Consider the following 72,089-nt stretch of genomic DNA (forward strand, 5'->3'; position numbering starts at 1 on the left):
GGTTTAACACCTTACAGTGTCCGCATAGTATTAGGACTCACATTGGAGTGCTGCAGGGGGGTAACACATGTTTTCACACCCTACGTTGCTCTCTAGTTACCTGTGCCGTCCGCAACACGCTGGGCCCGAGGAGAGCCCCGTCCCCTACACTCCGGGGGGCAGCGGGGCCGCTGCCGGCTCGGGACCCGCCAGGTGTCCCGAGGGTGCCGCCAGCCCTGCCCGGGACCTGCCCTGGCCAGGAGCCGCCACCTGCGATCCGCCTCCCGGCCGTGCCCGGCCCCACGGGGCGCCGGGGCGGAGCAGGACCCGGCCCGCCCCGCTGAGCCGCAGGTAGGACAGCCGCCCACCCGGTGCCGTCGCGTTCGGTCCGCGGTCGGAGTCTCCGCGCCCCCGGCGCTGGCCGATGGATCCCGAGGCGGCGAGGGACGAGCTGTCCCGCTTGCGCGCCCTCTTCCTGGCGTGCGACGCCAGCGGCTCGGGCCGCATCGAGCGGGAGGACTTCGCTGCTCTCTGCGCCGAGCTGCGGGTGCAGCCGGCCGAGGCCGAGGCCATCTTCCAGCGCCTCGACAGCGACCGGGACGGGGCCATCACCTTCCCGGAGTTCGCCCGAGGCTTCCGCGGCGCCACGCGGCCGCAGCCCGCTGGCAGCGAGCCGGGGGGCGAGGACATGGAGGAGGCAGAGGCGGCAGCGGTTTGGGTCGCCGCGGGGCTGGAACAGCCCTGGAAGGACTTCGAGGTGCGGCTCGGGGACGAGGCGAGGTACATCCCCAGGTAAGGTCCGGACCCTCCCGCTCCGTCCCACCCCAACCCCGTGGTGTGAGCGGGTCCGCGGCCCCGCGGCTGGCGGCTGAGCTGTGGGCACCCCGGCCCCGCCGCTGCCGAGCCGGCCCTGCCGTCCTGCGGGGCGGGAGCGGCCCTCCTGGCGGAGCCGCCGCCGGCGCTGATGCAATCCCGGCTGGGGAGCGGCCGAGTAGCTGACCCCCGTGCCTGCAGGTGAAGAGAGCCCTCCGTACGCCTGCTTCCCGGCTGGGGTGGTTTCCAGCGCTGTTTTTTTTTAGCGTGCAGCCGCTCCTGGCTTCCTCTGCTCTGTTATGCCAGCGACCCACGTGGGAAAGTGTGGCTGGCAGAACGCGGGTATGTAAAGTTCTGCCGGCTCCGCAAGAACTTTCTCCTCGTGTTGTTCCCCGACCAGTCCCCAGCATTTTTCTTCCAGCCTAATCAGTCTTTTCCTGGTAAGGGCTGAGCAGCAACATCGTTGCCTCCACGTTAACGGTGTTGGTAATTACGGCCCTCACTGTGATGAGCTCGCTGAAGTTTGTGACAGTCTTTGTCCCCGGTCTCAGTGAAGTGAAGACAACTGATGGTAGCTTTGTTGGAGACTAAACCCGTTTAGCACCGGCCTGGTTCCAGTGTACAGAGATGCATTTTGGTGGCTCTCAGGAATCTGCCTGAAAGCTGAGGTGCTTCATTTTAAAATTGTAATTTATGATAGAAGACAAGTAATCTGAATTTCAGGACTTGGCAGCTAGTCAAGAGAGTTTTTAAAAGTTTTGCACGTGAATATATCTCCATGTTGTTTCTGTATAGGGCTCTTTAAATTCCTACCTATACCATTTTGGTTCCAGACACATTAAAAATATTTTGGATTATGAGGTGAAAAGTTTCTTCAGAAAATTTTTCAGTTACTTAACGTACTACTCCTGTGTAAATCCGGAGTAAATTTTCTTTTCTTTCTGGACTAATACTCTTTAGTTTTATCGGACTGCCCCATTTCAGACAGATCAGTATTTTTGTACAGGTTTTAATTTGTTCATGGTGCTTTCCTTGTTAGACACTTGGTTTCTGAAGAACAAAAGACTGTTTGAAAGCTTGCAGACACATTGAATAACCTGAAGTCAGAAACTCAATAGGAGCTGAAAAAAAATCTCACTCATGAACAGTGATAACTTGTGAAAGCATCTCTCTCCTCTTGGTAATAGCTCCATTTCAGTATCTTGGTTACTGTTTGCAGCAGCTATTTCAGTGTAGTCTGACTGTGTAAAAGGATAATGGGAAGGGGAACAGCTTTAATTGGCTCCACTGTGCGGACACATCTGGTGGTTTTGCTAATAAATTCATCATGACATAATGTAATTGTGTTTTGGTTCTTTTACATAAAAACTGAAAATAACTAAGTTTTGATGGTTAAATACTATCATGTAGGCAGTAATTTGGTGAAAATGTTTCTTATTCAGGTTCAGATTTGATCATCCTTCACAGTTGGCTGTATTTATTAATGTGTGTCAGTGTCAACTGAAAAACAGTGTGCCCTTTGTTTTTTGTCTCTCTCATCCTGAAGTGCTAGAACCAGGTCTGTTCTACAGCTCAGCTTTTTTTCCATTTGTAGCCCATGTGTTTTTTGTTGAAACGTATGTATAAGGTTTTTTTCCCATGTTAGTAGTCCTAGTAAAATCATTAGGACCACTTACATGAGTAATGAATAAGTTGAAATTCTTTGAGGAGTCTTAAGCAGAAGAATATAACAAAATCAAGTGAAGTACAAGCTGGATTTCAAAAAATATGTTTATATTTTTTGTTTAAATTATTTAATTTGTTTTAGTTGTTTGTCACTTCACGTTTTTATTCAGGAAAAGGCAGTACTTTGAAAACTAGAATGGTTTGGAACACACCTGCATCTTCAGTGCTGTAAAAGAGTTGGCGTCCTTATGCTGGGATTTATTGCTCTTCATATATTTGTTGTGACATCAACATTTGTGAGAAAAGTAATTACAAAGGAGAAATTCTTCAAAGCCAGATGAATGCAGTTGGGAGTCCATGTTTTTTAATCTCTCTTTTTTAATTCTCTGGTTTTTTTTAATCTTGATCATTTTGGGGTTCAGTTCCTCAAAATGCTCTGCCTTGTCGCCACAGACTAACAAAGACACTGGGACACGTGCTTTGAATGCTGTTGGGGTTTATACAGGGAGAAACAAGGCACAGCAAATGGAAGTAGTGAGGTAAGGGTTGAAGTCAGGAGAAAATGCCACAGTGAACACCTGTGGCCTCTGCCACTCCTCAGCTTGAGTGAATACCCATGGAAATCAAAGGGAAGATTTCCACGATACACATGGTTCTGTCTCCGTTTCAGAAACTGAAAGTTCAGTTTCTGTGACTGAACTTTTAAAAAGCATAAATACCCTCCATAACGAAGTGTGAAACCCAGTAACAGCTCTATGCCTTGCCCCAGTCCTCAAGGAAGTAGCAGGCATTTAATGCAAAATTATTTACTGCCAAATACTAAAATAAGCATATATTACAATAAGCATATTTTGAGTATAATTACTTTTTTGCAAGAGGTAATTTTATTATGGGATGGATCATACCTCTGCTGTTTGGTGTCTAAGTTGCACAGTCTAAGATTATACTTCAAAAGATTCAAGTCTGTGCTGAAGCTGTGGTTTTACTGTTTGCAGTTAAACAGGCAGCGTCACATTAAAGAGTCTCTTTACAGCCTTGCTCCTTTCCTCCTCACTTGAACAGATTTTTTTGACTAAATTAAGTTAGATTTCTTGGTTAGGTGGTTACTGTGAGTCAAAGTATTGTTTGCCTTAGCCTTTACTTGTGCTTGGTGGGCAGTTTGCCTCTGGGAAAAAAAATGATGGAAAGTCTTTGCAGGCTGATAACCTAATATGTGAAGTCAGACTTTAGTGGATTTGTACAGGGGGTTGTTTGTTGTGGTATTTTTTTTTTTCTTGTTGCTGTTTTGATTTGTTTGGTTTTAATGTCATTTAAAATGGAGCTACCCTTCTACATTGCTACATTTAATCAGGAATAGTGAGTAATTAAACATAGCAGTGCCTTTAGTTTATGTGTATTTATAGTGAATTGCCAGCTGGAGATCTGTTTTGTTGAGAAGTCAGCCATGTTCGTTAGTTTATTCTTCTAGGAAGTATTTGAAATGGTACAGGAGTGGACAAAAAAGAAACTTGGACCTTTTTGGTGCTCCAGACAGTGAGTGCTTCAGTGCCCTGCCAAACTGAAAGTGTTTACCCCTTAATGGTGTTAGTGGATGTTGCATTCTTTCTTGTGGCCAATCTCAGTTTGAATTTCAGTGGCAAGACTGAAAGGTTCCTCCATGCTCCTAAATAGACAGATGTTTTCTTTTAAGTGTGTGGGAATGTCTCCCTAATGGCAATCCTTTTCCATTCCTCAGCTTGCGCAAGGAATAATCTAACATCCTCTGACACTACATGAAAAATCCTGTACTTACGAATGCTATGGCATTTCCCTCTCCATAAATTACAGGCAAAAAATTTCCTGGAAAACAGATTTTTAAATTTCCACGTCAAAGACTTCAGTCAGAAAGAGCAAGGGCTTGGGACTGTCAAAAAGACTAAGCCCTACTGGGCAACTTTTGTGCAATGTCTGGCAAATTTGATAATCTTATTGGAAAATGAACTAAATTAATTAGAGCATGAATGGGTGGATTAATCTGTAGCAGAAAGTTTGTATCCCTGTTTAGAGTTAAATCTGCTCTCACTGAGAGGCCTCATAGTCCGTTGCTTTGCTGTTTAGTCTTTGTTTTATTTGTGTGCCTTGTACTTTCAGCCAAGCTGACTATTCATCAGACTCAGATTTCAGTGCTGCCTGATTATGAGATTTTATGCCTCATACAATTCCAAAGTCTCTTAATGTGATTATGATAACAGTGTGCCCCCAGTCATTTCATCTGGAGCTGTATAGAAAATGTGGATCTGGGGGATGTGATAAAATGAGAAAAGCATGCTGGTCTTAACATGAGCTACTTAAACTGTGAAAACAGGCAATACTCATGGGATATACCGCTGTACTACAGCAAAGTGGAGAAGCTCTGCTGGATAAAAAAAACCCATCCAAAACCTATCTTGCTCTTGCTGTCAAAAATTAGGATGGATTTTTGCCAAAGTCAATATAGAGCACAGTATTAACTTTTGTCAGCAATTTGTGTTTCCGTCCATGAGATGATGAACCCTGATGTCAGTACTGGAGAAGTTGGAAGTTCCTTGGAAGCTGAAGCACGTTACCTGGAGAGGGGATAAAGGCAAATCCTGGGGAAAACCAAAGGCTGTGTCTTTTTTTCGCCACAGTGCTGGAGATGGGATCTCTTCTGTGGGAATGTTGTCTTGTATTTTAATACATATCATGACAGGGCTTTGAGAGATGTGCTCTGCTGGAAATGTGGTGAATACCTTTCTGTGAGCTAGAAGACTTTCTGAGCTACATTAAGTTTTACTGCTCTTCTGATTTTTGCTTTAATCAAAACAGCATGTGTGCTAACTTAAGCACTGGAGCATTCATTTTCTTGGAGTCTTCATGTGATCATTTGCCGTAAAGTCTTTGAGGTGTTCTCCTTTTCCACAGACTTAGTCTTTCCCTGGCTGTCTCACAGACTTTTTCATTGCTGTTCCACTGGCTCTAAATCACACCTCTAAGGGAGCAGCATTCATGCTTTGGAAACATTAAAAATCTTTCCTCTGGGAATTAGACCTTGGCTGGGGTGTCTCATCTGGCGGTTACTGATTTGATTGTCTTTTAATGCAGCCTGTTTCTGAAGGGGCAGATACAGAAAAGGAAAAGTTAGTATTAAAAAACCCATAGTACTTCATATTCACAAATATTTTAAATTTTACACCATGTTAAAGTTCTGTGTAATCTATTTTTCCTTCAGGAACTCAATCTAAAGAAAGTGTTAGGCACTCAGCTGTGACAAAGTTAGATCCTTTCCAATCTGTACTGGATTCGGTTGTTCTTTTCTGCTGACTGGTACAGTGGTATATCCAGTGTGTCTGCTTTTCAGAAAAAAAGTACTTGTCAATGTCTTGGAGGCACACTTAGGCTGTTGGTCTCCAGTGTAAGGACAGTTATCAGATACCTAATGCTTGAGCTTTGTTTTGTTCTGACCACCCAGCTCAGACCACCTTATACTTCATCTCTTCATGTCCATACCAGAACAGAACTTGTAGAAGTGATCAGAGCAATTTTACCACCTGACCTACAGTAGACAGGGATCATTGAAATAGTGTTCTAAAACCAAATACTGCCCTTAGGGTCAGACTGGGTGGCCTGTGTAATACAGCATATTCTTTCTGGTGACTACACAGGGAGCATATGTAAGATACTGAGCAACTCTGGAGTTGTTATTAGTTGAAAAATTCCATCATCTTTCTCTGAACTGCATTCAGAATGTGGATTATTAGGCAGATGTCACTGTACAATCAGCAAACCAGAAACAATACTGTGAATTGATAAGAATTAATATAGCTGTGTGGATTAAAGGAAAGGATAACACAATATAAATATCTGGTGTGCTCAAAATCAGTGTTGTGCGGTTTTTTGGTGGGGGTCCTCCCTCTGCCTCCCTTCTGCTCCTCTTCTATGCAGCCATGGTATTTTAATTCTATGATATTAGAAATTGCATTATAATCAGAGCAGTTTTCTTTTCTTTATGCAGTTCTCACAGGAACTCTGAAACCATGTGAATACTGTAACTTTGCTTAAGTTAACTCATGTGAAGCTGTGCAAATATTGACTAATTACTGTTATTAAGTACTAATTTTACAGATGGTTTATGCTATAAAACCTTTGAAATGAGGTAAGGTAAAGCCAAGGTAGTCCTTGGCCACAATGCTGTACCTTTTGTGGATTATGAGTGTTTGGTGTCTGCACTTTGCAGAAGCAACAGAAGTAAATGCATGCATGATGAGTAGCATAACCATAGTGCCAGATAAACAAAGTGACAAACTTTCATGCCATATATTAAAAAAATGCTCTTTCTACGCATTAGTATTTGTGAACACCTTTAAGTTCCACGCTAACACAACTTTGTTAGTGTGGAACTTACAGGTTTGCAGCTAAATACACTGAAAATTAATTTAGGATTACAAGGAAAACCAGTTTTAAAGAGCATCAGTAAACTTGCTGAGGGTACATTCTTTCCCTTCATCTGGATCATTGATAAACAGGTTGAACAAGACTGGTTCCAGTATTGATCCCAGAAAATGCCACTGACTACAGGCCTCCAGGTGGATTCTGGAAATGTCCTTAACAGTTTTTTAAATGCAAATCATTAATTGAATAAATATACATTTGAGGAGTTCTTTAATGTTGTGTTATTTATACAGAGTTTGTAGCACCTGATGATTAGATAAACCTGTTCGTTATTGTTACTGTTGGTGAACTTCAACATTACTCTCTTTAGAACATATTTTCAAAACGAAATTGTGTGCATTCATTGGAAGATATTTAACTTACTAAATACAGGTAATACAGGATTAGCGTTTGTAAAGGAAATCTTTTGCAAGACAAAACCACAGAAATTTCTCAGGCATCAGTAAATATCTCTTTGTGCTGGTTTTATGTTTCTCTGTCTCAAAATGAATGTCAACATTTCAGCTGGAAACAAGTTTTACATTGTCCTGAAGTTGTTAAATTGTTTAAAAGGGAATTTGAGCTATAGTAAGAGTTGTGGTACTGTTTTAATAAAGTAAATTAGACCTTCAGTGGAGAAATCACATATAAGAAGCAGAGTGCTGCAGCATTGATAATCAAAGCTGTGGAATTGCTTCAAGTGAGAAAAAATTAAGAGAATATACACTTGTTGAATTGCACAATTGTGCAATTTATGTAGTAGACTTTGTAATAGTGGTTTGGCTCTTATGTTGTTTTTTTTTTTTTTTTAATCTTGTAAAGGTTCTTTGCTCTGACAATTAGAACAGTATGCAATCTGTGTAAATTAGTCCAGATTAAATAGAAATCTGAATATACTGTTCCTACATTGAGGCAACATTTCACTATGAATTTCAGGAGAGCTTTTAACAACTAAAATACCTACAGAAGTGTTTTCTTTCTTCTTTATGAGATATATCTGACATTTTTCACTTGAGAGTCATATACAGAATTAACTTCTTGTAATGACAAATTTATTTATATATAGACCAGAATAATTTGTGTGAAACTGAGGAGCTGTATTCTTATTTTGCCTACAGCCCACCTCCCTCTATCTCCTTCCCCTTTTAACTTAGGTAGTTATTATTCATGCCTGTTTTCAGTTCTTATGCAACCTCCTGAAATCTTAGGTTTCTTCATGGATTATGATTAACATTAAAGCAATCAAGAAACTTGATATACATTGTGGGTTACGCCAGTGGCATTCTCTTCACTACACTATGGACAGAAAGTAAAAAAATTACTTCATTAGGCAGTTTGGGTTGTTTTTTTTTCTCAGTAGCTATATTAAAGCAGAGAAGTGGAAATGGTAAACATAATTTAAAGAATTTAGTCATAATGTACTGAGTGTTAAAAGCTTGTATCTAGTTTGCTAAATTTTAAAAATAGGCAAAGAGGGGAATATCTTATTTTGTAGTAAGTTTTTCAAACCTATAGTAGAACATTGTTCCAACTGAGTGCATTAAAATGTGCATATCTCTCTTTTTCAGACAAGAGCAGGTCAGTGTTCTGTATCAGAACATACACATAGCAGAACCAAGATTAGTCCAGCCATATGAGCATGTCATTAAGAGCTTCATCCAAGAGATCAAACTTCAAAGCACAGAGATGGAAACTCTGGCCATAGCGGTAAAAAGGTATAGTGAATTGTGTCTCTAGTTCAGTTCTGCAGTTTTTTTATTTCTCTTCTCCTGCTTTTTTTGATTAAACTGCTGAGAGTTAATGCCAAAATATGCCATGCAAAGTATTTCCATAAACTGAGTTCTGAAGTTAGTTTGTGTGCATACCCTTTGTGCATAAACACATATAGCAGCCTGCAAATGATTGCCTGTTCATACTTCCAATAAATTCTGGGCCAAATTTTTGCAGACTCTATTGTTAGTTAAATGCCTTAAAACATTTTGACTCCTCTTCCTTGGCTGCAGCTTTGACTTTTATCATACATGTCCACTATACTTTCATTTTAGAAATCATATTTTTGCTTCATGAGCTTCAAGGACTGTATTTACCTTTTTTAACTACTTGGCACTGTCAGTCTCACATCATAACTGCCAAAACCAAACAGATTAGCTCAGAACAGAGATCTTGTATGTGTGGGTGATGCAAGTTGCTTTTGAAGTCTCTTCATAGGATAACAAGGGGCACCTTTCATCTTTGTAAATTAATTTTAAAAATGCAGATGTATTTAATGCTAATCATCAGCTTGCAGCTATTATTTAAAATCTAATTTGCCAGTATCTTCAAAATAATTTGGCCTTTAGGTTCTTAGCCACGCCAGTTTCAATGTTAAACTGTTTACCTGTCTTTCTGTCTAATTTGTTTCAGTTGAGGTAGGCAGATGTGTTTCACACAGTGTTTCTTTCAAGCTGGAGGGCAATTCCTAAGAGAGTATTTTCTTCTAAATTTTAGAGCTCAGGACAAAGCAGCAGTTCAACTCAGTGAGTTAGAGGAAGAGATGGAACTACGGATACAGGCTGCAGAGCATAAAGTTAAAAAGGAAGTGAGTATTTTATATTTACAGTATTTCATAATTACTGAACTCTCAGTGATCTTAAGCAGGATTGATGGCCACCTGTGGTTTTGATCGTGATGGACTGACTCAAAGCTGCTGTAGGCAGGGTCTGGATGAAAAAAGTCTATACATGAAATAAAAAAATGAATGCTCTTAATGCTTTCCCAAAGAGGAATATCTGCTTAGGTGTAATGAACCAAGAAAAAGAAGTCTTTCCCTTTTGTGGAAACATACTGGCCAAGAAGAGTTTCTTTCTGAGACCAATATTGGAAACAGACTGCAGAAAATTATATTTCAGCACTAAAGAATGCAATCTAGTTCTCCTAGTACAATAATTTATGTATAATTTAATGCTTTGATTATTTGGTCCTGCTTTGTGTATCTGCCTGGAGTAATGCTCTTTCTTTCCTCCTTTCTCCTGCAACTACATTTTAGAGACTTAAGAGAGGATAACTGTGGTAGCAATGTGTGAGGGCCTGGGCCCCTCAAACTTAATGGGAAACTCTGTTTTGATCTGCTCAATTTTAGCTGTTGTTTCAACCCACTTGCAGTCTACATGAAAAGAAGTAAAAATCCTCTTGTCTTACCCAGGGAGAGATATATTAGAGCTACATGTGGTTGCATAATTCAAAGGAGCAAGACCAGCTCCCTGGTTCATTTTGAATTATTACTACATTCATTTAAGATAAGCCAAACTTTATATGGGCATAACAGTTTGTGAAAGTGTTCTAATGAAGGCATAAGAAATGCATTAATTAAAACACTATGGGCATAATTACTGCTTGGTCAGACATGTGGTATACTGAACATCTATCTATATTTGCTATGGGTTCTTTCACCAGAGTACTTGCAGAACCAGAAGTAACAAAGTACTGTCTGCCAACTTGCTGAATTTAAGTAGTTCACACTAACTGATATGTGAAGTTAAATGGTATTCTGTTAGATTTACTTCAAACAGCTTTTTTTCCTATACAGGAGAAAACAGTCCTACCACACCATAAAAGCCTATTGTGTTCCTAGAAACAAAATATAATGGCATAAAAATCTTAAAGATATCACACTTGCAAAAAAAAAAAAGTGTGGTTTAATATGTTTAACTAGTGGTAATGCAGCTCTTAGTAGAGATAAATTTTCACTTTCAAAGAAGCTAAGTTGTTAATGTTGAGAAAACAAATACATTTTCTCTGGAAAATAACTGTTGTCAAAAAGTGATAAATCACTGAAAAAAGCACTGAATACCCTTTTTCACTGCTTTGAAAAGATGACTGTGTGTGTTTGCTTATTCTGAGAACATCTACAGTTATACACTGGCATTATGCAGAAGTTGATCTTCTATGTATTATCTACATTTAGTCTGTATTCCCAATCACTCTTTGCATCTATCCATAGGTGTGAAAGATGGTCTTTGTTAACTTGGTTAACTTGTTTCTCACAAAGTTTTTTTCATTTTCACTCTCCAGTGTTCCTTGTAGCTCCTAGCTCCACATACTGCACCTACTAGAACACCCTGAGAGTAAATGCTAGGTTATTTACTTTGTGGGAATGTACTAAGCCATTAATCTTAATGTCTGTAATCAAGGCTATTGTTTGTCAGAGTGATCTCACTCATGCCACCGGGACACCTGCTTCTGCATGAGCCTATCCTGTACTTTGTTTCTTCAAGGGAAGCAAATAGTTACCCAACAATACTTGTGAGTTTATGTAGTTGGCAACAGTAGGGGAATCCAACTTAAATTGATTACTTGGATTATTGTTTTAACACATGAATGTCAGCGTCATCTATGGGAAATTCTAATTCTGAATTCTAAGCAAAATCTATGCCTGCCTCTTTCATGTGAAAACCCAACCTGTCTCGTTGGCTCCATTTCTCACTGCTGCATTCTGACTTGTTGTGTTGTGAAACTGGAGTCCCTGGGGAGTGACTGGAGTGAGGAAACACACCAGTCAGTAGCACACCACACACATTGTCATTGATGCACAAATTCGTTTGATACTCAGACTGAGTACTATATACAGGTATTGGTGTTTAGACAGAGCACTTGGTGCTGGTTTCAAACACAGTGAGAAAATTAAACCCAGTCCTGTTGTCACCTTTTATCCCCTCTGCTTCTTCTAGTAATAGAGGAAACTGGGAGAAATCATAAACTAGACTTACAGTATACTGGAAGGCTGCAATAAATGCAACAATATTGATAATGTAGGGTATACAAGGGAAAGAGAGTATTTTACCCACAAAAGGGCATTCACCATGGAACATCCCCGTGGGCAGTACTTGTTGCAGTCTCTAAGCACAGGTGCACACCCTGCCATGTGCCCTGGTAAAAGATGGCACTGCTCCCATTTCCAGCTGCTGAGGCCATCCCGGTGATGTGGGTGGTATTGAATAGACAGCTGTGAAACCATCCCCTTGTCTCTGTTGCTGAGATGGTACCATTTATCTAAAACTAGAGCTGCTGTTGTCTGCTTGCTTTCTGCTGACGTGGGCCTATAATGTTCTAACAATTGCAAGCAAAATAATTCAAAGGAAAAACAGAAGTAAAAAAGTAAGTGACATTGAGAATGTTAAGCACAGGAATCATGAATGAAAAACACTGAATGGACCCAAATATTTGCTTTCATGCCACCATTTTATATTGTGTATACACAATATCTGTGTATTGCATAGACTGCAATTACAGAATCAGAACCTATGGACCTTAAGGAAGGGATAGAATGGAAAAACACATTTGTCTAAGCAAAAAGTATGTGCTTTACAAAGCGATGAACGAATTTTTTGATAAAGATATGAAACCTGTCTCAACTTCTAATGAGATTGAAAATACTGCAGGAGAAGCAGAAAGCTGAAGAAGCACTAAATGAGCTGAAGCGCCAGTATGACGCTGAAGTTGGGGATCTTCAGGTGACAATAAAAAAACTTAAAAAGGTAAGTGAGTTGAAGTGTGTTGAGTTTTTTTAAGTGTTTTTTGACCTTATGAAATGTCTCCCTCAAGATGGGTAATCATAATTGTAGGTTTCTAATTTAATTTGTGTTAGTAAATGACAACTGCAGATAATTTTTAGGTTGTGTTGTCATTCTGTGCTTTTGTATTCATGTTGTGTAATTTGTTTAAATAGTTAGGAAAGAGAGCAGCAACTATTACCTAAATTCTTTAGCTTAACAATTTTCTAGGTCTATCAGGTTATTAACATTGCAGTTACCTAGTCTTATATTTGGTCCATTAGAAATAGTCCAATATATTTCCACTAAGCATTTGTAATTTATAAATAAAGATGGAATTGGCAACCCAGATGTAGTTATTTACATATAGTGCCTTTTAGTACCCAACTTTAAGTATAGTGCCTTTTAGAACTCAACTGCAATCTGATCTTGTAATTTGATACCTAGTAATAAAGTAAAATGAAATCTCAGGAATGATGTTTTGGAATATGTAATACGTGTTTGGAATATGTAATTTGGGTTTAATTTTGACCTTGGTTTTTGCTGTAAGTTTTACCAGAATTGTAGCAAGCACAGTGGATATATTTGTTTGGGTTTTGTATTTAATTGCACATAGAAGAACATTTCTAGAAATGGAAATTTCTTACAAGACACATGAGAGCTTCTAGTCCAAGTACTACATAGCTGAGGTATTAATAATTTTTTATAATTTTTTAAAGTTAGTTTTTCTCTCTGTTTCGATCTTAACAGCTGTCTTCTGTGTCACTAGTTATGAATATTTTATACCTAAAGAGTGCAAAATGCATATCAATTTTCTAGAAAGCCAGTGATTTTTGAAATAATGCTGTCTGCTAGTACATTCAGAACAACTGTTAAGTTTTAAAAACTTTAGTAACTGTAAAACGTCCTAAGGATTATTTATTGTGATTCCCATAAGGTTTGTTTTTTTAATCAGAACAATCAAATACATTAATTGTGCATTTTTTTAATACTTAAGCTGGAGGAGCAATCCAAGTATGTTAATCACCGGGAAGATGTAGTTGAACTGAAGAAAAGAATACATGATATGTTGCTGGTAAGAGAATATTAATATTATTATTATTAACAAATTAATTTAGCCTCAGTTTTAGTGTCTGCAGTACAGATTGGTATACTTGTGGAGATTTGGGTTTTGATTTTTGTTGGTTTCTTTTTTTTTAACATTTATTAATGGTAAGCTTGCAAGTAAAGCTTAGAAGTCATGGGTAAGTGTATGGATCTTTTAAGTTGAAAAAAACCCTGTTTAAATGTATGCACATTCTACATAGGACATTTAGAAATGGCCTGAGTTGATGTGGTTCCATTTTTTTGTAACTGAATAGAAAAAGAATAGTTAAGAAATTCTTGCATGTTAATTTACTGAATTCTCTGTTGATTTATCCTTCTTTCATTTTCTTTCCCTCCCTATGCCAAATTTTATAGTGTTTAATTTTTATTTAACCTTGATGGTTTTTATTCTACTATTGTAGTTTATCAACATTTTGTGGAGGTGACTGTGACAGCTAACATCTAATGTCTTCCTTTTTTGAAGGAAAATCAGAGACTTAAGAAAGATCTCTTAGAAGCACAGACAAATATAGCTTTTCTACAGAGTGAATTAGATACCTTGAAAAGCGAGTATGCAGATCAGTCTTTGAACACTGAGAGGTAAGTTACTTCTACATGATAATATTTTCACAAGGGAAAAAACAACATCTATTTTCTGATGTAATTATTATGCATGCAGTTGGCAACAGTTATTTTCTGAATTTGCCTTAAAGGGTGGGTACATGTTTAATACCGTGTCATCAATGCTGTTCACTTCTCTTGTTAGGTTTCTGAAGGAGCAAATTCTGGCTATGATGAAAATTCTCATAATCTTGCAACATTAGTTGATTTTAGTGGGACTTCATTAGGAATAAAACAGCAGTACACCAGGAATTTTTTTTCTTCATGGCTTGCACTCACATGAGGATCTGTATGAATTTTAGGGAGAATAGTTTTGGAAGCCTTCCATGTCTATCTTAACCATTTGTTTTTCTAAAGTGAATGAACGCTACTTCTAGTACTCTTTTAAAGGAGCATAAAGGGCAGTTTCATTGTGTGGTTATCATCAGATAATACAAATTTTATTTGAAAGGAAAAAGAGATAGTCCGTATGGTTATTTTGTATGATTTTAATTTTTCATTCACTGTCTTTGTTGAGTTGTAACGGCGGAGATTAATGAAGTCACAAAATGATCTTACTTTGCGTAAAACTGCTCTGAGCATATTTCAGCATAAATGTAAACTCTGCCAAGGGCAATATGGTGAAAATGTGAGAATATCCTGTTAAGTATAAGTTCATTTAAGTTTGGTGTTTCTTTTTGGGTTTTTTTTCCAGGGATCTAGAAATTATCCGAGAGTATACTGAAGACAGAGATAATCTGGAAAGACAAATTGAAATACTTCAGTAAGTTTTTAGAAATGCAGTTTTTTATTATCAAATTTAGCTCCACCATATTTGGGATAAGTGTTTTTATATGCAAAAGATAGGGATGAAATTTGGGAAGTAGTTCCAAGTGAAAATACTGAAATGGCCTAAATTATTGTAAAAGGTGTTGTTCTCAACTGTCATAAATGTTACTGTGGTATTAACTCTACTGTGGTACTGATCCACTAACACTTCGGTTGGTTTCTTTCCATTTCTTTTCTTAGCCCCAATGGCTTTCATTTCTTTCTAATAAGCTGAATGTGATTTGAGTCTATCCATGCTATCATAAAAATTACTGCCTTGCTCCTTTTTCTATTGGCTTTGCTTCTCCAGTAACTCCCTGTCTTATTGTTGTCTGGAAAGTACTAAGAGTTGCAGTATTATATAATAGGTGCACAAGAAGGGTCACAATGAATACATTTATTTATATCTTTATTTAATATCCTTATCCTAAACAAATTCTTTATTTCAAGCAGATTGATTATATTTGTCTTCAGAATCACCTCAGCAATATTTAAAGGGTAGTAATTTCGTACAGAAATGGCTGGACTTGTTGTTTTATTGTGTGATTTGTTTTGTTTGGTTTTTTTTTTTTTTGGTCACCATTCCTACAGTACATTTTTTTAAACTCAACTGACCAGAGACCATGCTGTACAAGTGAAAATGGACTTCCTGGGCTGCCACTGAAGCCTAAAATTCACAGTGATTTTTTTCTGATAATTTGTTTGAGTACCTGTCGTTGTGTTTCTAGTTTCATGTTACTATTTAGTGTTTAGCTAAAGAAAAAAAGGGTTTTTTAGAAGTATTTTGAAAATTTTTCTTTTTGAGAAGTTACATAGTTTTTCATGTTTTCTTGAATTCTGCAAGTTAAACTGTGTTTCCTTGTTAGATCAGCTAATAGAAAACTACATGATAGCAACGATGGTTTAAGAAGTGCACTTGAAAACAGTTTCAGCAAGTACAACAGATCATTGGTATGTATTGATGATTTTGTTACATTGTCATAGAAGGTGTAAGAATCAACACAGCGCATTTAAACTGGTACCTCAGTGGGTACTGAAAAAATTGAGATTTTTTTCAGTGAATACTCCTGTGTAGTTTTGTTAGATTTTACTTATGTTTTGTTAAATAATGGAAGTTTTGTTAGAGCATAGCTACTTTCCAGATGCTTTGGAAGATGACTTTTTTTAATAATCTGTGATATTTAATAAGGTGAATAAATCAACAGTTTCTCTTGCGCTAAAGGGAATGTATTTGTGTTGTGTAAGGGAGTGTCCTACCACTGACAACACACGTTCTCAGAAAACTGCCCTTTTTTAATAGCAAGGTCTTAACCTAACTCAAACTTCTGTCCAGGCAAGTCACTGGGAAAATGAATAGCATGCACTACTGATAGAGATCTTAGTCAGACCCTTTTGGGCTCACAGAACTGCATTAGAGTCTCTTGTAGCAAATGTCACCTGACATCCTCCAAACTAGAGAAAGGAAGGCTTGAAAGTAAGGAAAAAACCTGCTCTACACTGTCATTTTGCAATCCTGTGAAACCTGTTAAAACTCTTAAAACTTGACTTAACTCTTAAACTTAACTCTTAAACTTGACTTAACTCTTAAAACTTAAAACATGGCTGGGTATCATGAGGAAAGCAGATAGCTTTTTTAGAAGGATGGGATCAGAATAATGAGCCCATAAAGACAATACTGGACAGGAAGGAAGAAAATAGGGGTCAGGGCAGTGCCTGTTTGCAGTATTCCATACCAGTGAACATGAGTGCTTTTTGTTGATAGGAGCTACCAGAGATCCACTACAGATGCAGCAATGGATACCATTTCCTACTGTCATGCCTGGAAATATAAATGAGCATATTACTTAGACAGAAGAAGCTGTTTCCAGTGAATAAATGTATGGAAACACAGCAGAACGTACAAAATACTTTTGTTTCATGCTATTAGTTGAGACCTTACCTTCCTAGTTCTCTCAAGAACTAGGAGGTAGCTCTCCTGAAACTAGCTCAGTTCCCCTTTTTTTCAGTAGTCAGTATGCCATGGTCTAAATATCACTTTTCAAAACTTTCAGAGTCTTGAGATTAGAGTCTTGAGGTAGTCAATGAAATAATTCTCTTGGAAATTCTGTTCTTTTGTGGTTGAACATGTCTAGTGTGTTCAGTATAAGGGCAGTGGTGAAGCCTAAACGCTATTGGTAATAAGCCTTCTGGCCCTCAGTCGTATATGAAGTATGAGGTTTAACTAAACCTAAGTAGCTAAACATATATATATATGTATAAAAAATATAAATAAACATATATTAAATACATCCAATTTGTAGTTGTGATGATGCACGCTTTTTTCCCCAACAAATCTAGATATAATCCTCTGTGTTCATCAAAGTTATAATGCATTTACTATGTATCTCTTTCAGCGGTTAGCAAATACCTCACCAGGAAGTACCATTTCTAGAAGCAGTCCTAAATTTAATGGTGAACATTCTCCTTTAAACCCACGATATGACAGGTAAGCCAGGCTTGCTTTTATTAATTTGAGAATGGCTTGTCTTAGAAGACCAAATTAGTGTTAAGTAACAGACAATAGTTCTGTCTGATTTAGAAGTAATGTATGACCATAGCATTTGATCCAAAATATACTAAAGTCAATAGGAATCTTCTCAATTACTTCAGAAAGCTCAGGATAGCCCTCTTCAGTAGAAGCCATAAACTTGTGAAGAGGTCAGACAGCCTCTTGTCTGGTCTTTGCCTTTTTTGATTCTAGTTTGAGTCTCAGTCTTTTTGTTTCCAAGAAACTATAAAACTCTTCTGAGGACCTTTGTTAGCCTTTCTCAGTATTTGAGAAATAAAACATTTTTGATTTTATGTTCAGCTTGTGTGCCTTTTTTCCCATATAATAATTAGTACAAATGTGGGCCTGATCTTCATATTACCTCATCTCACACTGACATGCAAGAGTAGTGGATGCACTTGGATATTAATGGGATAAGAGTGTAAAACCAGTAAGTTATCTAAATGCAATTAGATGGTCAGAGGTATTTATTTTTCTACTTAATAGATACAGATAATTGATCAGAACTTCCTCATCATTTCAGAGACTCACTGAAGACTGTGGGTACTGGAGGCAACCCTGAGTGCTGTCAGTCATGTTATGCTTTCACACTTGATTTTTTAAACAGATCCATCAGCAAAAATGTGTGTCCTCACTCAATTGATAGATTATTTTATTTTTTCTTTCAGTGGTATTCCAAACCATAGAGAGATCTCTAATAGAGAATAGTAGTTTGTCAGAAAGAAAAATATTGGATAGGAATTAAATAGACTTTGCTTCAAACTTATAATATCCCCATTTATTCAGTAGTGTCCTTATTCTGTTGTCTCCTTGTGAGATGTGTTTGCTGGCTGTAAAGTTTTGGTTGTTAAAAGCACTTTCCTGTTTCTGAATGCACATAAACCCAATTCCCTAATATTGGACCCTCTGCAAATTTTTAGAGGCATCCACTCTAAGTTGCATATTGCATGCAGTAATTTTCTGAGGGAGTAAATAAAACCTCTCTGGAGCCTTAGTTATGTTGTTCTTTATGAATGTTTATTAGTACGTGCCACATGGTACAATCCTTGTATTTCCATAAAAGTGAGAAATACAAGCCACTTCAGAAGAAAGTTTATGGGGTAGGAATAAAGCTTAGTCTTAACATGTGTGACTTGATATATCAAAAGACAAAAAGAGATGTGAATGTCCCAAAACGTGTTTGTTCTCAGTACCTTGTCTCCTGACATCAGCTCAGCATTAAGAGGTATTGGTTTGTATACTAATATGTTTTAAGCAATCTGTTCTAAAATGTATGATTTTATTTTTTTTGGCTGTAAGATTCATCTTGGTCTAAGTTGCTTTAAGCATATATAAAATTCCCAGCATTGAATTCATAGTTCAATGCAATTGGGAATTGCCTACTTAAGAGCTTTATTTCAGAGAATGCCTGGCGAGCTTAACTTTGTTATAGCATGCACTCTTTGTCAGTAATTCAGTGATTTGATATGGGCTAGTAAGTGTGCGTGAATACAAAGACCGTGTACACTTTGATATCCTAAAGCAAAGATCACATGCATTCATGTGTTATTCATTAGCCCGAAGGGGTGTAAATTGGATGGTTTTGAATGTTACTGCATGGGACAGTGATGCCACTATCACCCCCATTTGGCCGGGTGCAGGGAAGAATTCGACTCAGTAACAGCTTCATAATTTGGTGATTTTCCCCAGTGTGCTCTCCTGTGTTGTGCCATCACAGGGGAGCCCGTCTGGGAGCAAGCTGTTATTACAAGGATTGGTGCTGACCTTGTCTGGTTTAGCAGGTCAGTGCATCACATCCAATCCCAACAGGGCTAAACCAGACCCTCTCTTCTGCGCTATGACTTGGAGACCTTTACTGCCTCACTTTCGTTGATGCCTGTCCCTGTCTTGCTGAAGAGGCATGATAATGACTGTAACCTTTTTTATAAGACTGGTTTTTTTAGGATTCACTCTATTAACCTTCTTTTTTCTGTGGTTTTATTTGCATAAATAAAACCTTTTTTTTTTTTTCCGTAACCCATACTGTCACTGCAGCAATTCCTTAAAATATTTTAATATATTACAGTATCCAGAATGAAAAAAAGACTTTTAAAAGAAGGTTAAGAGAAAAGAGAGGAATTCTGTGTAAAAGTTTAGGTTTTGCATAGTTTATCAAACTGTAAGAAAATTATTCAGTGACTTCTTCCACCATTACTGATCTCCTGAACTTGGCTACTCCATCTTCTATATTTATTGCTGTTTCTTACTGCATGCCCCTGTGAACAAATGCATTCATTTAAATGAGATGCAGTATGTCAAGGTTGTTTTTTGTCGTAGAGTTGGCTAAAATTCACTAAAACATCGTATGTATTTTTCTTTTTCTCATGTCTTCATAGTACATCACTTTCTGAATGTCTTTTTAGATAGGCTTTTTAAAATTAACGTAGTCATAATTACTGACACTTGGAAAGTCATCATCAGTAACACAGATTAAATAATTTGATCTGAGCATCCCAAGACATATGATTGGGAAAGAAATTCTTTATAAAGGCAAGATAGGGATTGACATATGTCTTAAACTTAACATTAGCGTTTCTAAGAATTGACTATTCCAGAAAGGCTCAGATTTTGTTGGGAAGAGCAATTATTTATTATTGGGATTTATTATATGGAATAATTTATTTTTCCCCCTCCAATATTTTCTTATTAGGTCATCTCATTCGTCTTGTGTTGATGAAGATTATGATTCTTTAGCCCTTTGTGATCCAATGCAAAGGATAAACTGTGAAGTTGACAGCTTACCTGAGAGCTGTTTTGACAGTGGTTTGTCTACCCTGAGAGATTCAAATGAGTATGATTCAGAAGTGGAATATAGGCATCAAAGGATTTTTCAAAGGTCACAATGTATGCAAGAAGGCTTTGGTGGTGATGCCTCTGATACAGATGTAAGTGCCAGATTTGCTTCTTCTCTGAGAGAAGTCTTTGATTGGAGACAAAATTAGCTTCCTGTTTTTAAAATAAAATGGATCTTTGCCCGCAGGCCAGTTAAAAGTAAATATTTGGGTCATGCGTATTTAAATTAATTAGTGAACATTTTTTTGAGAATGTATAAGTAGTTCATTTTGAATTTACATTTTTTGGTATGTTTTTGAGGTAATAACGTAATTTTTGAAGTTTGTGTAATTTTTGAAGGTTGTTAAACTGTATGCAGAAAGGAGCTCATTTTCTAATGATAAAAAAGCAGATAGAAATAAAATAGGTTTCTATTCACTTATCTTACTGTGCTGTAGCAGTGGAGAAAAAAGCACATATGAGATAAAATACTATTAGTTCACACATTGACTCATAGGCTAAAATCTTGGAGAATTAAAAAATATCTAAGAAAGTGTTACTGTGTCTGTTTTATTGTTAGTAACATTGAAAGAATTTCTAAGGACTACACAGTAAAAATAATGTCAAGCACACTATACTATAGGGTTTTTTTAAGGTAAACTCTTTGCTGTGTGTTTCGTAGACATTAATCTCTGTGGAGACTTTGCTATGAATAATGTTGATTACAGCTGTGCTCTACTTAATTTTGCTTGAGTAGTAATAGCATGGAGAGTAATGTCTTCGGGAAAATTCTTAATGTTTGCAAAATAAGCTTTGAAATGAAGTATTGTCCCAGTTGTTTATTGTGACTATGTTATAAGCTGAAATTTTCATATAGAAATTAGTCTGCTCTATTAGAATACTGAAAGAATGGATGCCAAGCAATAGAAATGTTAAAAGACAAAATGTAGCTTATACTAAACAGCAGAAATAACAGAGAACAGAATTATCACAGTATTTTGATTAGAATTGCACAGCTGTATCTGGTCATTTATCTCTGTTTAATCCAAAGTGTTAAAATGTTTTAATGAGTCTTAGCTGTGCCTTTCCAGAAAAACATGCTTTTCTCACCGGAGAACTAACTCATATTTTCAGGTTCCTGAGATCAGAGATGAAGAAGCATACAGTCCTGCTAACAGCACTGCAGTTTTAGACTGGAAGCCCTCACGACCAGTTAGTCGAAGCAGCTCAGTTGCTTCAACGAGGAGATACATATCTGCTCTCACCCCTCAGGTAACCAGTTCTTCAGGGGAAAAATGGAAAAGAATGATACAGAGGGGTGGGTTTTTTTATGAGTTGTTATAGAGGGATTCTTTTTATTTTCAGCCAGATGCAACTGAATGCGCTCCAAAATACCCCAGTACAGAGAAGGCTTACAAGATTGTTCTTGCTGGAGATGCAGCAGTGGGAAAATCCAGTTTTCTTATGAGACTTTGCAAGAATGAATTTCAAGGCAATACCAGTGCAACTCTGGGTATAGTTGGTGTTCTTCTTAAAATACTGAAATGAATTTCATTGTTATTTTACAGCAAAGAGGATGAAAAGCTTGCCTTTGTGATTGCTTGCTAGGGATGTACTCACACAGTTTCTCATGCAGGCTGTGAGATCTAATTAATTACGAAAGCTTAGTAATAACAGCTGTTTGTAGTGGAAAATAGGGTACTGGTCTAATTTAGTTTTTCTTTATGAAGCCTCTTTCTGAACAACACAAAGCACCAAAGAAGGAATGTCAGTATAAGGAACTTTCAGTGTGTGTATGAGCTTTTCTGCATTTTTCATTGCTTTCTTATTTTCTCAACAATTCTCTCTTTCCTTAGTATTTCATACTATCCTTTGGTGTCTGTCCTACTATTTTTTGTTGCAATTTCTTCAAAGTGTTATTGAAGCGTTGGTTTAAATAACAGCTAGAAGGATTTCTGACTGACTTCTGTATATTAGTATACTTGTTAGCTAACAAACTTAAGTCTTAAGGATTCCAAAGAGTGAATTTTGTCTTCCAATCAAATCGTACTTATATGTCTGTTTTGTTGCCTCTTGTCAGGATTTTTGTTCTAATTTATCTTTTTCTTCCTTGGTATTTGAAATCAAATTTTTTCTAAAACATTTTCACTTCTTTGATAAAACTGTTAAGTGAAATAAAGCAGCAAGAGATCTTGCTTGTTGTTCAGAATGCAATTTGTATCAATTCTTCTGTGAAAAGGCAAATACATTCGGGGGTTATTGCAGTTCAGAGGTATGTGCATGACTGACTGAAATCTCATAACCTATTAAAAAAGATTACTTTTGGATAAACTGTTGTATATAGCCCCTACCTTTTAATTTTTGTGGTTTCTTTAAGATTATTGATGGGTTATTTTAGATGATACATATGATTCTTTTCAGGTGTGGACTTTCAAATGAAAAGACTAATTGTTGATGGAGAACCTACAGTGTTACAGCTGTGGGACACGGCTGGGCAAGAGAGGTTAGTGATCCTCTGCACTTACCTTATTTGAATTCTTTTGTTTGTAAAAGTAATTTGCCTTTTTTCATCCAGCTGGAAAAAAACATTAATTGTATGGTCCATATGTAAATATCAGTAAACAGATGCAATTTTTCTCTGCTGAGATCTCAAGACAGGTGGAATGTTTGTGTGTTAGCTTCAACAGTGCTTGAGGTATCAAGAGAAATAGTTGAGGGTCACCACAGGATTAATTAACTAAATCTGTGTGTCACTCCTTTGCAATATTAAATGATGGAGTAGATGCATATGGTTTCTTCTATTTTTAGTCTTTAGCTTTCTTTGTTCTTATACACCTGTATTTTTAAGCAGGCTTTTTCTTAGAGAGTCCCTTCCCCTGCTCCCCATCTCGTGTTCTTTCCTTGAAAGTCATGGTCCCGATTTGTGTTGTATTTAGTATATAAAAACTTCTTTCCAAAGACTTTTGAGTTTTACCAAAAATACCTGTGTGTATTGCTGAATTTATAGCCATGATTCTTCAAAATACTGTGTAAAGTTTCCTGAAAATCCTATGACATCTTTACTTGAGAGCCATTACTTCTTTACGGACAGCTTTTAGGGCTTATTAAGAGGTTAATCTAGTGCTGTGGAAGTCAGTTTAATATGTTCATTGACCAAGATTTGTGTTGGCTGTATGTAGGTAGGGATCCAATCAGTCTTCTTCTCATGTAATAAATTTGTGAAGAGTATTTTAATATCCATTGCAAATACCTAGTTACTATACTTGGTTGAGTAGATTGTATAAAGTTCATGACAAAGATGGCTGTAATTGATCATGAAGTCCTCAAATAATCATGATCTGAAATAATTTTACTGGATTTCTGTCTTTTTCAAAGGAAGTAAAGGGAACAATCAATTTAGGAAGTTACATGTCAGTGAATTGTAGAATCATAGAATCATTAATGTTGGAAAAGACGTAATATCTTAGTGATATTAAACCGAACTATTATTTGATAATGTGGCCTTATGCAAATCTTTCCTTCTTTTCTGAAAGATTTCGAAGTATTGCTAAATCATACTTCAGAAGAGCAGATGGTGTCTTACTACTGTATGATGTAACATGTGAAAAAAGCTTTATTAATGTGAGAGAATGGGTGGATATGATTGAGGTAAGTAAGAGAACCCTAAGTTCTTACATATGTTAGAACATAGAAGATATGTTTCACTGCATTATTTAGTTTTTTTATTTATAAAATTATATTGGATGTAAATTGTAATTATCCAGACTGAAGGCTGTCATAGGAATGAAAAGCTACGTGGAAGTCCTAAATGTATGCTGACATGCTCAGTTAGAATTCAATCTGATACATGTTTTTGTGTTAAAGGATTTTGTGCAATGATGCTCTTCCCATTCACTTCCTTTTAGAATGAATGTGGCAGCACATTTCAGATACCTTCTTGTCCTTGGAGTCTTTGCATTATAAACCAATATATTAGATTCTGTAAATTAGCTATAGTTTAAGGGAATTTTTCAGTATTTCTTTCTACTTGTGCTTCTTGTTTTTTTTATTTGAATATGAATTTGCATTTAGTGCAAGGGGTTTTTCTCTTGTGCTGGAGATGCTTAATAGGAGGGAAAGTGTCAAGCAAAATACTTAGTTCGTCTTCTGTGAAAGCATTTTCTTTTAGTCGTAGTATAGGAGTTGGTTACTTTTCCCTTAGTAATTTTGTCATACAGCATTTAGATGCAGTAACCAATTCCATTAGATTAACTTAACACATTAAATTCCTTTTTGGGAAACAAGGCTTATGGGAATGGAAATACATCTTTGCAGGCTGATAGTTAAGCTGACTGCTTACATTTTGAGTGGTTTATAGAAAGTTCTCAGCATAGCTTTCATAATTTGTCAGTTTTTTCCTATTAGTATGCAAGACTTTGTGGAAAGGAGATTGATGTGCTGTGATGATGTTTGCCACTTCTTTGTATTCTGAGTGTTCTAGCAATAAGGAAATAAAATTCTCCTTGCAGGATGCGACTCACGAGAATATTCCAATTATGATGGTGGGAAACAAGGCAGATCTCCGTCAGGATGTCACAGAACAAGGGCAAAAGTGTGTGCCTATAAACTATGGAGAAAAGCTAGCTATGGTAAGGTCCAAGTGTACCTCATTAGTATAAAATGGTCTTAGGAATTTTCATCTGAAAACCATGTGAGAAACTAATAAACAAAGGTAATTTTACGCTCATTTGTCCAAGTCAAGTGATGAGGATTCATGGATACTTTGCACTAAATATCATGTTTTGATAATATTTGCTGGGTTAAATCAGTGTCTGCTGAGCTGAAGTTCATTATTGGCTCTGAAAGACTTCCCAGTCTTTCTCGTGAAAAGGTAGATGGACGGAAGACTGAGTTTTTCTGCTGCCGAATAGAAGTTGCCAGTTCAAATATGAGGCATACTATTGACAGATTTGTGTCTGTCCAGATTTTGTGTGGATATTTTCATCTTCAAGAGACTCTCTTGTATTCCTGCCATGTGTGCAGAAAGAGAAAAGGAATTCTGTGCTATAAATAGAAATGTGAACAAGTTTCTTTTGTATGTTTTTAAATGGATGAAAGTGATGTACAAATCTTGTATTTTGTAGAATAATAGGAGGAGTCTTAAGGGTCTTGAGTGGCTAAGTGCTTGCACAAGTGATTGATTATACTGGGGCAGATACCGTGTCTGTTACTTATGGAATGTTTTTTTTTTTGTTAACCTACAATAACCAGATGCTGTAGTTACAGTAGCTAGCAAGTCAGATTAAGTAATCTGTCCTGGCCAGTTTCTTACTATTTTGCAATCTTGTGGACAAGAAAATTGAGTTTGAGCATTAAGCTTATAATATGGCTTTTATTCAGTTTATTAATTCAGAATATACTGATTATAAACCAGAAATAATTAAAAAACTATTACTGTTTTATTTCACAGTACTAAAGAGAATGTGTTGAACAATGAAGAGCACTAGAAGCACTAGAAGAAATCCTGTTCATTTAAATGTAGCATCATTCTTTGTATTACTCAGGAAACAATTTGTAATTAAATGTACCCATTTACATGGGAACCATCTCGGATCATTTAGCTTAACATTTTATTTTTACTCACAGACTTACAATGCATTGTTCTGTGAAACAAGTGCTAAAGATGGATCTAATATTGTAGAAGCAGTTCTTCATCTTGCTCGGTAAGTAACTATGTTTCTATTTTCACCTAAACACATCTGAGTATATTTTATAAAAAGGATGTGAATGCACATAGAAAGATACACATATAGTTTCAAAATTGTACAAATGCTAAAAAAAAAATTGAGAAGAATACTCTGTTAGATCATTATAGATAAATGCAAGATGGGATATATTCTCAGTTTAATGAAGTAACATTTTTGCTTGAAAATTTTACAAAACTTTCTCAATAATTAATGTTTAAACCAGGACTCAATTACAGAGCCAGCAGTTTTAAGACCTATTTGCTGAGTGAATTATAATTTTAATTGTGCATGGATTAGTTTTCTTGATACTTTCGTAATTTATTTTGAAATTTAATTATTCTATGTGTAATTATTTTTTTATTCTTTTACATATATAAATATGTACTCAGTTTTATTACTGACCATTCTAATTGCATATATTTTCTTTGATGTCCCCTTCTCTAAATTATTTACAGATAGAAATTCTGTTTGTGTACATTTAGCACACTAGTATTTCTGTGATAGTGTGTGAGCCAAATATTACAATTCTACTACCTTTTCAAACCATTTTTGGTTAAAGTATAATTTTGAAAGGCCTGTAAGAAAGAAGTTATGGTTCCAATAAAGTGGTCTGTAATCCATAATCAATCATATGTGCACAGCTTTTAAGTCTTCATTTCTAAAAAACATCCAACAACATGCATTTTTTCTATGAAAGTAAATTTGTACTTGAAACTGAAGTTATTTGGTTTTGTACTTAGAGCTATGAACATACTCTTTTTATGGTAAAATACTGAAGCAAATAAGAAAAACTTCTCAAAAGAAAATTGAAGATAAATCAGAACACGGGGGAGTTACTAGATATTTTAAAAAATTATATTTTTTTCACTGTGAGTTGCATAGAAAATTCCATATGATTATCAAATTGGAAACTGATTACCAAATTGGAAACTTGTGAGACATGTTGATTCTGTGCTAATTTACATTGTATTGTAATACAGTGTAAATTATCACAGAATCAACATGTCATAAAATAGATGGTGATGAACTCTGCAACATATAGTGGGAAAAAATAGAAGAGTGAACATAAATAGAAATGTATTAATGGAGTGCAATTTTTTGTTTTTGTTTTATTACAGCGAGGTGCGAAAACGAAGTGATAATCGAGATGATACAAGATCAGTAACCAGCCTGGCTGGGACACCTGTCAAAAAGTCGGCACTCATGAAAAACTGTTGTAATGTTTAAATGACAGATAATTTTCCTTAACTAAATAACTTGTATATTTAAAAAAACCCAAGCCAACAACTAAACCAAAATATTTCAGTAGTGTTTCCTTTTTTTTTATGGATTTATAAATTTGTATATTTAGAAGCTACACATAATGTTAAAAATCAAGACTCTACTTTCTACTCATTCAAATTTGTGAAATTGCTACACCCATAGACTCTTTTTTCACTTTTTAAAAGTAATATAATTCATTGCAATGAGCTCAGAATCAATGCTACAGTGGTCACTGTGTACAATACTGTAATGTATATTATTGGCTCTACCTGCATGTTTCCTTATGGCATTCATTTTTCTTAAATACAGAACATAGTAATATCCAATATCACTCACAGGTAAAGAAGAAATTACAGCTTCAGTTAATTTAATTTCTTTTTGATCATGTCTGCTTATCTAGTCTTTGACAGCCTTAAGTATATTAAATGTTGCTTAAACATTTCTTAAGAAAACTCCAAACCATTAAGGATTGTCTAGGTCCAAGTAATCCCTAAGTTTAGGGGAACCAGAATGGTCTTTGTCAGGAGAAGACAGTGGCAGGTGATGGTGTTCTATTGTAGTTCCTCAAAAGTTGGCTAGTTAGAATGTATTTCATTTTGAGTTTTGGGGTTTGACTAAGTGAGAAGTAGACTTTATAACTGATCCTACACAGCTAAGAGGTGAAAGAAACATTTTTCTGGACTATTACAATTCAAAATTCCAGAGAGAATGTAAAACCTGTGATATGTTGGATTGCTGAAATGAGTTATGATCCAATATCTTATCTGCCTGTTTAAGCTAGATCATTATTGTTACCAAAGAGTGATACAAGTCGTAATTTTTCCTTTGCTTTTTCAAATACCTTCTATTCAGTCAGTAATTGAAGGATTGTAATAGTACATAGGAGTCTGATTTAATAAAGATTTTAATGCATTTTTTATAAGTTTTAAATCAGCAGATGAAAGAATTGCTGCACATGCACAAGCATTTGTATAAATTTTTCTGTAAAAGAGAACCCTGGAATGAACAGCAGTCACTTTAATGAGAATTCCTTTGACTGATTTTAGAAAATTTCTGAAAAACTTACCAGGGGGTGGTAGCTTTAGGTGTCAGAATCTCTAAACACTGAATTTTGCTTAAAATAGTTCCCAAGAGTTCCATCATGTAGTAAAAAATTATGGGCATTTATACAGTTAGTGGTCCAAATCCAATTTTTCTTTCACTGATTGTGATCAGAATAGGATGGGACCTTTTCAGAGCCAGAAAACTGTTGTCTCCCCTGTTTCCATTAATAAAACATCTCCAGGCTGAAGCCTAGTTCAGTAAATCAAACCTGGATAAAGTTTTATCAACTGATGGAAAACCGTATGACTAGCAGCTGTTTGCTGCATTTTGTCAGCACTGTATGTCAACACTGTATGGCCTATACTGTTATCTCTTGTATAAAATGTGGGGATGTGAGAAACAGGATGGTTCATAATTTACAAATAATAAAAAGGTTTCAACTAGGAATAGAATTATTTTTAGGCATCCTTTCAAATCTGTAATCAGAGCAGCTAATCCTTGGGTAATTATCAGAGAATTTTTTACCAAGAGAGAGAAATCTAATGCCAGAATGAATAAGACATTTTATTTCCCTGTATAATAGTTCAGCCCTAGAAGACAAAACATGTTTGGTGAGGACTTTTTGAAGTACTAGCAGAACCTTCACATGCTACCTAATTCCATGCAGGAGATTTCAGGACTGTAGCATCTTCCCACACAGCAGTACAGGATGCCTCACTGTAGTTCTGAGACTTATCTGAAGCATGTGGCAGAGAATACAGGACACACAAAGTGTATCAGGAACATGCCTAATCACATACATATTGTTTGCTGTTAACCATATATTATTAAAAAAAAATACAGCTTCAGTTAAGTTCTTTGTGTTCTTTGTGTGAACCCTTCCCTTTGTCCATATGAAAGAAATGGACGTGAAATTAATTTGGGAAGTGTTTGCAGTAGGGAGAAGAGAGGAAGATGATACAGTGCTTGGTTTGTGAAGTGTGAGCCTTCAACATGTAGGCATTTGCATTTTCTTGGGATAAGATCAAGACTATAAGTTGTTACTTGTGTTCCAAAAATGTCTCTCATTCAGTGTTGTTAGCTTGAAGAGCCTGGACTGGGGATCAGTGTTTTGTGTGTGTGTCCTGAGCTACTGTGTTTGACCAGATCTGTGGTCTTGGCCTCCAGTAAATGAGTTGCAATGTTTACTTAAACATTATTGCATGAGCAGAGTGTTTTGGCTGGATACAGAGAATCACATAAAGTGATTTGCAGGAAGGATTTCTGGAAGTGGTTTTGTCCAACCTTCCAAGGACCAGAGCAGAGATGGACTTCGGCTAGCCCTAGATTTGTTATCTGTGGGTTTGGGTAGCTGGCCTGTGAAAATGCTCCAGGACAGAGGTACTACCACCATCCTGGGACACATGTTCTCATGCTTTTCCTCCTTTTCTGGATAAACACTTCTCTTCATGTCCAACTTCAGTTCCCCAAATGACTACAAATTTTTAATAGTTTTCCCCCATTATGTAGAAGAATTTGACTATAATCTTGGTGACTTAATTTTCAGTATCTGTTGCTGTGCCTTGGCCTTCTCTTTACCAGTGTCACAACATCAGGAGTATCTCTTGGAAAGTGTCTCTGGGATCCACATCCCAGAATTAGCAACATGTGTGCATGTGTAGTAATTATTTTCATATCTAATATTTTTATCATACTGAGGGTGCCATGAGAATATCCATGTTTGTAGAGAGGCTGGTTGAAGGATGTAAGTTCAGGGACTTGCCTTCACACCAGTTTTTTCCTCTCTGCAGGCCACTGATGTCTTCAGTACTTTTGTTTTTCATTTATTTTAATAACCAAAATTTATTTTATGTTGTTTAGTCGAATTATGTAGCCTGAATCAATGTATTAAGTTCTGTACATTTTTTGTGTCATGTAAAGCAACTTTAATTTGAAACAGTGTTGTTTTCTAAATAAGATTCAGGGTTGAAGGTTGTTAGCTGTTAACAAAGTTTTACCTTGGAGTAAGTTTATGATCAATGTCTAGAGGACTGAAAAAGCACTATTAAATGGGGATATAGCTATTGCTCAGTTGGAACTCATTTTAGAAATCCTGCGATGGTTAGCTCCATCATATTTTAAATGTTAACATAATACTGTGTTGAATTTATGTTAAAGCAAAAGAACTTGGAAAAATATTTAAATCTAGAAATTAAAGCATGTATTTATAGGTGGAAATAATGAATGCATAATTTTTTCTGTTGTTTTACTTTAAAAGGCTACCTTGTCTTCAGCCTAAAAGGTAAAATGGCAAACATCAGCTTTATTAAATGATTGCACTTTTGTCCTTTGAATGTTTTTATGGTTTTGTTTAGTTCATAAGAACTGTTCATTAAATCACACAAATTTATTTTTTTAGTTAGTGAACGTGTTCCCTTAATACATTTATTTATTTGAACAAGAAAGGTCTTTTATGTTTTTCCTCATGATCTGTAAATAAATTATTTTTATTCAGTTGGCATGGAAATATTATTTTATCCTGTATTTTTGACCCTTTTTAATTGTAATTTATTACACATTTCTGAGGAAATAATTTCTATGACATGCTTCAAAAATGTTCTGATCATGTAAGTTCTTGCAACCACTTTGTGCCTGTTTAGCATATATTACTGGCTTAATAAGACAAACTTCAGCTTCTAAGTTCTATTATGGCCTTACACAGCTTAAGTATTTTTCTGTGTAACTACTTTTGTATTGACTAGAAAATCCTCTGTTAGGAAAAAAAAAAATTACAGTTATAAATCTGTATAAGATGCTAAAATGTAGTTTAAGGAAAATATCTGTAGGCTAGTCCTTCAAGGAACATTGTTCAGCTGTGCATACATGCAGATCTCCAAATAAAGTAGTAAGTTCTGTGCAAGTGCACGCAATCCACATATATATCCTTTTAATGAGGTTTTTTATTTTTTCCCCTATCAATAGCTATACAGCAACGGTAGGGTAGCATTTTAGGTAAAAATACTGCAGTCAGTGATCCCTGATTCATAAACCAAAGGGAATAATATATTCATGGTACTTCATTGTATTATAAAGAAACATATTTCCAAGATGTTTCTAGTTGTCTTAGATAATTATAAAAATGGACTAATATCTGATGTACAGTTCCAGTGACCTTTACCACTACCTCTACCAGACTTGATATAGCGTGTAATTCTCTCTTATGCTGTCTGGGCTACTTAGGGATTAGAGAAGCTTTTTAGAATGCCAGTTATTTTATTATTTATCTTCCACTGTATTACTGTCAGTCCTAATCCTTTCTTATTGGTATCCTTAGGACTAGTAATATCAATATTTGTTATTATTAATTTTTTAAAAACTACTTCTTATTTTGAGAAAACTTCCTGTAAGAGAAAATGTGACTCAGTATGTGAAGTGTTACTGAGTTTGTACAAAGAAGTCTTTTCTCTGCATTTCTGTGCCTTGAATTATGGCTTCAGACAGCTGGACTAATGCAAAATTAGTCATGAAGTGGCTAATTTAACAAATAAATTAACAAATAAACCAAGTAACAAGTGAACAAGCTGTGGAGGTTTCCCCACTGAATAAGAAAGGAAGTGTGTAAAATGTGAGTCAATTTTCAAACTAGTATGAGGAAGAAATTGTATCATCTTTCAATAAAAGTCTGTATATTCTATAAATAATTCTAAATTATGGAAAGTTTTTAAAAATTTTATACAACTAAAACTGGATTTAGTGCAGCTTGTCCTTCCTTAAAATGACTGATCACTTCATTTACTGTAAGTTTATATATATATGTTCAAAACTGACACCTTTCCTGTATCACAAATTACTGTATAATTAAATATGCTTCAACAGCAATTTTTCTTTAGTGTATTTTCTTATCAGTACATACGAACAGCAGTCCAGCATAATATCTGTGACCTGTCAGCTTAATGTTGTTATTGTTCACCAACTTCTGCAGCCAGTTGCATGCAAAAGTGATGCAACCAAACGCCAGTATCTGGCTGCCTCCAGATTTTTAGCCTCAATGAACAGTCATCAGCTTTGAGCTGAGAGATGTCTCTCACTGTGATTCTCAAGTAAATCTTGCTGTACCTCTTTACAGAGATGCATTAGCTGTGCTGTCTCTAAACACTAAGATGTGATATTGGTAAAGTAGGAAAGAAAAGAAGATAAGTAGCCCAAAATAACAAGCCTCTTGCAAATATGCTTAATACAAGACTCTCGGTATCGAGCAAAAAATACTTAGGGGTACATATATCAAAGACAAAAAATGCCCCAAAATAGAAATGCTGTATCAGGTAAAATTGGCCCATATAAATGTTACCATGGAATCACAGAATCATGTAAGTTAAAAAAGACTTGGGTAAGACCAAGTCCTGTTCTTCTAAGCTCACATGTGACTTCACCAATGATTGGATTTGGAGCTAAAGCATGAATGTGTGCTGCTTTCTGAAGCAGAACAATAAAGCCCTGGAAGGATGGGATGGGGATGAGGGGTGTGCCACTGTCAGAATGCCCTTTTCAAAACCCGATTTATTTTCTTTTAGAACATAAGATGTTGAATTAATTTTCATGTTTGTTTTTCTTTCTGGTATTTTTCCCTTTTATTTTTGTAACCTGTTCTTCACCATCCACAAAAGCAGTAAGAATTAAAATATGGTTTTGCTTTCTTTATTATTTGCACAAATTAAAAATTATTGTTGAAACTGAAACATTTAGCCACATTGAACACCTGATGTTATCAATGTATAATCAGAAACTATTTCCATAATCTTACGTTGGGGGCTATATCTTCTTACTGACATTATAGTCAGGAGGGAATTCCAAGTTCACAAGCTAGTGGTGTAATCCAAGGAAAATTAGACATGCAGCAACAAAAGCTGGTCTTACTGTAACAAAAAATGCACACCTGGTAGTTTTCTGTTTAAACTTTTCTGTTACTTTCTACCAATAATTACAGATTTTCTAAGAACTTGCTATTGTTTTCATTTTGAAAAAGGTATTTTTAAAAAATCTCACTTAAAAATCGGAAACAATCAAAGACAGAATCAAGGATGTAGTCCTTACAAAAAATGGAAAAAATACGCTATGGGTTGCTTATTTTTCTTGCTCCCCAGAACCAAATGAGAACTTACTGAAGGTCAAAAATTTCTAGTGTTTGTACCAGAATAAAAGATCAATGACAAAATGTAAGATACAGGAATAAAAGACAGGGACTATATTTACTAATATAGTAAATGTAAATATATATATATATATAATGCTGACTGCCTCATGTTTTTCCTGAAAGTTTCCACTTCAGTCTGTATCCATTCCTGTGGAGTGCTTCCTTTTTAAAAAGTAGCTTTTAAGAAATTGTTATTTTCATGTCACAGACATATTTTTAGGGAGATAACTGTCATTGGGTTAGTTGGAGAAAATCTTCAGGAATTTTGCAGTAAATTTATCAAAGTCCTATTTATCAGTTGAGTAAGTCAAAGTGCCTGAGATTTGCAATAGTTCCACAAAACAAACTCACTTAACATTGATATACTTAATAGATGCATGTTTTATGATAAAATAAGGAATCAAATTAACTGTGAAATATGTCAAACTAAAATCAGGTCTGTGAGAGCAGATGGTACTGTATTAAACTATGTGTGTAAGTGATGAAAATAAAAATAGAAGCTATTTATTGAGTGAAATGTTTTAGATTAATCTAAACCCCGAACTGTAAATTACAGTACCAGTTTGTGAAATAGTTCATATTTTCCAAAATATTTCTGCTAGTGTTTATGCTAAAGCGAAGACATTGTTCTGGCACTATCAGAGCTCTAATATTAAATTTTTCCATAGCTGATTTCTGGGCCACAAGAATCCTAACTGAACCATACACAGCCCTTGCCAACTCTTGCAGTTCTTATTCATTATACTTGATCAAACTGGTGGAAATCTGTACCAAAGCTGTATAGATGAAGTAAATTCTACTAAGAGATTTCTGCAAATGCACAAGAATACATACACTTTTTCCACATTTATTTCCAAGTCATCAGAAGTGACCAAACATGAGTGATAGTGTCAGGCTAAGCAGTGACTAGTAAACTTGGTTTGTATAGCAATGTAACAATTCTGGAAAATCCGTTCTAGAGAGCTATATACTTATACATACCTGTATACACATAAACATTAGAATATATACTCTTTCTTCTTTTTGTTTATATACAAACATGCACACATATATGTATATATGCTGCATGTATACATGTGCGTGAAACAATGACTGCTGTCTTTCCCTTAAAAAAAATAAAATCCTGGACCACAGAAGCCTTCCTGTAGTGGTTTTCTTAAAACATAAGGGTGACATCAGTCATCTTGTCATGTTTTTTTTTCTTAGTGTATGTGTGCTCTGTATCCAAGGCTGTGTCTTGCTAAACATGTACTGGCAACTACTTTTGCTTTTGAAACCCAAAGAATTTTTAGTACTTCATTGCAAAGTGTTGTGGTCTACTTTGTATATAGAGTCACAGAATCATTGAGGTTGGAAAAGATCCTAAAGAGCACCAGTCCAACCATTAACCCAGCAATGGCATCACTAAACCATGTGTAAATGCCGCATCTGCTCATCTCTTAAATTCATTCAGGGTTGGTGACTCAACCAGGTCCCTAGGTGTTGGAATCCAGGGCACAGGGAATGTTTCTCTGTCCTGAGAAGTCCTGGTCCCCAGGAGAGCACTGCTGTTAACTTTCGTCCATGGAGAAAGCTTCCAAGACTTTGGAATGAATTAGAATCTACAAGTATGTGAAATAGATAGTAGTATAGTTTATGACAGGGTGAAAAACATAGTTTTGGATTTTCAGTATGGAGGTAGATAGAAGACAAGATGGAGGATTTTGGGCATTGTCTGATCTCGTTCTTCATCTACTCCATTTTCTGCAGTTGGAAGCACAGAGTGATTGGTTAGAGCCACAATGCAGATGTTGTGTGGAGAGAAAAATAATTTGTTATTGATAGAAAAGTAGAAATAAAATACATTGTAAGAGTAATTGGATGAAATAGTTTTAAAAGACCTTGAGTCTTTTGACTTTTGGTCCCTTCTCTTTGCAAGGTAAGACGCTAAGTCTGGCATGTATACAGTGTGCTGAACTTTTGATAAGAGAAAAATAAAAAATAACCTGAGGATCGAAAAACCGAGAGTCTGGTTCATCTCATTGCTGGCATGGAACTTTTTAGGGGTCTCCCCATCAGGGGGTTCCACAAGGGAGGTTTCTATACCTGGGCAAGGTTACTGTAACAATTTTTGTATCCCATTCTGTATGTACCTGAGAACGTGTATCAACTTTTGAGTATAGAAATGTCTCAGAATGAATTTCCCTCAAGTTGTGTGTGGATAATTTACATTGCAAGATGGTCCTGATGAACAGTAGTGTCTTTTCTAAAGAATTAATGGACTGTTTGAGCATTATAGTTCTCACAGAATAGCTTGCTTTTTTGAAAAAGAATGTGAATAATTCTAACCTCAGAGTGCTGTGATGGACATAAAGTCTGTCCTTCTTAAGTGGGGAAGATACACAGATCATTTTGTGTACATAATGGATAGTTTTGGGGTTCTTTTCCTGCTAACGAAAGTCCTGTGTCTTTATCTCTCTTTTTTTCCTCTCTCAGTGTATTTACAAATAATGAAGTAGTAGGGTGGGTAGATGTCATGCCGCCTGTGTGTAATTGCTTTCCCTGAGAGCAGGATGACAAATCAAGGTTTTAAGTGAGTTCAAAATAAATATGACACTTAAAGTGAATGAAACAAATAGGTACTTTAGAGTGTGAAATATCTTTGTGATTGGTGATTAGTTACTGATAGGATTTTGTTGAATAAACATAGTAAAATTTTATTTCCAATTAATATATTTGAAGCTAGATGGGGAACCTTAAAACCCAATCAGTGAAGCATGGACGTGCCTATATAACTTTAAATGAAAGATGTATAAGAAGGTTTAAACTTAATATTTTTCTTTAAAGACAAGTTCTGTAAACATTTTGTTAAGTCATAATATTTTGTTAAATTCCATCTTTTCCTTACTTTTATCTTAAATTTGAGATTCAGGATTTAGGCAAGAGAGTACTTTATATATCAAGAATTTAAAAAATTTTCTTTTTGAAGGCAAGTAATTTATTGAAAAAATATAAGCAAATATTTGAAGATCAAAAGTCTGTTTGCACAGCACATAGAAAAAGATTTTCTATTCTTCTCCCAGGTTCTGAAGTTTTCTCGTTCTTATTTTCATATAAGAATGAGAAGCGATAATCTGCTTTGTCCTTTGTCTCTATTTGTCTGTCCATCCCATACTCACTATCCTCTTTCCATGCTTTGCCACACCCTTCCATTCAAATACATGCATTTATCATATTTTCTGATTTTTTTTTTTTGATCCATAGCAATTTTTTGCAAACATCCTTCCCTTCTGTTTAAGAGTGCAAAGACTTTCCCAGACTGTCACAGAAATTTTTCTCAGATAATCATGATAGTTTCTTTGCCATGTTACTAAAAAGCAGCCTAGGTGGTAGACACTTCCTCTGAGATATTTCAGGCAGGGAAATTCAGGTAGGGATATTTCAGGTAGTGTGTTTTTATCACTACTTCTTTTCAGATCACAGCTTATTGGTGAAGTAGAAAAGAGCAGTTCAGGAACATAGAGGAGTGCACTTACGTGTCCCAGAGAATGATTATATGTTAGATAGCTCTTTAGTATTATAAGTTAGACAGCTCTTCAGTATTTAGCACACTCTGTTCTGCTGGGTTCATTGCAGAACTAAAAGGTTTACTAATGACAGAGGAAATAGTTTGCTGCATTCATCTGAAGCATTGTAGTCCTGGGTTAACCAATAAAAGGAATGTGTTCTGCTTGTCAGAGCACAAGTGCATGAGAATCCAAAAGGTGTTAGAAAACTGAAAGATAAAAAGTGCATGAGCATGTTGTTTTTAACTGTTAATCTGATTTAAAAGAGAATTTTACTGAAGCTAGCTACAGAAGACAAGTTTTCAAAATCAAAAAAAATGTTGCGTCCTCAGGACTGACTGATCTGCAAGGCCTGGGTGTGTGCTCTGATCATGCTTCCCATAAGGAGCACACTTGTTTCCTGGTGAAACACATAGGTTTAAGATTTTGCATCAAGAACCTGCATCAAATGGCATGATTTTCACATTTTTTTGCAATATGGACAAGGTCCCATCAGAATGCAAATCTATAAGCTAAACAAAGAGAAAATAAGTCACAAAATATTGAAAATTTGGAACCGCAATATTAAGGACTATCAAACAATTTATCTACCATATAACATATTTCTTGTAAAAAAAAAAAAAAAAAAGGTTAATTTTTAGCAAACATTAAAGCAGTCATTTATTCTCACTGAAATGTTGGGCAATTTGTGAAATGAAAGCAATGATGCACATTTATGATTTACACCGCTTTTTGTGGAAATGTCTGATAATGTTTATTGTGAACGTCCCCAGTAGTATGAACACTGTCACATTCATAAGAACTTTCATAGCTAAATTGTTTGTTCGTTAACTAATTGTAATGTAATATAGCTTTCTTGCTTTCACCTTTTCTGAAATGCTTATCATGCACAATTTTACTGCAACACAGAAGCATTGCTGATTGTAATTGTATCACATTACACATTACATTTGCAGAAATATGTATTTATTTACATTCAAATACTTTGTTTAATCAAACAATATTTTAAGGCTAAGGTTAATTAAGATTTCAGCCTCATTAAATTCTGTCATAGTTCAGTGATCAGAAGATCACTTACCTGGAGAGCAAAGAAATCTTTTGCAGCAAAGCTCTCTTCCCCAATTGCATGTTCTGTGTCGTCACTGGAGGGCAGCAATGTCCAACATAAAAGTATTTTATCCCTCAGGTTTGGCTCCTGCTGCAAAAGCTAGCACTCAAACCCCCCACTTTAGAAACACATCCAGTCCAGACGTGGGTTTGTATAGCAGAACATTCGCCCTATGTTAGTTAAATTCAGTTCTGTTTTCAGTAAAACAGCCTTTCTGAGCAGTGTATTACTTGCTTGTGAAAACTCCCCTGAGGCTAAAACTTCACGTTCAAGAATCTTACACCATCTTCCCACTCCCACTACCCTGGGCTTTTGCTATAGATTGGTTTGGCTGTTCTCTTGTTGGAGTCTGTGGTGCAGCAGATACTTCTGTGACTATGGGTGCCACCTGCTGCCTTGCAAAAATGGAATTTCATTATTTGATTTCTTTCATTTGTCTTTTAGGTTACTATTATTATGAAAAAAACCCACTGCTTAGGGCAATTTTCTGTAGTGACAAGCATTTCATTATAGCTTTGGGTGGAGGGAAAAAACCCCATTCTACGTCCTCTGACTGACGTTTTACAGAATGAGGGATGTGTGCTGTGTTTTGTGTCCTAGGCTATCTTGTGGGCTTAAGAGATCATTACTTCTAAGAATCTCTTCATCTGTTTCTCTTGCTAGCCTGACTATATTAATTTTGAGTAAGCAAATTATAAAAAAGTGAGAAGTAGAAGACATTCACTTTGTGACTATCCTTATAAGAGTTTTTAGTAGTGTAGAGGCACGCATTAATTGACAATTAATTCAACTAAAACAGCTGTAAATGTTAAGACTGGCTAGTCCCAAGGCATTTATTTATTCATTGCTCCATTTCATTGATGAAGAAAATATTAGTTCTTTACCCTGCTGATCAGCCTAGGATAATGAACAAATGTTTGCAGTTGGAAACAAATAAGCTCCCTGCTAGCCTTGCAGTGTGCTATGGAAAACACTTGCAAACATAGAAAAAAAAGACTCATTAAGTGGTGAATCTCTGACCCTGGAATGAAGACATTGACCTGATGCTACAGGATTTTTTGCCTTTGCTGTGGAGGCTGTGGGCTGAGGTGGGACTAGCCCACCACTGCTCTGACAGCCCCTGCCAAAAAGATCTAGGCTAACTACCTGTGGCTGTGGTAGCTTCATGCCCCTGTGGGATCATGGTATCCTTGAATTAAAACATTTCCATATGCTGTATAAACTAATATATAAGACTACTTATAAGGTCCCAACCCTGCAAGGTGCTGGCTGGTGCTGGCCAGTGCTAGTGGGCTAAGGTGGAGTAAGGATCCAGAGAGTGAGGATAAAGCAGGACCCTGGCTCTGGGAGCTCACCCGAGGTTCCTTCTCAGCAGAGGATCTGCAGAGTGGGAGTGGGAAGGTGGAGCCACAGGTCTATGCTCCCAGCTAGTATAAAACATTGTCCCCTGGCTTGAATGGTGTGGTGAGGTGGTGGGTGCTGGTGTCTACTGCTGGGGATAAGCCTCTTTGAGCCATAGTGTGTGTAGAAGCCCTTTCTGTGGGAGAAGAGAGAGCAAACTGATTTGTTGCAGACCAATGAGGCTGTGGTGAGTGTGGAGAGAAAATCAGTATAATGAATGAAATAATTTAACAATTAATGAAAGGGAATAGGCTCAGAGGCTTGGGGAGAGATGGGAACAGAAATGACAAAGTGGATGAGTGGAGGCTTAGAGAGAGTGCTGTTTATATGGACCGCCTGCAAATGCACCTATTTTTGAGATGTCAGGGCTGTAGACTCCAAACATGCTCTACCGCAGTGCCAGGTGAATTGCATAAAGAAGGAAAATACTTTGTGCTCAGCCAGCCTGTGTGTGGCACAGGTGGTTGCCGCACACTGGGCGTTGGTGCTGCGTTGGGCTCCTGCACATGCTGTGGGGGAGCAGGGCACAGGCCTTCTATGGGACCCTGCTGTACAATTTTATATATACTCCCATTGCTTTACATAAGTTTTGGAGGTTTTTTACAACAGAGAATTTCAAGATTGTTTCATGTCCACTATCTGGAAGAGGCCCAGAACTGACATAATCTGTCTCTCTGAAGGACATGTTGGTGGCTGCAGCTGCTGGGGACAAGGAGCTTGGGCATTCAGGGTTAAGTACCCAGTGGACCACTCCAGTCACCCTGGGCAGCAAAGGCTGAAACGCCATGCAAACTTGTGTATAAGCTTGACTGTGTAAAGGTAGGATCTAATCCAGCATTAGAGGATAACTGAGTAGAAGTTGCATTACAGACCAGTTGGACCCCACGTGGAGTTTGTAAGATGGTGAGTGCTAAAGCTACTGTGAGGGTAGGATAGTGTTTCCAGAGGACAAAGTGGGTTGTGAATTGTTAACTTTTCCTTTTTCTGAACTTAAACCATAAGAAAAAAAAGGATTTTTTTTTTTTTTTAGGTCTCATAGAAAGCTTTTATTTCTGTGGGTTTTTTTTTTTTTGGTTTTTTTTTTTTTTGTTTGTTTGTTTTGTTTTTTCCTGTGGTTTTTGGGAGGAGTTGAGTGAGACAATATTATTTTGAAGCAAGTCCAGCTGTATCTCTTGTGAAGATTTGATGTCAAATCTCCACATAACATATGTGTGTGTGTGTGTGTGTGTGTGTGTGTGTGTGTGGTGTGTGTGTGTGTTTGTGTGTGTGCGTGCCTATTAATATATACACACACACATCCACACCCACATTTTTCCAAAATGAGTTGCTTATGAGGTTTCAAACGCCATGTTTGTATGATTGTTTTTGTGTTGCTTCAGTAACTCTGGAGCATTTATCCATGTAACAGCATGGTCTTCTGCTTCACTGGTTATATAGAACTCATGCCTCAATAACTTTGTATGATAGTATTCAGATGAAATGCTGCTTAGTATATTTTGTGTTTAAAAGCTTACTTTTAGCAAATAAAAGCAGGCATTTAAAAAGGCATAATCAGGTTGACTTAATAGGCTAATTAGGTTTAAACGTATATATTAAAATAGATGGCTGAACCACTTCTTTTTAATTGATGCAAATGTTGCTTTTTATTGTGGTACAATTGAAATGTGGACTATTGCCAAATGTAGTTTTTGTAAATGAAGAGACCTTCATCCCTGTATAAATAAAAAATGTCCTAATTGGCAGTGTATTTGAGGAATTGATTATGGAAGTTGTTTTAGGAAGACGAATATCCATGTGACTTTTACAGAATCTTCACATGTGAACAGTTACTACAGGACATTGTGGTGCTAATTTCAATTAGCCTGCAGGAGTAGGCTTAACCCTTGTGTTACCAGTACTCCAAAATTATGAAACTGACAGAGTAGAATTGGCTGTCCTAGCAGATAAGTGAGACTTCATCAGATATAAGTTGATCAAGGAGCAGCAGATAGAAAGGGGTAGTCCCCATATTTCAACTTACTCACTGGTCATTCTCCGGTCACTTTCTTGCAGGTTCTTAGAGTTCAGCAGTTACTTTCAATGTGTTCCAGCAACAGATAAATGTTGATCTGGAACAAGTAAGAAAGTAGTTTTTTGAATCTGAGAGTTTTACCAATTGTCTTATATGTCACTGAAATTCCATCTCAAACTCTTGTGTTAGTAATTCCTCAGGTATGGCAAAGCAGAAGGGTTGTCTTGCAAGTGAGTTTCATACATAAGAAGTTAATAGCTTAAATTCCATATGTAGAATTCAATCCTGACTTGAAACTACTGATTGCACCAAGGGAAAGAGGGATATGACAGGTAGTAGGTGGAGACCTATTCTTGAGTGCTGAACTCAGTAGGATCTATTAGGTAATGTCTAAAAGATTGTTGAATTCACTTGGTTTATCCCCTCAAAACTTAGTAAATAAGAGACTAAGAATGCCTGGAAGGGTTTTTTCCTAACAAGCAAATGACTATCAGTTAGAGGATTTATTGGGAGAAACATGACAAATCATGGTTATTACACTGTCTTCATAGTACTCTGCAGAATCTATAAGAAGTAGCTGTTTGCCAAAAATGGCTAGAAATCTACACTGGTGATTTGCTTCATCCTTTTTCAACTAGTAGGAAATGTGCTACTCAGTGGATATGGAATTGAATGGATGGCCACAATCAGAGAATTGCAATCAATGGCTCAAGTTGGGACCAGTGACCAGGGATGACTGGTGTCCTCCAGGGTTGTTGTTGGGACCAGTGCTGTTTAACAGCTTTGTCAGCAACATGGACAGTGGGATGGAGTGCACGCAAACAGCACCAAGCTGTGTGGTGTGGATGACACACTGGAGGGAAAGGATGCTATCCAGAGGGACTGAGAGAGGTTTGAGAGATGGGCTTGTGTGAACCTCATGAAGATCAACAAGGTCAAGTGTAAGGTCCTGCACTAGGGTCAGGAAAATCCCAAGCAGAAATACAGGCTGGGCAGAGAAAGAATTTAGAGCAGTCTTGATGAAAATGCTTTGGGGATGCTGGTGAATGAGAGACTGGACATGAGCTGGTATCCCAGAAAATCTGTTGTGTCCCAGGCTGTATCCACAGCAGTGTGAGTATCAGGACAAGGGAAAGGATTCAGTTCCTCTGCTCTCCTTTGGTGAGACCCCACCCACAGTGCTGCATCCAGCTCCAAGCTGGACATCACAGGAAGGACACTGAGAAAGTTCAGAGGAGAGCCATGAAAATGATCAGAGAACTGGACCACCTCCCCTGTGAGGATGGGCTGAAGGAGTTGTGACCGTTCACTCAGGAAAACAAAAGGCTTCAGGCAGATCTTATAGCAGCCTTTCAATATCTAAGGATGGGCTACAAGAGAGCTGGAGATGGACTTTTTTTTACAAGGGCTTGTAATCATAGAACAAGGGGGAATGCCTTCAAACAGAAAGTGAGTTGACTTAGATCAGATAAAGGAGTTTTTTACAATGTAGTGCTGAGACAGTATTTCACGTTGTCCTGAGAATTTGTGGGTGACCTGGAAGTGTTGAAGGCCAGGCTCCACAGAATTTTGGGCCACCTGATCTAGTGGAAGATGTCCCTGTTCATGGGAGAGGGGTTGGAAGTAAACAAACTTTAAAGTCCTTCCAACCCGAACCATTCTATAATTCTATGAAATATTGACATCAGACATTTGGTATTACTTTTTTCTGTGGTATTCTTGGACGTGCCATTTCAAGGACTTTTCAATTCATGATTCAGGAATATTTCCACAAGACATGCATCTATACTTGAGCTATGGAAATCAATCTTTTGGCTATGTACCATGAGCAGATACACTTTAAACATTTGGAAAAGAGAACTTCCTGTTTGGTCACTTAACTCTGTAGACAAATGATCCTTCCTTATTTGGTATCATGTTTTTTTTTTTTTTGGTTTTTTTTTCCCATGCAAAAAGTTAAAGCTCCTCTAGCACTTTGAAAATTGTTGCAAGACAACTTTAACTGGAATGCTGAAAGTCTAAACTTAATTTATAATTTGTTTTTATCTGATTTTTTTTCAGTGTGTGTCCCCATTGCCCCCATCCCACCCTCTACCTCCCCCCCACTACGCACAATTTCAGTATGAAATTACACTGGTTAATAAAGTATAGAACAGGAACCACTGCCTGTATTGTACACCTCTCTTTATTTTGAGAAAGCTCTAGGCTGTGTGCCTCCATCCAAGTTGTTTTTCCTGCTGTCTCAGTAAATCAGGTATTGGTGAGGCTGGGTCCACATCAGCTCACCAAACAGCTGCTTAATCTAAGGGTTTCTTAACAAAAACTTTATTTCCTTCAATGAAAGACAGCTGAATGCCCAGCAGTGAGAAGGCAGAAGTATGTGGGTTGTAGATCTGGTCTCTACTATATATTGAGAAACATGTAAAATGTATAATGGGGAAACATAAGATCTAAAATAAATTGCCTGAAATAAATTTTTCTGAATAGTAAGCCCTCCTCAGTGGTGAGCACCATTTGTCTAAAAGGAAACATGTTTTTTAAACCTTGCTTGAAGTACAAGTATATATTGTGAGCCACTTCAACTGCTGGAGGAGTGGTCTGGGTGTTGTAGTTTGATTTGGTTAATCTTTCTTCTTCTATTGTTTCAGATGATCAAGGGAACCTGGCAGGGCCAACGAGCCTGTAATACTCATTGTTCACTTGTCAGCCTTAGATTCATCTTGCACAAGAAGAAATTCTTACATTTTATTGCTTATGTTGTTGACATAAGTAGCTAGAGATATGGTGTTACTTGAATCACTAGAGTGTTACCTAGAAACCATGGGCATGTTGACACCTGAAATTCTTGTAGCTGACCCATGACTCTGGGGTAAGGGTAAAACATTTTTCGAAAAACTGTTGCAGAAGATAGAACAACCAAGTGCAGGCTTAATCTTTCATCCTAGATATAGCTCTATGTGGCAGAAGACTTAGTTCTCTTTTGGTTTTACAGGAAGTTATTTCAAGATGCATAGTATCATCTCTGATAAATAAGTGTATTTTTTCATAATAATCCCACATCAATAAGTATAGAATGCTATCTGAAGGGATTTGGGAATGTCAAAGAAAGCTAGAACTTTCAAAGAATTAAAATACAAATCTTAGTGTGAGCTTGGACAATAGAAGATTTCTCTGGATTCCAACTATTTTTTCTTCAAATCTCTATACTTGTAGCAAAAAATAAAATGTCACTTTATGATTGTTTTCTTATATTTTGCAGAATGTATTTTGTGAAGTGGCTAGTACTGTTAAACAAACCACCTGATACAAATGGATGATTGCGCTGTTTTTTTTTCAGATGGCTTTTTCACAGAAATAGTTGAGTAATTTCTGATAATACATTTAAATAAATTTAATGTAGCCTTAAGCAAAGAGAAGCATGACAAAAAAATTCTTAACTAGTAAAATTTGCTGTAATTGTAAACAAGGGATAGAATTATAAAAAGCATAAGGCAGTCTTCCTTTTTCTTGCAACACAGGAAAAGTAGAACTGAAGTGAAAGTTGTAGAGGGAGGGGAGTATGTATCAGAGTCATTACTTGTATACATGGTGAAAAATATGGAAAATCATACTTGTGTGTGATCTGTTACTGCATCAATATCCAACATGGAAAATTCAAAATTAATTTTACAAAATTATTTCATAGTTTTCTGTGATTCTTTTTTCGATTCAAATTTTTGTGGATGCAGATCTTATTATGTGGTAAGAAGGACTGATATGTGTACTGGTTTTTGAAAGGTGCCTAAGGTCATATAGTCCTTTTTTCCTTCATCTTCACTTTTCTCTTATTCTTCCCTGTGTAATTTCCCAGACAGAACCTTTCCAATAGAGATGAAGCATGTTTTTTCACTTGTAGAACAGCAGCACCCTAACTCTCTGAGACAGAACCAGCCACCAGGAAACAAAACAAAATCAACTGGATTGTCTGTCATCCCCACAACAGAGAGAAGGCAGTAGGGCAGAAGGTCAAAAAAAGAATGAACAGAGGCAATAGATAAGAGGGTCTGTATGTGGAAGGACAGTCAATGGATGATGAGAACGGATGAAGACCCAACTCCATTGGGGATGTTACCAGTGTCTGAAAGACCTACACCTCCTATCACAACCACTTTCACAACAACAACAAAAAGACAGGATATAGTTGGAATAGAGTCCAATGTACGAACCTGGGGCCAGGGTTTAGGACATCACGAGGAAGCTTCCTGGTAAGGCCCTTGGACTACTGACCATTTCTAGTCTGCCACAGGGGTAGGGATGAATTTGCAATGCATAGGTTTTGGGTGATCAAAACAGCCTTCAGGGCATTCAGATTACTGGTATGGAATGATTACATTCATGGACAAAGGAAGGCCTGTGAATGTCACCTACCTGGATTTATGTAAGGCCTTTGACATGGTTCCCCACAACATCCCTCTCTCTAGACTGGAGAGATGATTTGATGCATGGAGTTTTTGGTGGATGAGGAGTTGGTTGAATTGAGTTTGCTCCCCAGAGGGTAGTGGTCAATGGCTCTGCGTCCTTATTAACATCAGTGACAAGTGGTGTCCCTCAATTGTACTGGAAACACATACCGTTTGATGACTTAAACAATGACATAAGGAAAGGAAGCAAGTGTACCTCTAGCAAGTTTGCAAATGGCATGAAGCTGAGTGATGCCACTGACAGTCCTGAAAGATGGGAAACCATCCAGAAGGGCATGGTCAAGTTGAAGGAGTGGGACCATGGGAATCACATTAGGTTCAACACCACCAAGAACAAGGTGCTACACCTGGGTTGGGGCAACCCCCAGTTCCATCACCGGCTGTGGAATGAACAGATTCTTAGAAGGGTTTGGAGGTGCAGGTGAATGAGAGGCTGGACATGACCCAGCAATGAGCACTTGCAACCTGGAAAGCCAAATGTGTCCTGGGCTGCATCCACAGCAGTGTGGCCAGCACGGAGAGGGAGGGGATTCTGACCCTCTGCTCTGCTCTGGTGAGGCCACACCTGGAACACAGGGACCAGCTCTGAGGTCTACAACACAGGAAGGACATGGACCTGTTGGAGGAAGTACAGAGGAGGGCCATGAATTCTAGTAATAGCACAACATGTCCATAAATGCTTAATGGCATAATCTCAGGAAGCCCTTAAGATAAAGGCAATTGGAACTAAGGAAATTCACCAGATAAATGTAATGTTTCATGCCTACTGTACTGTGTCTATTTGAGATGGAGGGTTTCTTTTTGTTTATTTTTGGGTGTGGGTTGGGGTTTTATATATATATATATGTATGTATGTGTGTATACAAATATATATATATATATATATATATATATATGTGTATAAAATAACAGGCTGTATGATGCTGTTTTGAATTTGTTCCTGAAACACTGCTGCCAACGCACAGTAATCCTTGCCCAGCATCACAGTTTTCCTTTTTTCTCACTTTCTTCCCTCAGCTTTCCCTCTCAGAGCTGGACCTGGGCAGGAAGCTGGCAGGAGAGCTGACCCCAAAAGACAAAAGGGATGGTTTAGGCCGTATAACATCACAGTCAGCAATGAAAGCAATAAAAGCAATAAAAGGGTAGAAGGAGGGATTAGAAACATTTGTTGTTTTAGCTTATGTTTCCCCAGTTAATCATGGTATGTTATGATTTGCTAAGGCTCTGCTTTGCAGGAGGTAGCTAAACATCTTCTAGCCCATGGGAAACAGTAAAACTGTTCTGCTTCCACACGTAACTTTTCCTCCCCTATTAAATTGGTTGGTTTAATCCATGAATATTCTTTTCTCTGTTCTGTTTTCTCCTCTTTCCAAGGTATAAGGGAGTGACTGGCTGGATGTGTAGGTATTTGCCCTACCCATCACAGGATTCTTTGTTGCACAACGGGGCTTAAGAGGTGCAAGATAACATCAGACTGATTGTGGTTTGAATTTATAGCTGTTTATTGGCAGGCTCTAATGCTTGCCATGAGGCTCATTTACTTTACTGTGTATTGGAGCCTGTGGCTTGCTGATGAGTGTTTTTAGTTTTTGCTGTTTGGTGCTCTGCTTATCATCTTACTTTTACATGCCATTTTGATAGCAATATATTCCCATGTGCCTGGGCTGGTCTATGACCCTGGCAGCGCTTCCATTCATGTACTGCTATATCATACATGAAGGGAGTCAACTATGAACTAGATCAAAAACCCCTGAAGGGACCATGGCTCATGAATAAACCCATGCTGGAGCAGGCACACCCTCAGAGGAACTGCAACCCATGGAGGATTCATGCTGGCACAAGTGCAATGTGTGGATGTTGTTGCAAAGGTAACTCTCTCACCTGGTCTAAAGGGAAAAGGGGTGCAGACTGTAATGGATATACAACTAACCTTAGCATTTATACATATTGTAACTGATGGTTTGAGCTGTATGTTGTAGGAAGTGATATGGCAGGAGCAATCCAAGAGAATGGAGGAACAACGTCAGGAGCTGGGCAAGTGAGCTGGTGACAACCTGAGCTGTCACTGCTTCTCAACAACACAGCAAGCCTTGTAATCTATTCTGTACTCTATAGAAGGCACCCAATCTATGGTCTGAACAAACTCAATGGACTTTTATGATCTTTCTCCTATTTTCTCTTCATCCTAATAGAGAGGTGAGTTGGCAAGCAGCTGTCTGCCTATTTATGTATTGGCTGGGATTAACCACCACACTTGTCTGTTACAAGATACATTTAAGAAAAGTTTTCTCCGGATGTGTTTGTCACTTCTCCCTTGCAGAAGCCTAGAGTTCTCCCTTTTAGAAAGAAATTAACTATGGGATGCTATTGGAAACAGAAATTTAGCCAAAAAAGGACCTTTCAAGTGATCCAGTAGAGTATTTTTTGTTATTGATAGAGAAATGCTCATTCTTGATTTCCTTTATGTTTTAATTGAGTTATGTTACTTGGTTTTGGTATCTTTTCAGCAGAAAGACATATTGAGTCAAACTAGTACTTAAGAGTATGTGAGTAATCACTCAAATTCCTCACAGTTTATAAATGGACAGTGAATGGGTTATTTATGCAGAGACTTCAGTTTTGGCTTGAGATGCTTTAATTTGCAATTAGTAAGTAGTAAATACACCAACAAAGAGAAATTGCTTATGTTTGCAAATGAGCTTTATGATGATTATGGAATAAGAATCTGAAAAGAATTGTTGAGAACTCTCTACTAAGAGTTTCACAGTTTTATAGATATGATTAAAACTAGACCTCTTTTCTATCCTGTAGATTAAAAAGGACCAACACTGAACAACATGACTAACACCAGTAAAATCAAACTACCTATAGTAGTAATGACCATACATAAATGGATGGGAAGTCAATGAAACTTAAGTCAGCGTATCTTTCTTTTCCACTTGTTTTGGTTCTGAATAAATAATTCTTCAATTTAGAGTACATATAGTAAGGACCTTAGCCACTCCTGAAGTATGCTCATAACTGACAGAACACACAGAATATCTTCCACACCAGAGAGGGATAGCAAATTTTAGACACCAAATGATAGAATATGATAGCAAATCTTTTTTCCTTGTAAGAATACGGCAATGTCATTTAATCCCAGTGACTGATTCTACTGACTATTCTTCTTTTTGTCATGAAAAAGAAATATACCAGGTCTAGCCAAACAATTGTATAACTATCGATTTGACATCAAATTTTCTCATATTTTTATGGCCTTTTTGACCCTGTTCACAAGACGGAAAGTCTATTTTGTGGCAATAAGCACCTGAAATCCAAGCTTTTTGACAGACAAAGCTCAGGTTGATGTGGGCAATTCTTTTCTGCTTAAGTATGAGTGTTGTGAAGCTGAGTTGTTTTTTTTGTTTTGTTTTTTTTTTTTTTTTTAGGTGCTTCTTTATTTATATATATTATTGTTTTTAAAAAGAGATTGCTAAGTGACGGAGATTTTAGGTACATCAGGTAAAAGAATAAGCTTTATGTACCCTTGCCAACATAATCCTTTGTGGCTTTCTTGCTCAAGTCTCTTGGTTGAAGAGAGAGGGATTTCGCCTTTTGGATCAAATGTAAACATGTCTGTTGACCTGGATTTAGAAATATCTGATAACTAAGGCATTGAGTATCACACCTTAAGCTCACTCAAACACTGATGCCAGTATTCAGTGGTTCAGAATTGTGCTAAAAGGCAAGACCCAATAAATAAATAAATAAAAGAACAAAAAAGGAAAAGACTGCTGAGCATGAGGTAAATTTTCTGACTAATCTTTTAGCAAATAGGGCAGTGTTGCAATCAGTGACAGCAGAACACATGCTGGGGCAGTCATTGGAGGAGAAAGTCCATGTTGGTGGATAATCTCTTTCAAATATGAAAGCAAAAATTAAGTAATGTTTGAAAATAGTAATTCTTTCTAGTTGAAAAACTGATTTCATTTGAAAACATTGATTTACTTTTAGCTGTGAATCATATCTTTGGTATGGTAAATAATCCTAGACTCCTTTGCATAGATACACATTTAATTGAGATCAGCTTGTGGCTTCTTCTCTCATTACTCTAATTTCTCCATGTACAGAGAAGAGTAACTTTTCAGAAAATGTGTAATATTATGATATCTGATGACTACTACTGGAATATAACAGAATGAGTAACAAATCAGGCCTTAACAGAGCAATGGATGACCTGTGATAATAACTTTGAAACATTAATTGCTTGCAAAACCATCCCTTTGAAAGATTCAATATTGTAGGTGGAGACACTTGGTCAAAAACTTCACTGCTCTCCTTCTGTAGTGTCTATGTCTTTTCACATTTAACATGGCAATATTCAACTGCTTTATTCTTATACAATCCATTAATATATTTGACTTGTACTGACATATTTGAAGGCTCTTTTAATATGAGGCTGACATACTTGAAGGCTCTTTTCATGTGCACAAAATCCATGGATGTCTCACTAGACTGTCTTGTTTCTCATAATGGCTTTGTTGTGGCTTTCTTATGTTTGAATGTAAGAGCTATTACAGAACTTTTGCATTTGAAATTCATGTCCCTAATAGTCAGTAAGCTGACAAGCCCTTCAGCTCAAAGAAATGCTGAAGGTAATGTATCCTTCCACAACATGTAGGGAAATCTTTCAGTATAACAGACTAATTGAAAAAAAGAAACTTAAATTGATTAATGATGGTACTTACTAATTATACAGTAGTTTTCCTCTTCAAGATACTTCAATCATTAATTAATTTTCAACACCTTGCTACCCTCATTTGTTCCACCATTTGCTACTTCACACTTTACTCCTGTTTTCTACCATCCCCTAATTTTCCATTGCAGGTAATGCAATCTCACTGTGTTTTTCTTATATCCATTTGGTGGTTATCTATAAGCACCGTCTGATTCTTCAGTATGTGTTTCAATGCACACTCATCATTGAGCATAAACCTATAGAACACTTAATGTGCTGTATTTGAATGTGCATCAGATTCTGGCAAACTTACCATAAATTGGTTTGAAATATTTTCAGTGGGTTCTAGATTTAGCACTGCTGATTCATTGGGAGGTTGTCATATATAAAAATTGCTACTATATAAGCAAGTAGATGATAATAGCTTCAGCAGTGTAAATAAATACTTACAATTAATTCCGCTTTCAACTTGAGAACTTAAGAGTGTGAAAATATTAATAAAAGTATTATGAAACTATCAGTTTACATCATAAATATGAATTTTAATTCCCTAGAATATCAGAGAGAAACAGACAAAATTAGTTTTAAAATTCAGTAAGCCAAGCATCATAAATCTGTTGCAGAACCAAAATATGGGACATGGAAAGATAATGCTTTCTTTTGGGATTTTGTGACTGGCTCCAGAGAAAAGCATTGCTTGCATCATCTCTCCTGCAAAAAGGATGGAACTGAAATGCAGATACATGTAACCTCTCTCTGGATTTAGAATAATGGAGTGCTTTGGGCTGGAAAAGACCTTAAACATCATCTAAATACAATCCCAGTGCTGTGGTCAGGGGCACATACCAATACACCAGGCTGCCCAAATCCCCATCCAACCTGGCCTGAACACTTCCAGGGATGGAGTATCCACAGCTTCTCTGGGCGACATACTGCAGCACCTCACCAGCCTCACAATAAAGACTTTCTTCAGTATAACAAATCTAAATTTCTCCTCTCTCAGCTTGAAGCCTTTCCCCCTTGTCCCATCTCTACAGTTCTTGATGAAGAGTCCTCTCTCTAGTTTCCCTATACGTCCCTTTCAGACACTGGAAGCTTACTATGATCTCCATGTAATCTTCTCCAAGATGAGACTCCCCAGCTTCTTCACCTTGCCTTCAGCCTAGAGTTGGTAATCCACTAAGTACAGCAATGGGTTTTCTTCCCTTTTTTGTAGGGAATTTTAGATGTCCTTTAGGATAAGGTTCCACTTCATGTAATTGATATCTGTGACAACTTATAAGTTCTTGTTAGTGTTTCATATCTGCTTGAGAATCACTATCTCTGCTCATTTATAATGTTATGAATATTGTCAAAAGCAGACAGGTTTTTTGGTTTTTTTTTCCCCATTCACCATTGACTTCACTTAAAGAAGCTGTTATTTCCAGCATTTTATGTAGTCTGATTGATGTATGTCTTCATTTCGTTTATTACAGATATACAGAACTGTGCATGGTATTCTGTGTACCTGGTATTCTCCCCATTGCAAAATGTGAACAGTTGCAGAAGCGTTATCAAAATCAAATGTTTCTACTTAAGGTAACAAACTATGAGGTAGAGACATTTATTAACTTGTGGCTTCAAAATGGCGAAAACTGATGTTTGTACTGGATGTTTGCATAAACATTTCTGACTTTGTCTTGGAGGCACGTTGCTTACACACTGCATATAGATAAATTGTGTTGCTTTAAGTTTTCTCAGGCTGTTCCATATGGGTTTATTGGTACTGAATTCTCAAAAACTGCTTAATTTTGATCTTGAATTCAGAGTTTTGCAGTCCCTATCTAATGCATTTGCCTAATCTAGATTACGTTAGATCCATTATCTTTCATCTGCTTTGCAATGTGTTGGTCTATAAAGCATTATTTACATTTATGATGAGAAAGACTACTTGATTAGTTTTTTTTGTGTTTGAATTTTTCCAGCAAAGTGGAAAGGGTTTTGTGGTTTTTTTTTTTTTTTTTTTTTTTTTCTGATTATTTTTAATCACATGTAATTTTTTTTTGGCAGCTGGTTTTCTCTAATCAACCTGTTGACTTGAATTCTGTAAAGACAGAAGCCCAGCCCTTTTCCATGTTTAAAAATATAGGAAGCTGTGTCTATCAGTTATTTGTAACTGAGATATTTTTAAACTCCAAACAAGTGCTTTACAGCCCTATCACATCATCAGAGGTGAAACAGATCTTATTTCTGTGAAGATTTCTGTAACAGAAGATTTTAGTTATTCTATCAAACAACAAAACACCCATGAGATTTTTCTTTATATTACAATTTGAAGCTAGCTTAAATCTTAGGAAGTAAAAGGTGTGTGTCTTTCATTTCAGCTAGAAAACTGTCCGTTCTTTAAGTTCTTTTTCCAGTACTGATACTGACAATTCCTCTGAATGAGCCTACTGAGCTAAACAAGAATCTTTCTTTTACCTAAGGTTTCTGTACTAAGGACCAATAGTTCTGGGTCACCAAGTAAATGTTATCTTCAGTGCTTGCTACTACTTCATTTTGTGCTTCACATTGTCTTTTCTATAAAATTAAGTATTTATCTTCCAAAATAAATTACTTCTTATCAACAAGTCCAACTTCATCATTAGATTAAAAACTAGTTCTGAATTTATGTACTCAGAAATTCTTGGCCTACCAGAAAATCTTACTACACAGGTGTATTGGTTGGCATGGCCTGGTTTTTGGCAGCAGGGCAGCCACAAAGGTAGCTCCTGTGAAAAGCTCCTGGAAGCTTCCACCATGTCCAGCAGAGCCAAAGGCTGATGGTTCTGAAGATGGACATGCTGCTGGCCAAAACTGGGCCAATGAGAGAGGCTGGTAATGTCTTTGTGATGACACATCTAAGAAAAAAATCAAAACAAAGTCACAGTGTTTTTGCTCCTAGTCAGAGAAGAGAACATGTGAAGGAAACAACATGGGGACATCAACCAGTGGAGAAGGAGGGGCAGGAGGTGCTCCAGGCACTGGAGCTGAGATTCCTCTGCAGGCCATGGTTAGACCATGGAGAAGCAGCTGTGCCCCTGCAGCCCTTGGGGATCCATGGGGGATGCAGAGATCCACCCACAGCCCATGGGGATCCATGGGGATACAGAGATTCACCCACAGCCCATGGGGATCCATGGGGATACAGAGATCCACCCACAGCCCATGGGGATCCATGGGGATGCAGAGAACCACCCACAGCCTGTGGAGGAGGTACCCAGGCCAGAGTGGGTGGATGCCTGGAGGAGGCTGTGATCCAGTGGGACACCCAGTGGAGAGAGGGCCCTGCTTCCAGGCTGGAGCAGCCTGTCCTTGGAGGGCTGCACCTCCTGGAAAGAGAGACCCATGTCACGGCAGTTTTGGGAGGACTGTGCGCCCATGGGAGGGACTCACATTGCAGCGGTGTGGCTGCTGCTCCTGAGAGTGGACCCACACCTGGGAAGCTCACTGAGAACTGTCTCCTGTGGGAGGGAGCCCATGGACTCACAGGGGAAGGACTCCTCTCCCAGAGCAGCAGAAGAAAATCTCTGTGATGAACTGACCAAAACCCCAGAAAAAGGGAGAGGAAGGGGCTGGAAGGAGAAGGTATTTCAAGGTATTTTGTTTCTTGTCGCCGTGTCCTCCTTGGGTCCCCTTGGCCACTCCCGACCAGCTTGGACACGGTGGATGGTGGGGGACATGCCCCCGTGCCCTGGGGTACAGGAGGGCAGCTAGGGTTGTCAGCCCTATGGCAGAGGAGACGCTGCAGACAACAGCGAAGGAGCCGACTCTTAGCAGGGCTGTAATCCAAGGTTTATTTCAGAACTCTGAGGAATGCTGTACCTCAGTGTAACCAGCTGCAAAGAGCACAGACGAGCCCTTGCAACAGCCCTTTAAAGGGGGGTGGAAACAAGGGAGGGATTCACACAACAAGCAGTGGGGAAACTTGGGGGTGTGGAACGTGGGGGGATAGGCATGAGGAACCACACATTGGGAAGTACTTGAAGGGAGGGCCCTGGCCTTTGGCCAGTCACTCTATGCCCCGGATGGAAGGTTCTAGGCAGAGGGGACAGGAGGCCGAGTGACTGACAGAGGTCCAGGGAGGATATTGGGGAATGATTCAGCAAAAACTCAGGGTGTTAGGTGGGCAGTAGGGAGGACTGACATGTGGGAGCAGGGAAACAACTTGGGGCAAACCAGTTTTGAAAGAACAGGGGTACCAAGACAAAGCCCTAACAAACAGAAAACAGAGGTAATAAAAACAATACAACAATTTCTCATTTTCTTCCTCTGACTCTGTTAGTAATAAATTCACTTTGCAACTTAGTGTTGAGCCTGTTTAGCCCTTGAAATATTTCTCCTGGTCCTTATCTCACTCATGAAATCTTCATTAATTTTTTCCCCCTCCTTTACCCAGCTGGTGAGCCAGTGACTCTCATGGGTGCCTGGCACTGGGCCAGTGTCAAACCACAACAGGTGATAGGCATGCAGCTGGAGAATCCTTGGCATGGTCTAAATAGGTCCATTTTTTAGCAAGAAATGTGATGAATAGAAATATTCCTCACATGCTCCTAGCATAAATGATCAAGGCCATTCAATTTTTCAACAAAAACCCCCAAGAAATGTAATGTTCTACCATTTTATTTCCTGGGTCTGAAATGCTGTCCAATGGTAATAACAATTGTTCTACCTAAAAAATGAAATAATGATTAAGCTATCAGTAAGAATCTCTTAATTATAAAACTTTCTGGAAAGATTATACAAGACTGAATAACGCTGATCTAAAGTGACGAATGGCATGTGATGGCATGTGATAGACATGGAAATTAGTAAAGATGATTATAGCAGAATCATTGTCCTAGAATTGATGGGATAAAATACAGTTTAGATTAGATTTCTGTCTTAACCCTTTTTAACTGGGAAAAAACAAACTGAAAGGAACTGATGGATGCTATTTTAGTAAACCGATAAGGTAATTACCCACAGGGCTGTGCTGTTCTGATAGACTTGCTGATGAGCAATATTCTTATTAAACTAAGTGTAAGAAAAGACTGGTTTAGTCTTTATAAAGAAACTACTCATTAACATAAAACATTTTGCTTTCACTGCACAAGTTTTGAATTGAATAACTTGGGGGCTAATTAGCCTATCTATATTCTGTGGTGATTTTAAGAAAGATATGCCATGCCTATATTGTGGCCTATGCTGTGTAATTAAGTGTAGTTGTTGTTTGGAAGAGTAACTGTAGACCCCTCAGTGTCATAATTGCACCTGTTTGTAGCTCTATCAAGCCCACGGGTAGTGTTTAAATGGGCAGGTTTCACTGAGGTTCTTTCTAGGAAATTGACTTAAATGAAAGGAAGAAATTGGTCCAGCAAAATGGTTATGTATGGGGATAGAGCTCCTGAAAATCTCCATTTTTAGAACAGTCTTTTAGACTTTAGACTTAGTCTTTTTAGAACAGAAGGACAGGGGTATGAAGTAAGCTCTTTGTCAAGAGAGAAGCATTTGTTTAGTTGTGGGACCACTTCCATTTCAGACTTAACTGGCCTATAGTAAAAGAGTAGGGGAAAAGAAAAGATTCATAGTTTCAAAAGGAATCCAAGAGGCTCTCTATTGTCTTTAAGTTTTTTTGACTTTCCAGATGGGAGGGCTTACAGGCATCATCAGAAGGCAATAAATATTGTCATGTGTATTTTCACTGCTCAATTCTTGTTTAAATCAGATAATAGTTGTTGATTTAGTATCAACATGTAATTATCAAGTAATCTGACAAATTCAAGGTCAATATTAGCAATACAACAGAGCACTATCTCTAGATTCTTATACAATTTTTACAACTTTCTCAACATGTTTCTTTAATCCTCTGAAAGAGTAATTTTCCAAAGTCCTAACACCATTGTCAGAGAATCTGTGGATCACTAGGTCCACCCACATCCATGAAGAGGTACTTTTATTTCATCATCCCTTTTGGGAGAGGTGCAGGTGCTGCAGCTCAGTCTGTATCCACATAACCTTCCACAACCTGCTGACCACACAGTGGTGAGATACCTCTCTACAAGGTCACACAGGTCTTCTTGAGGTGGGAGGCCCTATCAACCCTCTAAATAGCGCAGGCTACACTTCTGGAGTGAAGCTGCTTCATCGGGTCCAGGCAAAGGTCACAACAGTGGTGAGATGGCATCTAGCTCTGTCAAACTCACTCTGAATGACTGCTCTGTTACCAAGGTCTTTCCCTTAGTTGTTAAAATCTCACCCTTCCCATCAAGCTCATTCTTATTTCTCAAAAGTCTTCTGATATTCTCCTGGTTAAAGTGTTTAATTTTGCAGATGGTAGTCTCATGCAAACCTTGTTAAATGCCCTACAGTGTTACTAGGCTTTTGGTAAACACTTTGTAAAAATTTGCATGGGCCATTCATATATGCTCTCCACACTCATGTCATGTCAGCTATTGCTATCCAGGTGACATCACCACGAGGGACCTTGTGAATTCCCCATACTTAGATTCCAAAGTCTTGCATGAAATTAGATGATGACCTAATTTATGCAAGTTGTCCTATTTATTGGCAGGAGACTGTAGTTAGAAGTAATGTGTCAGACCAAACAATGCATCTGAGAAAATTAGATGTTTTGGAAACATTATTCTTCTTGGGGTTTTCCTCATCTTTTTGTGTAACACAGTTCTGCTTCCTATAAATAATCTTCCTCTATGAGTTTTAGGCATGGCCCACAGAGTCCACCAAACTGTTTTGTTTAAATCCAAGACAGAAATAAAAGGGATATTTTGGAAAGGGATTTTTTCCACGTTCAGGGTAGGTGTGGGGTTCATGAGAATTTGTGCCTATTGTGCATGGCTGAAAGGTTTAATCTTCACAAAGGTGTAATGATCAGTCTGCTTGGCCCCAGAGGCCAAAGAAAAAGCAATGCTGCAATACACTTAAACTGAAGTAGGTTAGAAGTAGAGAAAATTGAGATTTTTTTTTCCTGAAGCCTAGATAGCTTCATTGGGAGTTTAATTTTATACATGTAACGTCAATGGATATAAAGAAGTCTAATTTAAGTCTTCCCATGTGCTACCAGCTTCTTGCAATGTAATCTTCCCTTAAGTAATGCATACTTATTCTATAAGAAATTACCTCTAACAACTTAAGTATACATGAGGAACCAAGGAACATAAATATTTCTCTTGTGCTGTTGTACATTTTTTTTAAGGCTAGTAATACAAATTCATTTTCAGATAAGGATAGGTGTGTGAATGTCACAGATTTTTCAGTTTCCACTGTTCTTGAAAATGTTGATTCTGATTTCTTTGGTGATAAACATTTAATGTTACAGTACTTCTAAATGGATTTTGCGTTTGGTGATATGATTACATATGACTATGAAGACGACAATAATAACAAGGTCAGTTGGTCTCTGATTACACATCTGTGATGCACAGTCTGTTGAAGGGGCAAATATAGGATGAATTTTGTTAAGGCTCAGGTGATGTTATTTGTTCATTATTTTCCACTATCATGAGCAAAGATAGTGATTTATAGTGACTCAGCTTGCACTTACCTGAAGAATGTCTGTGTACCCAGATGCCTATGCACCAGCAAATTGTTATAGCCCAAAAAAATGTGAATGGCAGCTACTCCAGAATCTATCCAAAATCTAAATGCAAGAATTTCTCCATTCAAAAAGACCACTGAACTAGGAATGTCTTATTCATTCATGATGAATGATGACTGATGTTCAGTTGTAATTTTTTACAGTGTTTTTCAAAATCTGTAGTATGCAGTATGCTATTTAGAAACACAGGGTATTTCTTGGTTATGGTTTACTGCACACATGTGCTGTTTGCTTTTCCATGTGGTGTAGTGTAACTCCTGATCCTGACTCCATGACTTTGGGGCTTCTGTGGCAGATGATTCTTGTGCATTTATTAGCACAAGAAAGAAAGTTGCTTTGTTTTTATCAGCACCTTAGGATCAGAATTTAGTTCACTACAAACAATTGCAGAAAGTGAAAGGCAAGTACAACTGAATCAAATTAATCACTTTTATTCACAAAGAGACCTCATTGATATATTACCACTCTTGAAAGTTGTTTTCAGAAATCAGTTTCATAACTGCAAAGTACTTAAATTTTCTGATTATATTAGAGGACCAGGGTAGAATTGTCTTGGTTTGAAAGACAGGTGTCTACCAAAGAAGGCTAGAATCTCCCTTGGAATGGAGAGTGTTAGAAATATGGGTAGCAATTAATGGGAATATACGGTGTATTAAATAGATATGAACAAAATAAACCGGGGAGGAAAAGAGGGGAGGGGGGGAATTCCTCTCATTCCCTTCAGGTTAGAAAAACCAGCCTGGTGACGAAACTACGAAACACGAAACCGCGGCAGATGGACATTTGCATCAGAAGAGGATTGCAACTGCACCAGGGGCAGGTGGCTGATGACACCTACGCCCAAAATTGCCAAGTGATGGCACCAGATAAGATGCCTATCTTAGGACCATTGGCACCTTGAATCTGAATGCCCGAATCGGGAAAGCAAGATGATGCCTATCTCGGGACCACTGGCACCTCGGACCTGAATGCCAGGATACGGGAACCCAGGAAAAAGATCATTCTAGTCCCGGATGGAGGTTTTTGTGCAGCCCGAGACAGAGAAAGAAACCAGCTTGAATATGGAGAACTCTGAAAGAAACAAAGGACTACTAGCTGTGGGCAAAATAAACTGTATAAGAACTGTGTCTTTGAAGCAGTTGGTGTGGACGGGGAGGTCAAAGTACCAGCAGATCTTTCCTCTCGTTCACCCACATCAGTTCCTGGGAGTGATATGTTGTACGTTTTTGGTGGTGGCTGTCGGACTGTTCTTACGGTCGCAAAATAAATTTTATTTTTCATATTTTTATTAAAATTGGCTGACTCTCAATTTTAATTTATAACAGAGAGTATGTGTCCCTTCCTCCCAGATTATTATAGCTTCGAAAATGAGAGGCTTTCAGGCAAAGATACGGGGAAAGGAATACCAGTTATTTGCTAGTGTGTGTGTACCAGTGTGTGTGAGTGTGTGTCTGTGCCCAGGCAGGCAATCAGCGGCACTGCTGGCGCAGCGAGCGGGAGCAGCGATCCCAGGGAAGTCTCTTCCGCCCTTTCAGCGCTTCCGGCGTGGTTCCGGTCGCAGCCGGCAGGGGGCGCTGCTGGCTCCCGGGGGGCCGCGCGGGTGCGGTGATTGCCCCGCGGGCTGGCAGAAACGGGCCCCAGGAGGAACCGCGGAACAGCGGCTGGAACACCAGGGTGGGCTCACCTGGGGCAGCGAGCAAGAGGCAGCAGAAACTCTGCAGCTGTAGCTGGAACCGCGGGGTGTCCCGGCAGGCAGGGGATGTGGAGCTGCGGTGTGGTACAAAGCCGGAGCTGTGGCAGAGGAACAGCGTGGTTGGGCAGTGGCAGCCTGGCTCCCAAACACAGCCGGGAGAGGCTGCCTTGGAGGGAAAAGGGGCTCAGGGTCCTGGGGCTTTCCCTGAGGCACCTGAGCAGATGATGAAAGTTCTTTTTTTAGTGTGGTAGTGTATTAATGCGGTCCCAGTGCAATGGCAGCTCTTATGAGAAGAGCTCCACTCACGGTAGAAGAAAACAGGAGATGGAACCCTGCAGTAGTGCTGAGATCTCCCCACAGCAAATGCAGCCTGTCTCCCCTTCTGAAACCGACAGAGAAGAGAGCCAGGACCTGCACCCAACCGCTTCCTCCAGCCCAAACCTCCAGGTATCTCTGCTGCTCCAAGAGAAATCCCTCAGATGAGAGAAGAGCAGGCAGGTGCCCTCCTCCCCTGTGCTTGGCAGCCTTTTTTGTCTCTCCTGACTACCAGTCATTATGGTTTCTTAGTGACAGATGGGGCAAAATTCCATGACAGAAAGAAACAAAAGGAAAAATCCTAAACCCCTAAACAAGAATTTATGTCCACTATCTCAGTGTGATAACATCTATGAAAGCTTTTAATGAATTTTGGCAAAGAAGTCATTAACACTTATATTTTAAAAATAATATTGGATTCAGTAGGAAACTTATTGTTAAATGTCTGTCAGTCTTCAGAAGAAGCTTTTTAGATGTTATCTACCTGTTGATAGTTATTCCTGAAAACACTCAACTAACTTCCTTAGTTAGAAGTATTGTGTAAATCTCATTCTTGAAAACAGTTAGGCTGTGCTTTCATGTGCACGAACTGTGTTCTCCTTGCATATACGGTATTTGATGTCATCCACAAATGCTGCTCGTAGACATACTAGAGATTTAAATCATAGTGGACTAATGCTATAAAGGATGGACTTAGTCCATGTCCTCAGCAGTAAATTTCTTTAATATCCCTTTGTGTTTTGAGATTAAAATTTGAGGGATAATGAAAATATATTAAGAACTGTGAAATTACATGGATAGTCCAGTGGAAAAAAAAAAAAAAAAAAAAAACAAAACCAAAAAACCCAAACCAAAACAAAGAAAAACCAACAAACAAACAAAAACAAACAAAAAACCCCCACAAACGCATCTCTCCAATGGGCTTACTCATTGAGCTGAAACCATAAGCTAGATCATATCATCTGTGACTTGCTTCCTGTTGGGCTTCTGAGCTATATCCTAGAACAAGAATATGGGATACTATAACAGCATGGGTTTGCTTAGAGGTTCATAGTGAAAGTAACCCTATTTACATGATTGCCCTGAGATCCACATCTGCTCTCTTCCCTTCTGTCACAGTTAGTACTTCCTATTTCTATGCCTATGCTTCTTCACCAAATTATTCAGCGGAAATGAAGTCTTACAACTCATTGGATCTTAATATATTAGCCGTACACACCAAACTCTGAGGTATCTAGTCACACATATGTTGGCTGTCTCTCTCTTGCTGGCAAGCCACAGATATTTTAGTTGCTCTTGAATACCACTTACCCTAAGTCAACGACTTTCCAGTTTCCCATGCTCTGCCAGCCAGCAGATGCACAAAAAGCCAGGAGGGAGCACTGCCAGGGCAGTTGACCCAAAATGGCCAAAGGGATATTCCATACCATATGCATGAACTCAGGGGAAGTGGCCAGGAGGTACTTACTGCTGCTGAGGGATGGGCATCAGTCAGCAGCTGCTGAGCAGTTGTATTGGGCATCTCTCGTTTCTCTTATGTTTTAGTCCTCTCTCTCTTATACATTTAATTATTATTATTTTGCTTTCTTTCAGTTATTAAACTGTTCTTATCACAGGCTATGGGTTTTACCTTTTCATGATTCTCCTACGTATCCCCTTGGAGAGTGCGCTTGAGTAAGAGGCTAAAGGGTATTTAATTGCAAGCAGGGGTTAAACCAGGACATGCCCATACAGAAAATAAGCCTGAAAGCGTGGCTTGAAGTATAGCCAGAAGGAATTCTATAAAGTTCATGAAGCTGTGTGTGTCTGTTTGACGATGTAGTGTACAGGGAGACTCTTCAGAGCAGGCTGCCACATAGACAGGAGGCATGCTGTGATCCCAGCTGCTATGAGGGCTGCTCACTAGAAGCGATCCAGGCATGACCAGTAGGAATTGGCACTGCTCTTCTCTGTAGCAGGAGCCTTTTTTCTCCCTATGGGCAAAGTTTCCCTCCACCTCTGTATTTTCACATTACCTATAGCATTGAAGAACTAGGCATCTGCAAACATTTCAAAACTTTATCTAAGTATATAATGGGAAGTGTTTTAATATAACCTACAGGCCCAGCTGGCACTGATTCTTTAGACACATGAACACCTCCAGAAATGTGTTCCTTGGGAACTTTTGGCTACTTTTCTGCATGCAAACAAACACACACATACATATATATATGTGTATGTGTGTGTGTGTGTGTGTGCATATATTTATTGGGTAATAATCTCTAATGCTAACTGATAAAAGATAGTTTCCTGAATTAACATGGTGTATCTGAGCATTGCTCTAATGAAAATGTTCACTAGGTGCTTTTAAATGTTCACTAGATGCTTTAGGCACCATTAGGTGGCTAAAGATAGGGAGATAGTTTCAAGCAGGCAGTACGAAATGGGCAGACCTTCTTCTCAACCTGGGGAGATGCTTTTTCCATGCTTTGATGGGAAAGGAAGAAAAAAGCAGCCTCTGCTGTCAGACTGTGGAAAGAAAATACTAAGCAAAGAGAAAAGATAAGTCTTACCTAAACAAATTATTGGTTAGTTTCTCATATGGAAAATAGCACATTTTATACCTTGCACTAGATTTTGTTTCAAAGTGAAAAGGTAAATTAATTAATACCTCAGCAGCTATGACACTTTTAACCAAAGCTGAAGTTAATTTGGAAATTCTTAGGGCACTTGAAAATAAAAGGACAAATAAATAAATAAATAAATAATTGCTTTTTAGATGCATCTTCATAAGCTGAGGGGTCTGCATCTGCAAGACCTTTCTCATTATTATGTATGCACTCATTTTTGCTACCCTTGGAAATCTTTCCTTGGACAAGAGAAGTTAGGAAGACATTGTGGTAGTAAAACAGATAAAAAATTTGTTAGTGCTCAGTATTTCAAGAAATGGAGTTCCTTATACATTAGAGAACTGGACAACTTTAGACTACAGAAGTGTTTGGAATGCTCAGCCCTGGGTTGCACTAAACTATCATCTCCCTTTATTGCGTGCTGTCTAGGTGTATACATGAAGACATCTCACTACCTGTTGTTTAAATGTACAGATCCAATATAAATGGAATTACAGAATCATAGAATACTTTGGGTTGATAGTCACCTTTAAAATTCATCTACTCCAACCTCCCTGCCATGGGAGGGTACACTTACTTCTAGAGCAGGTTCCTCAGACCCCATCCAACCTGATTCTGAATATTCTCAGGGTTGAGGTATCCATCACCTACTACTTGCATCAGTGTTTTAACACTGTGATTGTAAATGCATTACTTACCTTTTAATGTAGACATAGGTAGATAAACTTTCCCCTCCATTTGATATGGCAAGTGGCAAACCTTATCTTAACACACAGTATCTGAACACACCTTAATATTCCATGTATTTATTCTCCTTTACAAAAATGTGTAGCGAGTAAGTAGGAATTGAGTAACAAGCTAATACGGAAATGTGTATGTGTGTGTTGTATCTTCATTACATATGTATAAACTATACATTTGGAGTGGCATTGAAGGCTGTAATCTACTCAAGTTGGCTAAATGAGGTTAGAGCTTTCTTAACACTGACACAAAGCAGCCTCTGTCCAAATTATTTTAAACTGACTGAAACACGAAGTTTGCTCTTAAACCATCAATTGGCATAGGCATGAGTCCTTCTCAACTCTTGAGCTGCACCTGGAAATTTTTTAGGAAAGCAATAGGGGTCATTTAATAACCTTGCATTAGAAATAACTGGATTTCTGGGTGTAGAAATATTCCCTGGTGTTTTAATTTACTACTGTGCATGTTATCAAAGAAATGGTTCATTTGCTGGACTTGAGTGTACCGATAACTACGTAGGAAGCATGTGACCATGTACTTTATGCTGTACAACATTTCCAAATGGCAAGTAATTCATCCTTTCCATTAGTTAGCAATCAGAATTTCTGGTGCTAGGACTCTTCCCTTTGGACACATTAAAAAAAAAAAAAAGAGGCAAGCCATTAGGAAATCCTTGCTGGCTGTTGTCCATGCCTTATTTTAGCTTGTTCAGCAGCACATGGAATAAAATTTCTTCACTCCAGCATAAGTTTTCCCATTAGCAAATTAAGAGGAAGAAATGGGTAGGTAATGAAAAATGCTTGGTTTGAAATGTTCAGAAATGAAGTCCAGCATGACATGTAATAGCATTAGCTTGTCACAGATTTATGCAACATATTGATTAGCTAATGGCAATAAAAAAGAAAAAAATAGGATGCTGCAGACAGTCTGTGATGTCTGCGCCAGAGACACTGTGATCCATTACTGATTTGTGAGATCCTAAGAAGGAGGACATGATAACACTAATAAATCCACAGTGAAGAAAAAACTCTCATATCCTGACACTAATTTTACCACGCTCTTTATGGAAATATGTGCTGGAGAAAAGAAAATGTTTTGTGGAAGAATACTTGTATGAACAAGGAGATGAGTATCAGAACTGATTCTGGATTATAAGTGTATTAAATTCTATAATATTTCAATTTTTCTGAATTTTAAAAACAAGAAACAGCAACTATTTGTTGGTACCCTGAGAAGAATGAAACATTTCTTGGTAATCCACTAGATTATCAAGAGTCTAGAGAAGACAGCTGTATATTTGTGGCAGTAAAAGTTTCTGATTTCCTGGAGTACTTGTTAATTTGGATTACAGGATTCATTCTCCCAGTTTATGTTTTAGTTCTGTGGCATTTATCTGGTGCAATATACAGGATGTACATAGGATTTATGCTATAGCTATATGAAGGCATTCAGGGATTGCCTTAAGAGGTTAATAGGCAATAAACTTATATAAGGGTGGCTGACATTCCTCACCTTGCAGACTACTCATCAGAAACTTCCTATGCTGAAGAGCTGTGAGATTCATGTCATGTCTTGGACTAATGAGGAAAAATGGAGCATTCAGGGGAGTTCACAGGAAGAAGGTGCTAGAGTAGAACAAGCCAGGAATGGCTTTTCCAGCATTTACTTATTTGTTTCCTCTACAGCTGTGGATCTCTACTGCCCGTTTCCAGCATGGCCTCACTCCTAGCTGTGCTCATAGCCTCTGTATAGGAGAATCACTACTTGAGAATAAAGTGAGAGCCAAAGGTTGACTATAGTATAAGAGAACTTCCTGATTTCATACCTGAAACACCAAATAAAATTCCAGACTTTTCTGTATTTAGTCCTGTTCAGAACTTTACATAACAATGTTTATTATATAGGGGAAAGTTTAAAGTTACCAGCTACTCTGATTTCTGATTTTTAAGTCTAACCATACTTCCTCCAGTGGCTTTGCAGAAAAACCCAAAACCTTCTAATGCAGGATCAGAATGATCCTTATAATGGATATGAATGTAGGGAAAACCTTGATTTTTATTCTCCTTTGACCTGCAGAAAAGGCAGTGAATTATTCCTGATGTGAAAGCACCACCACTATATTTCTGCTGCCAAGTGCTCTAGCAACCACAGACTAACAGAAGACTAGCAGTCTTCTTTAGCTAATCTGTATGTGAAAGCTCATAACCTGCTGTGGCCATTTCACAGCTCCTCTGGAAGTAATTCTTAAAGACACTCAAAAGCAATTTTAAATATGGTTTGCATAGAAATTTTTATTTCCTCTTATATTTAAAATCTCTATCAGGAAATGAGACTATTTCTGTTTATATCCCCTAGAAAAGCAATTCTGTCCTCATTATCCAAGCCACCAGTCCATAGACAAAGGGTAGAAACAAGAAACAAATTACCACATTGACACCCAGATCTTTCCTATTTTGTCTTGACAGCATTTCATTTATATGATGGTGTATTTTTCCCTTGCAGCTATTGCCTCCTGTTACTCTTTAAGGTAATTGAAGCTGGGCCCAAAAGACCTTAGAGGCTTGTATCTTCTCCTCACATTAGTGACACTTCAGTGATAAACTTGAACTTAAAGTTACTGAGGCGTAACTGAGGGTTCATTTGATAGCTAGTGGTTTTCAGCAGCACTGCAGGGCTTCAGAGGCTCAGCGTGGGTGAGATTGTTAATGTCCTGCGAGGGAAAACAATAACACATTTCATTAATGCGTTCATGTGTGAAGCATCCATTAGTGCACTGGAGGTATTAATGACGTTATGCTTTAAACTGACATGTGGGGCATGACAGGAATTGCAAGGTCTGATGAGAACAGATGACAAGATAAGCAAATATTTGAATGGCTTCATTTGCCTGCAGGTCAAACCATGGTGCAGGGGAACTGAGAAAGCTAAAACCTGGGAGAGATTAGTGTTTTCCTAGCATGGACTGAACCACAGGAAAACTTAAGAAAGATTGTTTACTAAATAAATAGAGAGGTCAGTAAGGACAATAAATATGTAATGGGTACAAGCTTAATTATTGCTGAGTGTCAGTTTGTAATTTGAGTTAAATTGCTAAAGCCATGGCCACAATTCAAGGTATAGATATACAGAAAAATATTTTGATTTTTTGGATATTATTTTAATTTTCAGTAATTCCCCTCTTTCTGCTTGATGTGAAGGTTTAAAATTCATAGCCAAAAAAGCTGCTGACCATTGCAACAGAACCATTGCACTTTGTGCCAGAAATGAGTTTGGCAATGAGATTTTAATAAACTAGTTTTTCTGCAGGCAAGCCAAAATTGTTAGAGTTGATAAGATTATTATTCTTCTGTCATTATTATGCACACTCTTTATTTGTCAGGATTGAACTAGTTGTGAATTAGCAGATAAAGGTCTGTTCCTGTTTTGGACCTGTGTTGGATTGCTGCAGGAGGCTCACAGTGCAATGGATTTGACAGCCGCAACTCAGCCGTTAGATGACAGCAGTGCACATCTCAATGCCATCCAGCATAATTTAACATGAACAATCTGACATGCTTGGCAGATCCTTGAAGAAGGGGGAGGAAAAGGCCACTCCATTGCTACCTCTGATTCAGAATGATTTCATACAGCCAGGCTTTTCAGAAGTAGTAACGCTCACTAGCTGGCCAATGCAATGAGGCTGCTGCATCATGACTTTTGTGTAAGTGCTGCTGTGCAAAACCAAAGTAAAAAACTTCTGTCTTGCCATCTCTCTAGGATCTATAAATAAAAACATGCACATTTTTTTTTTAACATCTTCAACACACCTTCATCTAACTTATTAATGAACACTTCTCCATTCCTCACTATCATCTGATTTTCATCTTCTGGTGCAGTGTAGTGATTTCCTGTCCAGGCCTTTGTGCTTGTATCAATCAGTTTTGTAATAGTTAAAAAAACTAAGCAAATATATATGACAATTTTTACACTCAGATTCTGGGAAGTTTGCTCAAAGTTTGCATTACAACTGTTGTCACAAATATTACTCTTATATATGTCACAAATATACTCTTATCTACTTATATTTGAACTAAAATTTTCCATAAAGATACATATTTGTGAGAGAAGTTTGGAGTCTTCAGCTGGAGTCTTCAGGAGGTGGGAAAACATACTTTTTTACCCTATAGTTGGCAACGTGGAAAGATACTGTCAAGGACAGTGTGTGTTTTTCTTTTTAATAAGCTGCAGATTTATGTGTACAGTTTGCTTGCTCTTATACTTGTCTTCAGTAACAAGCTGTCTGAGAGAGAGCATACTGATGGACTGCACATAAACTTTCTCCAGCTAGACAGTCAAATTTGAACACTTCCTATTTCTTGAGCATTCACCCTTCAAATTAACTTATGCTATATCTTGTGCTCAAAATGCATACTCCAGATGGAATGGGAAATGGCTAACTGGTATAGTAGACTGGGGAAGGAGTCCCCAATCTACTATACCCGTAGCTGTCTACTGTTCCCAGAGCTGAGCTGGTATTAGTCTATTCTTACTTAGGGACTCCCATAACAGGACAAGTAAGTAGGAGCTGTGCAAGAATGACCCTACAAACTGACCCTTGTGAACCTGATTTTCAGTGTTGTAGCAACACATCGGTTTGGGTTTTGTGTTCTGTCTGTCCTTACTAGTTCTGTTCCAAATTTTGCCTCTAAACATCAACGATTTTCTATTTAAGACAGACATTACTGCTTAGAAATTGTCAATTAAAGGAATGAAAAAAGTCTTAAAAAATGTTATAGTCTTAATGTATATATGTTTATTAGGTTAAGGGTTTTATTCTTAGGGTCCTCTTCATGTCATGGCCTAAACTTACCATGCAGTTTACTTTTAAAGGATTTCCAGTCTGCTCTAAAAATGGAAATTATTTTGATAAACAGTTGAGCTTTTGAATGCTTATTTGAACTGACCCTCCAAGCCTTCACCTGATTTCTGTTTCCAGTGCTGAACTAGTGTCTGTGATGGTGATGATGATGAAAGGTGGTGTTGATGCTGAACTTTAAAGGATGAAGGCAAGAGCTTAAAATAACAGGAGGCCTTTGAGCATAATTTATCCCATGGCAACAAAATGACACTACAGTATTTTCTGTAGAAAATTTGACCTTTTTGGTGAGGACATGTCTAGAGATGAATAACAAAATGCCAAGTGTGTCCTTTGCCTTTCCTGTTGAAAATGACTGACCAATATTTCTTCCCATAGCGTGCCTTATCTAGTGGAAGATAAAGAAGTGGCAGTGGAAGAATCTGAGTACCCATAAATCTACATGGAAAGTAAATTAGGAGTTACTAGAGGCATGCAGACTATGCTGTACACTTTATGCACTGAGAGAACTGACAGAACACAAATCTGAGATTTTTTTCTGCATGACTGCAGTAAGTCTGTTGCATGGATGCATGGTGTGTAATGTCAGATCAGTGAGTCCATGATCAGGGATATAAGCTTGTATTTCAAGACAATAATGGTGTAATAGTTATCCTTTTTATGGAGTGGTATCTGTGTTGCATTCTGGGATGTCTTACTATTCCTAGTCCTCCTCTGCTTAAAATACTCTTTTCAGCTGTGAAATCTGATTTAGGAAAAATAGCTACACAATCAAAAGTGGTTATGGTAGAATGAGAAATTTGAATCTTGACATTCTGTTTGAGAGAAATCAGATAATAGTATGGCTTTCCTGCTTAATGATTTCAAAATCTTTTTCCTCGTTTTCTTCATGAACATTCATCTAGTTATTAGGCAACAGGAACATGTGACATACACTTTCTATCCTTTACTTTTAGAATTTATCAAGTCAAACTTAAATCTTCCCAGAATAGCTCTCAATATTTTTTCCTTTGTGAGAAAACGGTGGTTTCTTGGAGTGAGAGATGTATGTCATACTGCTTACTTGGAACTGAATGTACGAAACTTGACCAACCATTAGGCTGGGTCCCCGAAGTCATTTGCTCTTCTTGGTAGAGTCCTTAAGACATCTGCTAAGAAAGGCAAGGATATATTCTCACAAAAACTGTAAATTTGTCACAAACTGAGAACTTCCAGCTTACACCAAAGGCCTGGCAAACACTTTCTTTGTCTTTGCTATTAGTTTTAAAATATAAGCTGTCCCCTAAAAAAAGAAAGCCAGATTGACAACTCAGTGTTTATCTTTGCAAAGACAAGAGAACACACATGTTCTCAAAATGTGTGGATTTTGAAATGCAAGGTTTGAAAAGTTTGAAGCCTTTTTAAAGGCTTGTAGAATAATTCTGTTCCATTACTTAAATAAATCTTACCTGTTGCTTTGCTTCCAACACATTCTCACAGTCTTATTTAATATTTCTACTCCATAGCAGGCAGCTCTGTGCCTCTCTAGTTCAAGGGATTAGGTCCATGGAGGAGGAATTCAGAAAAAAATGAGACTTTTCCAGGGATCACATTAAGAAGAAGTGGGTATCAGACAACTGTGAACTGGCTGAAAGTGATGGGAGAATATCCTTATTCTTCCTACAGTGATTTGACTATATGACAAGTCCATTCTCCCAAACATCTTGAGAAATTGTGACTCTGTAGTGTAAAAATTCATTTGGGACACTGGTCAGTGAGATTGCAAATAAACTGTAACACCAAACATGGGGCTCATCCATGTAGAAGTTTTTATTGACTTTTTCTTCACTGTTCATATTTGAGTGACACTTTCATTAGAACGGGCAAGCTTGTGTTTTCTTAGAGTGTTCGAGCTTGCAAGCTACTGCAGGCATCTTGGAAAATGCTAAAGAAATACCCGAATGAATCGAACTTGAGTAGCAGGTGATCTGCAGTGTAAATTTGTTCCAAACAGCAGAGCGCTAGGAATCACTCTGTTTTAATATCTGGTGCAAACGTTTATATAAATATCTGGTGCAAACGTTTATATATAAACAAACGTTTATATATAAACATTTATATAAATGTTTATATATAAACGTTTATATAAACAAGTTACAATTAGTGACAAGACAGAGTTTGTCTTAATATGGATATTTTGTATTTTGCTTAATATTATCCACAAATTCTAGTCTTTCTTTGCTGGAAAATGATTCAAGGTAAGTGATCTTTCCTGTTGCTGTAATGGCATATTCTGATCAATGGACATAATTTGAAGCTCTTAGAATAAATGAAAACAGAATTAATACAAAATTTTGGGTTCTTTGGCTTTTTTCTTTTTTTTTTTTCTTTTATTTTTTGGGGTGTGTTTGTTTTGTTTTTTTTTTTTTTTTTTTTTTTTTGTTTGCTATTGATAGTTTTTATGTAATATAAGGCATTTAGAATGCCTCATACTTTTATATATATGTGAGTATATAAAAAATAATAAAATGCCTCTAACTGTGTAAAACTGAGGTGAATTTTCTGTGTCCTAAAACAGGTCAAGAGAATAATTCAGAAGCTCATGTTAAAACTCTGCTGACATATCCAGTGACATGCTCTTAAAAAACCTTCTGTTTAGCATGATTCTTCCTGCTGCAGTGAAACTGAAATGTTGGAGAAGATGGAGTGATAATGTTATCTGTATAAGATTAGAAATACTGTTTATACACTACAGCACATCTCTGAGATTCATATTTTGATGATTTCATTAGAAAATGCGTTAAGTATATATAAGATATATGAGGATCAAACCTAGTTTTACCACCTTTCTCTGTTGCAGATTTTGGAAAATAGGCACAAAAGAAAGGAGAAGAATGGGGTGGCTAACCTGCCTGGCAGTTTTTGTCTGAGCCAGTTTAATGAGAGAAAGTGTCTGAAATGTAGTCCAAGAAGAGAATGAAGATACAGAGTTTAAAGCTGGTGAAAGGAGAAACATCTGAAGAAGAAGGCAATGGGTCAGACAAGCTAACAAACAAATAACTGTTTAACAGACAGCACTTAAGAGTTTGCAGTTTTAAAAAAATTGCTGGATTTTCTTGTTGTACTACATGCTGTGACTTTCTCTTTGACTTTTATTGCCAAATTGTTTGGCAATAAAATGACAGTGTTTGTGATTATTTTTCTTAGATATCTTCTAGGAAAAACTTGTAGTTTTACAGTCTGTGGGATGATATAATTGCTTACCCTGCTATTCCATAGTATATTTTCACTGACAAACATAATGACAAATCAGTAATTTCTGGCATATTTCATTTAGACACTAATTGCCATTCTAGCTCATTATTGATATTAATGATCCAGCAAATCTAACTGTTAAGAGATGAACAAGGCTGTAATCATGGTCCATAAGTTTGCTACACTTTCAATAGATTTGAATGAGAATTAGAATATGTATGCAAATTGTTGGGTAAAAGGGATGGGAGTCTTTCAGCCTTGTTAAATCAATACATTTTATTGGAAATCAGTGT

The 72,089-nt window shown here is 37.6% G+C and overlaps 1 protein-coding gene across 2 annotated transcripts; it reads left to right on the forward strand.

The window, feature by feature from the left end:
* Positions 1-350: 350 nt before the first annotated feature.
* RASEF (RAS and EF-hand domain containing) lies at positions 351-30,708 on the forward strand. Of its 2 annotated transcripts, none has more exons than XM_041397049.1 (17): positions 351-771; positions 8,454-8,600; positions 9,373-9,463; positions 12,303-12,398; positions 13,411-13,488; positions 13,984-14,099; positions 14,815-14,883; positions 15,794-15,878; positions 17,321-17,412; positions 20,165-20,399; positions 21,421-21,558; positions 21,652-21,799; positions 22,708-22,789; positions 23,820-23,934; positions 24,795-24,914; positions 25,912-25,988; positions 27,131-30,708. In XM_041397049.1, exons 1-17 carry the CDS (start codon positions 404-406, stop codon positions 27,237-27,239), a joined length of 2,166 nt encoding a protein of 721 aa, XP_041252983.1. In that variant the 5' UTR covers positions 351-403; the 3' UTR covers positions 27,240-30,708. The 2 variants fall into 2 exon arrangements, with proteins under 2 accessions (XP_041252983.1, XP_041252984.1); XM_041397050.1 differs by having other exon boundaries at positions 25,967-25,988.
* The last annotated feature ends 41,381 nt before the right edge of the window (positions 30,709-72,089 follow it).

This window comes from Onychostruthus taczanowskii, unplaced genomic scaffold, assembly GCF_017590055.1.
Source record: "Onychostruthus taczanowskii isolate IOZ18803 unplaced genomic scaffold, ASM1759005v1 scaffold134, whole genome shotgun sequence".
NCBI classification, from domain to species: domain Eukaryota; kingdom Metazoa; phylum Chordata; class Aves; order Passeriformes; family Passeridae; genus Onychostruthus; species Onychostruthus taczanowskii.

What these genes read in the sequence shown, in the direction of transcription:
- RASEF (XM_041397049.1), top strand. Translation starts at nt 404, where the DNA reads ATGGATCCCGAGGCGGCGAGGGACGAGCTGTCCCGCTTGCGCGCCCTC. An exon ending in GCAAGTACAACAGATCATTG is followed by an intron (nt 15,879 to 17,320) that starts GTATGTATTGAT and finishes TATCTCTTTCAG; the next exon opens with CGGTTAGCAAATACCTCACC. An exon ending in ATGGAGAAAAGCTAGCTATG is followed by an intron (nt 24,915 to 25,911) that starts GTAAGGTCCAAG and finishes TTTTACTCACAG; the next exon opens with ACTTACAATGCATTGTTCTG.